The 72089-nt window shown below is 38.7% G+C and overlaps 1 long non-coding RNA gene, 1 other non-coding gene and 1 pseudogene across 5 annotated transcripts; 2 read left to right on the top strand and 1 right to left on the bottom strand.

Moving 5' to 3' along the window:
• Positions 1 to 29890: 29890 nt before the first annotated feature.
• On the top strand, positions 29891 to 29996 carry LOC145629583 (small nucleolar RNA R71). The gene has a single exon (XR_014111748.1). It is a non-coding gene; the product is annotated as a small nucleolar RNA R71 (small nucleolar RNA).
• Positions 29997 to 41304: 11308 nt separating this feature from the next.
• Positions 41305 to 44467, bottom strand: LOC145627005 (uncharacterized). Of its 4 annotated transcripts, XR_014111255.1 has the most exons (7): positions 44316 to 44467; positions 43832 to 44202; positions 43708 to 43742; positions 42985 to 43208; positions 42842 to 42904; positions 42141 to 42453; positions 41305 to 41708 (listed from the first exon to the last, which is right to left on the bottom strand). It is a non-coding gene; the product is annotated as an uncharacterized LOC145627005 (long non-coding RNA). The 4 variants fall into 4 exon arrangements; XR_014111253.1 differs by having other exon boundaries at positions 42842 to 43208; XR_014111252.1 differs by having other exon boundaries at positions 42141 to 43208.
• Positions 44468 to 50356: 5889 nt separating this feature from the next.
• On the top strand, positions 50357 to 50470 carry LOC145629614 (small nucleolar RNA R71; annotated as a pseudogene).
• Positions 50471 to 72089: the final 21619 nt, after the last annotated feature.

The raw sequence follows: 72089 nt of genomic DNA, 5'->3' as shown, positions 1-72089 counted from the left end.
AGGTCTTTGCAAGCCCCATCCAACTACACTACTATTGGACCCATATCATGGACCAACCAAACTGGATTGACTATTTTCTTAAAATAAGTTTTCCAAAACAGAGAGAAAAGAAAAGAAATAAAACTTTCCGCAACACTAGACCTTTCCACACTTCTGTTTCATTCGATTATGATTTGACGTGAAAGGTACTCATCACTGGGTTTGGTTTTGGGGAGACACAAATGGGTGTCTACAGAAGCCCCCACTTTGACTGAGTTTGGAGAAACGCAAGTTTCGAAAACAAAAGTCAAAGTATCAATAGGGACGGAGAATGATTCAGAACGTTCTGCGATCCTAAATCACTCTTTTAACGCCGATACCTGAAAAACTAGCATTAGTTAAACAGATAAAAGAGTTAAGAAATGCGTATCTTGCACCGTCGAGCACACGTCTCTAAAAGTAACCGATTGTTTTGATGACCTCCTGCAAGCTAGAGAATGCCACCCTGCTTGAAAACCGCTACGCCCGTAACTGCTTCCAAATTAGAAGATTGCTTCGCCTTGAAACTATCCTCATCCGCATTGATAATATTCCACATCCTAGGGAACATTATCGAAGATTATTTCTCTCGAAACAATCCTCATCCGCATTGATAATATTCCGCGTCCAAGGGAATACTATCGAAGATTGCTTCTCTTGAAACAATCTTCAGCTGTTTGTGACAACTCTCCATAATCCAGGGAACGCCACCTTGCTGTTTCGATGTTCACTCGTCTCTGAACAAAGAGCTTCTTTTTGATATGATCTTCTAAATGATGTGTCCACGCGTCTCTGAACGAAGAGCTTGATAATAGGATGCCCACGCGTCTCTGAGAAAAAGAGCTTGTAGGAAATGTCCACGCGTCTCTGAACAATAGAGCTTGAAAAGGATTGTCCACGCGTCTCTGAACAAAAGAGCTTTTGAATGATATGCCCACGAGTCTCTGGAGCAAAAGAGCTTGATGGAAATGTTCACGCGTCTCTAAACAAAAGAGCTTTGATGGAAATGTCCACGCGTCTCTGAACAAAGGAGCTTGAAAAGGATTGTCCACGCGTCTCTGAACAAAAGAGCTTTGATGACATGCCCACGCGTCTCTGAACAAAAGAGCTTCGGTACTTGAGTGTTTGTTGCGATAATATTCTGGAAAAATTTCCGAAGACCAACGTTTGTCGACCTCTAAAGCTCGCCTAAACTTTGCTTCCGCTAAAACCAGTATGTCGGTGTCTCCGTAATTAGGCGCTTTAAGCTAAGTGAGACGATCTTTCATCAGGTCAATCACTTACTACGATTGTAATCGAGCCGACTACTAATCATGTCAAATTGCTTATAGGGGCTAACTGGCGTACCAAGGAACCCGAAATTGCTGCATGAGGTCGAAATCACCTTTCTGAGAGGCTTTGAGCTCTGTCGTTGCTGAAATATTTCTGGCGCCAAGAATTGACTCTGTCGCCGAATGCTGTGATAGGGTCTTCCCTATTCTGTTGTACCTGTATTTATTTTTGACTATAGAACTTTGGCAATCTCTTTAATCATCTTAGGGTTGACCTAAGGTTTAATGTTGCTTGACTCATCGACTTGACACGACTCAAGGTATAAACTTGACTTGATATGTTTGACTGACTCGAGGTTGACTCGACTCGAAGTAACATGACACATGTGACTCGTGACCCGTGTGTGCATTGTAATGTGATCGTGTGACTCGAAAATGCAAAAAGAAAAAATTTTCCGTCATTTTTGTGGAGGGTACCGACTTTCTTCTGGAAAAAAAAAAGAAAAAAAAAAGGAAGCGAAGTTTGAAGATGCATGTTGAATGAGCTTAATCAAATATCATTTGATACTATCTCTCAAGGTGCAAGGATTAATCCATCCTAGGCTATCTCAATGGTTGACTCCATGATGAAAGTATTTGGGTAACTTAGGCACGGAGGCTAAGCACTTCATACTTCTATGTAATGACAATTATGAGTGATGAGTGATGTGATAAGGCATGCTTCAACGTTGTGTTAAGATTTCATGACAAAGGGTTCCTAAGGGAAATATATTTGGTCATGTATCTGTGCAGTGTGTGATAGTGACACTAAAGCTAGGCCACAAGAGCTAAGTGTGTGGAAAAACATATTGTTAGAAGAGCCAAATAATGGTGACTCTTAGGCTAGGTAAGCTAATGATGTAAGGACCAAGCCCCCAAGTCTAGCTCTAAGTGAAAAGGGATGAGCATTGGAGATTCCTTGATATGATCATGGTGCAAGTGTGTGAATGTGAATATGAATGCATGTTTATTACGGCCGCACCTCGATGTGAGGTTGCCTACGTATCCGTTAGGAATCAGGCCGAACGTAGCTCTAGCCGAACCTCGCACAAGTGTGTATACCCCAAAAAAGGTCTTTTTAAGGGTTGTAACGTGGTTAGGATAAAGGTTTGAAGAAGAAGGGGATAAAGGCTCAAGACCCTAGATAAGCCCCCAAGGTGTGCAACCTTGCTTTTGAATATTTGTATTTTTATGCTTGAGGTTTTCTACTCTTTTTTTTTTAGCTCTCTTTCATCTTTTGCTTTAGCATCTATTTTATTTTAATAAGTGTGGGCAATCCCGATCATGCGGTCTATCACTCACTTGGCATTCATGTTTCTCAGGCACGGTACCGAGCACTCGATAAGAGACGCAATCTGAGACATGTTCTTATCGAAGATACTTTCATATCAAAGACATTGGAACACTTACCCTTTTGTACACTTGTTTTCGTTTTTTATTATTGCTTATTTTTTGCTATTGCTTTCTTTTGAATTTGCTCAAGCTTTCTTTAGAATTGCATAAGTTGCACGCCATCCCATCCCAAGCTTAGGTAGATGTAGGTTGAAAAAAGAAGGGTCTATCGTTAGACGAGACTCAAAGTGGTTTACGAAGAAAGGATTGTATAATTGAAGGGCGAAAGGAGATATGATGTGGCTACAAGGGGTGCCTCAAATCATTAGTATACCTGGTGCTTAATTGGACATGTTTTTTTTTTTTTTTTTTTTTTTTTTTTTTTTTGAATGCAATGTAATGAAATGATCATATTCAAGGAAATAAATGCTCATTTTATTAAAAAGGGAAAAAGGAAAAATCTACAAAATTAATCTAAAAGAAAATAAAAGGTGCCTATGCTAGACTTATTGGGGAAGGGGTAAAATGAAAAAGAAATAGAAAAAGAGGTCATAAAATCTTGTCGTTGAAGCTCATCTCTTGTCTTGTGTTGCTTCCCTTATCATCACTCGCTCTTCTTGTTAACTGGAGGTATGGGAAGCTTGTTGTTATCAATCAAATGCTGGATGGCCTCCTTTAGCTTCCAACAGCTCTCAGTAGTATGACCCTTACCTTGGTGGTACTTGCAGTGCTCGTTTGGATTCCAACTAGGCAATCTTTTCTTAAGTGGGGGATCTTTAATAGGTCCTATGGGAGTAATGATTCCCTTGGCATGGAGTCGATCGAAAGCATCATCGTAGCTAATTCCGATAGGGGTAAATTCCCTTTTCGGTTGCTTTTGATTACTCATGGATAGGATCTCACTAAGGTCGAAAGTACCAACACTATTACTGGAGTAGGTGTTTTCGGAAGAAGAAGGATAGTCGTTCTTCTTCCCTTTACAGCCACTGATACTATTGTTACTAATCTTCGCCTTCTTGTCGCGCGGAGGAACATGAAGGAGATTTGAATCAATGAAGTCTTGAACACGATCTTTGAGGGCGAGACATACTTCGGTGGTGTGACCACGACCTCTATGGTATCGACAATAAGAATTTGGATCCCAATTAGGAGAACGTTTTTCAGATGGAGGGTCTTGACTGGGACCAATGGAGTGAATGAGACCTTGATCGTGAAGACAGTCAAAAGCTTCATTGTAAGTCATTCCTATTGGTGTGTATTCTACAATGGTTCGTTTTTCCTGTGGCTTAGGAGCATTGAGTTCTTCATTAAAATCTTGGCGACAATTTTGTTCGATGGCCATCACCCGATTTGCTAATCCTTCTACCACATTCAAGACCATGGCAATGACATCTTGCAGTTTTTGAATTTCCTCTTTTAGACTTGACGAGTCTTCCTTGGTATTATCTAAGAAAAGACTTTCATCCTCCTCAATTATGGCCACTTCATCGAGAGAGGTCATATAAGCTGTCTCGATCATAGGCTCTCCTACAGGTGTGATAAGAAGTGATGGATCAAAGGATGCTTGGTCATCTTCGATGGCTAGAATCTCGGAAGTTTCATTGTTATCGATCAGATCTTGAATAGCTTCTTTGAGTTTCCAACACTCTTAAGTGTCGTGACCCTTTCCTTGATGATATTTGCAGTTCTTATTAGGGTCCCACTTAGGTGGCCTAGCTTCTGGAACCGGATCTTTTATGGGCCCTATGGGCATGACTAGTCCTTTGTGATGTAGCTTCTCGAAAGCCGTTTCATAACTTATACCAATTGGTGTGAACACCCTTTTTGATCTTTGGATTCGTGGTTTAGAGGTGTTTGTAGCATGTACCTCATTAGAGGAATAAGAAGGATGGTCGCTCTTCTTTCCTCTCGCACTATTATCTTTCAGAAGGTCATCTTCAATGTCAATGCCTATATTATAGACAGCTTTGAAAGTATTCAAGTTGTGTTGGTACTTTAAGTGCTTTGAATACTTCCCTTGGAGATTCTTGATAAACACCCTCATAGATTCTTTTTCGGTAGGAGCCTTGACCATATTAGCAGAAGTTTCCCTCCATTTATTGAAGAAAGAAGTGAACCCTTCGTTTTCCTTTTGTTTTAACATCTCAAGTTGTCTGTGGTCTGTCTCGTCTTGGATGTTGTACTTATATCTATCTATGAAAGCGTTTGTTATCGACTCCCAAGAAGAGGTTTTTTCTTTCTCGAGAGAAAAGAACCATTGTTGACAAACGGTTTCGAGAGATAGTGGGAACAGAGAGGGGAAAACCTTCTTATCGATACCCTTAATGCTCATTATAGTTTCAAAAGCTCTTAGATGGAAGTAAGGGTTATCTGTTGCATTGAATTTAGGGATGTCAGTGGCGTTGAACTTATGCGGAAGAAGTTCTTTGTACAGCGAGACTCCTTGCGAACTCATGCCCTGAAATTTATAGTCACTAGATAGCTTGTTTAGACTCTCTTGCATGAGGTTCATCTGTGGTTGCTTCACGGGGTCATCGACCCTAAGTGCGAGAAGTTTTAGTGTCTCAGTCACAGTAGCCAGTTGATTCTTAAGATCATTGATTTCTTCTTGAGTTGCCATTATCTTCTTAGCCTTCCTCTTTTGACGAATCGGTTTATCAAAAAGCGAGACTTGAATAAAGCGGTTGTCCTTGATTAATCGCCCTTCTCTCCTCGACCAAGTACTGTGGGAAAGGAATTTGGGGATACTTATTGTTAATTATTTGACTCAAACTTTATTCAACATGCGATTGATGGAGGAAGTGAAGAAAGATGGAAGAATGCGAAAGAAGATTTAGACGGAGAAATATGAAGAATTAGGAATAGAATGTACCCCCAACTTAAACGACGGAAAAGACCGACTCATGCATGAACCTAAGACATGGCCATGGTGATGTGTACTCAAAGTGTGTGCTAAGACTAGTAAGTGTAGGTGACATGTTAAGACTCGTGTCATGACCATGTGGCTAGACTATGTAACTAGACTCAAGCAAAGACTAAGTTAAGACTTCACGTATATGCATTAAACTGGACAGACTGTGGTATTTTAGTCATAACTTTTGATCTGCGACTCTGATTGGGATGAAACCAACGCCAAATTAAAAAACAAAACTCGGGGCTACAGATCCATAGGCTGTACGACTCGCAGTTCTTTCTATAACTCCAGCTATGACCAAAACAAGTTGACGTTTGTGCAGTATACGGGAATAAAAATCCGGGTTGACTTAAAGGAACTATGACTCGATTTTATGTTTATTTATTAGCTCAAATTAATTAATTAATTAAACAAAGTCCTTTAGTCATTAATCAGTTTATTTAGTCTTAACACAAGTCAAACAAACGGTTAGGAAAAATCACATAGAGTATGCACAACAAATAATGCACAATTAGTCAAGTAGGCACAATATGATGCAATGAGTTTGCAACCTAACCATGGCTCTAGTTCTCTAAAGTTCGGGATATGGTTTAGTCAAAGAGGGTCCATGGTTAATTGTCCGGATTCACCGCGCGGAAGCCTAACCGTGAAGGGTTGGCGCGAGTGGATGGGACACCGCGAGCTTTAGAAAAAACTCGCTTCCATGGTTTGGTGAATTCAACATCTCGGATGTACCCTTTGTTGCACGGAGCGTTCAATCAGGTAGATGGAGCATGAATTCCTAGAGGGTTATGTCCACATGTAGAACACATATGGGTTTCAGAAAAGTGAGAAAAAATTTAATCAGGAAGTAGGATCGAGCAAACAATACGAAAAACCGGTCGAAATTAGAATGCATATTTCTGGCTCGGTATTGGGGGAAATTGGCGCCAGCAAACAGAGACTGGCGCCAACTTTTAACTGTAGCGCCTGGCGCCAATACTGGCGTCTGGCGCTACGGCTAAAAGTTTAGCGCCAAGCTCTGGCCCCTGACGCTACTTCCCACATGCCTCAGCAGCTTTCTGTGCTCGATAAAATTTTCCAGTTTCGCGCGGTGTTATTTCGGTCCTAGTTGTGAAAGACATTTCTCAAATTTCCTACGTGTAAAATCCTATGTTTTTGACTCATTACGGATGGTCTTTCCAATGAGAACCTTTTTATGCATATGACAATAATGTTAATCAAAATTACGCACATGAAATACTTAGAACTTTTCGAGTCTCATCCACTCATTCTAAATCATTGCCGAAACAAATTCAGGAATTAAAATAGAAATCCTCCCCAGTGGAGTTGCCAAAAACTGTAGGGAACAATTTCAAGCCTTTAATCCCACTAGCTTGAACCCCACTGTGATCATACACTAAAGTACGGTGGCGTCCAAAAGGGAAGAAGATAGAGCAAAAGAGTCGCCAACAAGTTTTTAAGGAACTTGTAAACCATCACGAGGTGAAGGTTACACCCCTTAACGATCCAAGAGATCGTCAACTCCATAAGGTCATGAACCAAATAAGGGTTCGGGGATGAAGGTACAAATCCAACCTAAAAGAGATTGAACCTGCCCTAATAATAGGCCTGTACTTTATTCTGATCGTATTCATGAGCGCTTTTTGACTAACATACAATCAATAGGATTAACCCTAAACCTGTTTAATCTATGTTGGTTGAATATTAATGCACAAACAAACCTATTATTGGCGATCACTTGAATTATAATCAAAGTTAACCTAACAAGATTACTAATTATCTTATTAAGCGTGATTACAAGTACCAAATTCCCTTTAAACATGTAATAAAAGGTGATCAAGCAATAACAATAAATAATGTATCAAGAAACATAATAAATAATAATAATAATAATAATAATAATTATAATAATCATAAATTATAACAATTATAATAATTATCATGTTCATGTTAATATTAAAGCACAATAAAAATAGCAAGATCCTAGGCATGATACTAACCGGATTAATAACAAACCCTAGCATGTCACTAAGTGATAAAAATCAAATCTTTAACCCTAACATGATACTAACATGAACAAATATTAGGAAGAGAATAAAAGGCATCATAGCAATCATATTTAATATTAAAAATACCCTAGACACGATACTAGGAATATCATAATAACAATATAAACATGATGTCTACATCATAAATCAATTAAAACCAATAAAGTACTTACGTTGATACCTCGTACCTCTTTCTAATAACAAAATACACACGTTAGTAACTTCAAGGAAAAAAAATAATAAAAGCAATTAAATTAAATAATTGAAAGAGTAATTTGGGACCAAACCCTCAGAAATTAAAACCTTTCACGTCTAGGGCGAAGGCAACTTCGAATATGGCTAGGTGTTTCTAGATCTTGCGAATGCGGAATTTTGTATGAAAAAGCAAGAAAGAATTGAAAGAATGCTAAAGAATACTTGAGAATGAGAGAATTGGTGAATTGGTTGTAGATAGATGTAGATGATGAATGAAAACGGAGTTTTTGATACGATATTTATAGAGAAAATCAGCCAAAAAAGATAATTTAACAAAACAGAGTCTGATAATCGCAAAACAGGATTGGCGCCAACCCTGGCTAGCTGGCGCCAGGCACCAGTGGCTAGCGCCAGGCGCCAATGGCTAGCGACTGGCGCCAAGCCTGGTTCCAGGCGCCAAGGCCTGGGGTTGGACGCCAGTCTTGATTCTAACGCGTTTTCGAAAATCCGATAAGTTTACCGTACTGGAGGATAAAATAATATAATTTCTTCGAAAATGCTATTTGATCGTGATTAAAATTCTGAAAAGTCAACAAAGTCAACTTATCAATGCCGATTGAATTAGGAATGAAAAGAACTTTCTAGAAGAATCTAGAAGACTAAAACCATTCGTAATTGCATTAGGAATGATAAATCATATTAGGCCCTCCCCTAGATCATTGGGCCGCATATAAAGCTCAAACCGGGCCCAGTTTAGTAAATTGGCCATAACTTCCTCAATATTCATCAGAATTGGGCTTATAATATATCGTTGGAAAGGTATTTGCAAGCCCCATCCAACTACACTACTATTGGACCCATATCATGGACCAACCAAACTGGATTGACTATTTTCTTAAAATAAGTTTTCAAAAACAGAGAGAAAAGAAAAGAAATAAAACTTTCCGCAACACTAGACCTTTCCACACTTTCGTTTCATTCGATTATGATTCGACGTGAAAGGTACTCATCACTGGGTTTGGTTTTGGGGAGACACAAATGGGTGTCTACAGTAAGTGATTAAATCCAGTGTTCAAATAAATTCAAACCAAAAGAAATAGTGTCGAATAAAAATGAATTAAAATAAATTTAAACTTGCAAACGAAATAAAATGCAAACAACCAACTCTCTACTCAAGATCCCACAACCCTGATGAATGCTGCATGTGTAAGAACCTGCAGTTATTCTGCTCCCCAATATTACAAGTGTAAAATTTTTATCGTCACAGGGTCATTGAAAGGCGAAGGCCATGACCAAAGAAAGACACACACAAAAGCACGCAAATAGCAAAGCTGAGTACATACATGCTGCGAAATAAATTAAGAAAATACCTAACATGCTACTAATAATCAAGCATAAGCATCATTAAATACAGACTCAACTCATGACTAAATTATCAAATTTATTAAGACCTCACTAATTGATATTAACTGACTCATTTATTTATTTCATTAGATTTAGCAATAGACAAGGTTGTCTAACCCATGTCCCATTTGGAACATAAATAAAAGAAAAACCCCATGCCTCCTTTCGGAAACATCAATAAACATCCAACGACCACGGGCGCGACTCCGTGACCGTAGTTAGTATGAGATCTCACTTAACTCCTAGTTTTAGGAAAATAATATTTGAAATAGGAGACTTGTGGATCAGACGACCTCGATAAAAGTACACGGCTAATACCCCATGTACCCCAACTCCTGATTGTCATTACTCCAGATGTGCACCAATCCAGAGTTTTATTGCTCATCCATCTTGCACTTTACATGATTTATAGGTTTAGACTTGGTGATGACTCATATACATTACAATACAAACATTCCAAACACAATTCAATCAAACATGGCAAATTCCCAATTTAAATTCTTGATTTATTAGTGACAAACAACATTTATTAATTATTCCTTTACTACATCGGTGTATAACACCTTGAGTGCATAAGGCCCCCCAAAACCTTAACCTCGTCTTACAAGACTTGAATTCCTCCTTTACTCATCCTGTTTGCATAATCATGAATGAGTAATAATTTAATCTTTACACCAACCACATACCTTTGCCTTTAAGCGCACCTTGCATAATTAGAGCACTAATAATACTTGCATTATAAACTAGTGCACATCATTTGAAATTCACAATGTATAACCAAACAATTTAACCCAGTCTATCCTATACATGGTACTAAGTTCTCGATCCTTCCTTAAAAATGCACCTACAATCAAGGTTTCGTAACTTGTACGTACCTTGTGTAGACAATCCAGTTGGCCACTTTAAAACTAGAAGTAGCCTTCTACAAAGTCCTCTCCTAAGCCAAATAATGAATAATAAATCAATACCAAAGCAAATAAAGGATTAGAGGCTATCTTACCGCCTGTCTTTGCTATGGGGAAAGGCAGGAGGACCAATATGTTCTTAATTAAAATGTTAAGTTAAAAAAATTTGCATTTTTTCCATATTACTCGAGGGCTTTGGCCGGATGCATTTATAGAACCTTTTGCTCTATATGGCCGTCTGCCGCTTGGTTTGGGGAAATCACCATAGTGATTGATTGATTCAGAAACCATTCGTACTCTTTAAAGTATAAAAATTTCTAAGTCAATTAATCCACTCAACCAAAACCAAGCGACATTCGGCCAGGGGCAAGAACATTCGCATACTATACAGGTTAAAATATTTAGCGAAAATTCTATGCATGAAAATTAAAAGCTTTAAAAATTTTAAAAGCATAAACACTAATATAAATAAAACCGATCAAATGACCGGATGCTTCATAAAAATAATAGCCGTTAAAATTGACGACTGCGAATGTTAACTGGCCAAGCAAGGAATTGTCAAACTACCCGACCCCTTGGTCGGTAAAGATACATGGTTACTTGGCTCGCAGGCCAGAAAAGCTAAATAAATGGCCATTTGGCCGTAGAAAGAAAAAACATAAAGCTTAAAGATCGGGGGAGCTTATCAACATTGGCATCCGTCTTGTCCTCCGGCGCATGCTCCTTTGATTCCTCATCTCCCTCCTGATCATCCTCCTCGTGCCCAGAAGACGAGCCGCCAGACGAGCTGGATCCCTCGGAGGCATTTTAGGCAGCCGCCTCCTTCTCGACCTCCCCTTGATCTTCCGTGAGGAGTCGGGCATTGAACTCGTCGTTTGCCTTATCAAACTGGGCCTTCCAATTTTGACTATCGGCACAAGGATACACAGCTGCCTAGGCCGCACGCATGATGACCTCATTATCGTCCATCATTTGTTAGACCAAGGCCTGTTTATCCTCCTCCATCAAAGACCTATACTTAGTCCGGAGTGGAGTCTCTTGGTTGCTCAGCCGCCCTCGGAGTCTCTTGACCGTTTCCCTAAGGTGAGAAGCCTTGGATTCCTCCTCCTTTAGAGTCTCCAGCTTCTCCTCAAGGCCCTTGACCTGCTCTTGAAGCTCCTTCACCCGCTGCTTTGCTGCGTCCAAGTTCTGCTGGTTTTGTAGATTCGCTAACGCCTGGGAATACAACATATCAAGTATCAGAATCTCATTTTGAGCAATCTCGAACTGAGCTTTGTCCAGAGAAGAGGCGGCCTAAGCATTCGCTGCCTTTACCTCCCTAGTCTTCTCATTGAGTGCCCCTTTGAGACCGCTCACGCGTAGCATTGCTTGTGGTTGTCCAAAACAAGGAAATTCATCAGAAACCATTCGGCAAAAATATTAACCAAGTTATAAGAAGAAGTTTTACTTCGCAAAGAAGCGCCAGAATTCCATCAAGGTCAACGTTGCCGACCTCTCTGATGGCAGCCTTGTCCTCAGGATCAAGCGTCATGAGCATCCGCTTGGCCATCTAGAGGACAGTTGGCCTCACTGGGGCATCTATCAGCACAAATACAACTAAGTTAAGATTTTGAACAAGGTTTCACATCATAAAGCGCATGGTCCGATGGTCGGATGATTTTCCTCCTTCTCCCCCTACGGCTTCGCTGCCGCCAGCAGTGGTGAGTGGCTGTTTGCCACTCTTCGACACTCGTTGTTGAGCGTTCGTCTTTGTTGGAATCTGAGTAGGGGAAGAGGTGCCCATTCCCTTCTTCCGCTTTGTGGCAACGTGTTTCTTGCAATTTTGAGAAACGTCGCCAGCGAACTGCTTGCGCAGTTTGGGATCCGGTTGAGAAGAGGGGGCAGGCTTTGACGAGCCACCTTGAAAACAATTCTAACTATGAGTCTTTGAGACAAAATATGCTAAATAATTCATTAAAGAAAGTTTTCTCATCCGCCTGCTTCAGGTTCGAGCGGTAGAAAGCGGCAGAGATAGCCGGCATCTTGTGAGAGGTAGCAATGAAATAAATAAGAAACAAAATGGGTAGCAAAGTTAATAAATTCATGCGGCCACCTACCTCTCGGCATCTCAATACTAAGGCCGCAGGCGGCCAAGTACGTCCAGTCCGAGAGCCACTCGAATATGGGAATATAGCTCTTGGGGGTGACTTCCTTGACCCCCAGTCTCGTTGTTCGTTCGGACGGCCACAGTAAAAAGGCCCCGATCAAAAATCTCCTCCTGTGTTCGCCTGGGAACATGCGAAAGGGGTTTCTTCCCAGCCAAAAGGAGCGGAACTAGGTCCATCAGTTGTACACTTGTTTCTTTGGAAGTTTGGGGAAGAGACTATGTAAAATTTAGTTCTCCAGTCCTTCTATTTGTTCTCTTTCCCCAGCATCATCATATAACCGGTGTGGATGGTCATAGTAAACTAGCCGATCCCGCTTGGATTGGGAGTCTTGCTCAAGTAATTCATATGAGCAAACGCCTCGAAGCTGGGATCCACCTCTAGCATCTCACAGGAGGCAACGTAGCCACAAATGTTGACCAAAGAGTTGGGGGATAGTTGCAAGATACCCAGCTGGTATCCGTCCAAAATCCTCTTCACAGCCGGATGGAGAGGGAAGCGAAGTCCTGCCTGGATGGCTGCCTCATAGCAGCCGAAGCACTGGTCACCATAGTAGGCCATCTCAGGCCAGGTGACCATGTCTATAGCATCCGACACGGATAGAAGAAACCCATGTCCCATGACATGGGTAGAAAGAAATTTGGGAAGATCATCCTTCATGATCTTCCGCCTGCCTCTTGGGATGTGCAGATAATAAGGCGCACGTTCATGCCGCCTGGAAGCAGACGGCTCCTTCCAGCTCTCTCCCTTCTCAAAAGAGAGGGACTCTCTGGCAGCTTGAAGATTTAACTACACCACCTCCGAGTCAAGGGGGACGCAGTAGGAAGATGAAGACGCAGAGTCATCATCAGAGTTCTCTTTAGATCTAGGGGCCTGCTGGCTGGAACCAGCAGTGTCCTCCCCTGCTCATCATCCGACACCAATCCACTTGGCCAGGGGGTTCTCATACTCCTCGTCACACTCCTCCAAGAATGAGTCATTGGGAGTGCTGACGATGCTAGAGGGTTCCCTACTTATTTCAGAGACAGGCGCCCTAATGGAGTCGTAAGAAAAGATAGTCTCACTGTCCGAATGGTACCAAGAACCATCCGTCCTATATCTCCTTGTTTTCTGCTTTTTTCTGGCCATCATGTCCTGTAGAGGCACAGACACTTTCGGATTTGGAGATGTACTTAAAGGAATGTTCTCGACCGAGCATTCGGCACTCCTAGTTCTAGATTCAGTCGTCCTCGGTGACCGACTAATTACTAACCTAGGCCGTGCCGGGTGCGTTTGGGAAACCATATTTGATAAAGAAAAAATGCCAAGAAAATAAGTAAAAAGGGATCAGGAGGTTACCTTAGAAGAAGGTAACAAGAGTCGTCGGTTTGGGGCGTCTGGTTGAGCAGGCGAACTAAGAGGGCTGACTGTTGGATGCGGAAGAAGTCAAAGTCTTTGCAAGTCCAATTCAAAGGTTCTCCCAAAGATTCACGCATATGTGAATGCAAGGGAGGTCAACCCCTCTATTTATAGAGGGGGTAAAATGTTCAGGGAAAAACCCTAGAACTAAGTGAACAGTAAAAAGTAAATTTTTGGCCACTCATAGCCTGACACCTGCCACAGGCGTCACGTGCCGAGCGCATGACCCCTGTGAGGGGCAAATGTTTTGGGTATTGTATACCCGGCCAAGTGGCCCAATCAGAACCTGAAATGTGTCACTGGAAGGGGCGCCACCTTGGACCTTCCAGATGGTGACACGTGTCAGGCAGATACAACCCTATTTTGGGGTATTTGATGATCCCAAATGGGCCAATGAGAGAGTGACACGTGTCGCCCTAAGAGACGCCCAAATGGCATCTTAGGATGTGCGACACGTGTCACTTAGATATCACCCCTGAAATGGTGGCCTTCAAAGGCCCTAACTTTGAGGCGCCGCAAAACGGCGTGCTCTAATCCTTAGGTCATCAAACCCTATGGAGGGCACACTACCCAAGGACCCTATAAATTGGGACATTCCCCTCATTTATGGGGACACGTTACGTTAATTATTGTAATTATTACTGAGCTATCATTCTCAAGAAATAGACAGCACCTGAGCTTGGAATCCGAGCAGATAAATTAATTTCCGCACGTTATGGAATCCGAACAATTTACTAACTTAATCTTCGGAGGCGGACCACCGACCATCCGGCGGTCCGTTCATTTTGTAGGTACAGGCGACCTTGTGAATCTAGTCTTGAGTTGTAACTCTCCCGAGGGACACGAAAAACCCCGAAACATGTAGTAAGCAATATGGATGCAAAAATAAGGCTAGTACCAAATCAATTTAAGCACTCATGTACAACCAAGGTAGAAAATTTATCATAAGAATCAATAGAAATGAAGAAATCATACCTTGAATTGATGAGAAATAAAAAATAAATGGAACAAATAGCATTATTGACAGGCTAAAGTCGTATCACCTAGTCAAAAGTAATTCCTAAATCCTCTAACTAAAGTAGATAGGGAAGTAGGGTCGAATCCATAGGGAAACTGGTCTTTCTATACCTAATTTATTAAAGCAATCTAAATTATAAAGTAATCAATATATTATAATCAAAGGATAACTAAACTATAAGAGTAAAAGTAGGAAAGAGTAAGAATAGAGGAAAACAATGAATAAAAGACCTAGGGCATAGGTTTACCAATAAATAACACTCCAGGGTAAAGCATAATAATCAAACATCAATGTATCAATTAATCAGATCATAAAGGCCTTTCGCTACGTATTACAATCACAGAATTAATATACCGATATTAAATATCATATCTCGAATCTCGACTTAACCATTTATAAATTAACCTGCCTATTAAAAGTAGACCTAAACATCAATTCTCATCTCTCGAATCTTGAATAAATATTGTCAAACTCATGCATAAAAGATCAGGGCTAATCTAGTCACAGAGCATTAAATCAATTAATAGGAAATTACCCCTTCATATTATTTATGGATCCCCACAAACCCTAAAAATAAAACTACTCACACATAATCAAATCTAAATTAATCAAAGCAATAAACTAAGACATGATGAAAGAATTAAAGTAAATAACCGAGATTAAAGAAGAAGAAATCGTTACCAAAATAATCTGTATCAAGGATTGAGTAAGAACAAAGTTATAGAGAGAGAAATTTATCTAAAAGCTAAGTAGAGAGAGAGAATCTAAGAGAAGAATTAAGAAAGAGTCAAAAGAAGATACTAAACTTGCTTAACGGAAAAGTATTTATATTAATTAAGCAAGAATCCTAAACTAAAACAATCTTAAACGACGATTAAACCGCCTAATAATAACACGCGCCCGATCAGGCGAGGCACCACCCAATCGGGCCCGCCTTTTTACTTCCAGGCGCATCTCTCGCGCCCGGCCGGGCGCGAGTTCGAGCGCCAGCTTCTTTTCCCCCCGCCCGGCCGGGTGCGCCTTCGGGCGGGACCTCTAATGGCCGAGCGACACTCTTGGGCTATTCTTTGGACTTCGATTGGCCTCCAATTCTTCGGCCCAATCCGAATTTCCTCTTTGGGTCTTGAATACTCGATCCAAATGCCCCGGTATTACATATACTGAGCCCTTAATAACCGATTCGATGGCTCTAACCGGCCTTGGGCTATGAAGGATGGTCGTGCATCTCTAATGCTCGTAGTTACTCCATAATATTTGGAGAAATGCTCCAAAAGTGCAAATCCCTACAAAAATCAACCAAATCTACGAAAACACTAGAAAACACCAATTAGTAATAATAGTGGCTCTAAAGAGCCAAAAACACTACTAATTATAACCAAGGGACAGAGGTAAAATACTATATAAAATGAACATATCAAACTCCCCCAAGCTAAACCTTTGCTTGTCCCTAAGCAAAGATCTCATCAATGAATAAATAAATATGCTTCACCCAAAAAGGTAAAAATCAAACACAAACAATTCAAAGGTAAATCTAATAAACATGCTTCAACATCAACCAATCTCATCCATCCAATTACTCTTCCTCCCTAATAATTGTGAAATAGAGCAAACCACAAGAGCATATTGAATTCAAGACTAGTGCTCACACACTCAACTCTCATTTATGTGGCGAGTAAAAGATGTACTCAATTGCTCTCTAACCAACCCCTTTATGTGAACAATGCCCTCCCAACTCACACTCTCGTGTGTTTAAACAAATGTACACTCAACCTACTAGTTAACTCGAAATATGTAAAATCATAACTTGTACTGATAAACAACACTTTCACATTCATACAACTCTATGCACAAAGGTCGGAAGGTCTTTAAAGCTTGTAATGTAAGGCTAGGGTAAAGGGTAGGAAACATTTGGGAATAAGTGAGAGAATATCTATGCTTAAGGGAGCAAATCCTAAGAAAACCAAGGTCAAAAATAAATGATGACCAATCATCTTCAACATAACCAATTCCAACAAGAATCCACCAAATACAACTCCAATCACAGCAAACAATCCCAACACTTACAATTCCACTCATAAAAATATGATAGTGTAGAACTAGAGTGAATAAACAAACTTTATTTTCCAAACTTGAAATTTTCATTGAAACTTATCATCTTATTTTTTTTTTCTTTTGATCAACCTCCAACTAGAACATTTGAACATTGAAAATTTTTTTTCCTTTTACTCTTTTTTTTTTCATTTGAAGTTCACTTATTTCTTTTCACTTTTTTTTTTCTTTGAACTTCTCTTTTTTTCATATCATCATACTTTATTTTTTCAAGAAAATTCAACTTTCAAACTCATCAAAAACAAACATGATCAAGAACAAAATAGCTTCTTAATACCCACCCAAATTGTGCAAATAATAAGCACACTACAAACTCCCTTGCCTCACTCACTAATAGCTCCCCTAAGCCAAGCTCGGGACTAGTAAAGAATGGGGAAAAATAGGCTTGTAATGTGGCTAATAAACAACAAAAAGTCAAGGCAACAACATGGGTAGCAAGAAGGGAACAAAAGTATCTAAAATCATCTGAAGGCTACCTAAAAGAACAAATGCCTTTGTCCTCCACAATGTGCATAATAATGAGTCATATAAACATTACTTATAGCTGCCAACCAATACTTAAATTCAATGACATACCAGGAACTAACACACATTCCTAACCAAATCAACTAGTCAAGCACTATATTCACAAGCAGTTGGAAAAAATTGACGCATGTTAGGACATCTAAGCAATCAAACTTCAAATCATGATCAACAAATCCACAATGCTTATCATCATATACCAAGAATCAAAACAATATTTTCCAAGTAAGGGGCACAGGGAAGCATGATTTATAATTCATTGGAACGTATTTTTGGATTTTTTTTTTATTTTTCATTTTTTTTGGATTTTTCATATAAGAAAGCAATAAAAATAACCTAGAAAGAAATAAATCTAATCTAAGAAAACACACCAAAAACAAAGGAAAAGAGAAAAAGAAAGAAACCAAATCCAAAATCTCCCCCAAGCCAGAATCAGACAATGTCCTCATTGGCTTAGGAACTAGCTCAACATGACTAATCCTCATCGTCCTCATCCATGGAGCCGAAACCTCCACCTCCGCTGCCACCTGCACCACCTGCACCAGAAGAGATACCACCAAAATAATCAGCGTGAAAACTCCCCCCCCGCCGGTCCCCCGAAAGAAATGTCATGGTCGTACCCATGGAAAGCAAAATAATCAGTATAAATACCATGGGTAGTGGGATCCCTATCGTATCCCTGGGGTGGAGGCTGAAACCAGTAAGGGTAAATGGCATCGTCGGGAATGTTGTCCCGACGAGCATAATCATCATACATAGGGTAGAGAGCTATACCCTGGTTCCTCTGAAGGTACCCTAACCTATTGTCAATGAAGCCAACCATCCTCCTAAGGTTAGTGTGGGAATGCTCAATACGGCCTATCGCAGTGAATGCACTACCGCAGGCTCAGGTTGGGGTGGTGGGACTGGTGGTGGTACTGGTGGTGCTTGCCCCCTAGCATGGGAAACTAATAGGTCGTACGTGTAGGACGCTTGCCCGGGGGGAAAGGCGGTCAAGTCAGGACTAGGTAGGGGAAAAATAGGCAATGACTGCTCAATGATAAATGAATAATTGCGTCGTTAGACAACTACACCAAAATCAAATACAATTTTTAATACTCGACTTATCCTAATACAAGTATATGGAAAGATGAGGGGTCGAACCACAGGGAGAAGCACATAAACACCGCATTCACCACTAGACTTTAAGCTATCTCGGGACAAAGGATAGGAATGACTAAGAGATTAAACTAAAGATAAAACGAGTTAAAATCAATATAACTAAACACCAAGGGAGATGGGTAGATGTAGATGCCGCTTGATCATGCAATAACATAAAAGCAAATCAATAGTGAACTAAACATGAATGAATATCAATATAAGGTTCAATTTAACCGCCTTCCGGGGTTAATCGGTTTCTCCTAACATAGCCTCTATGTTTCCACACTAGAACCATATATTTGCAATCAAAGGACAATCGATAGTAATGAATCCTAACTAAGTCAACTTCCGTTTCATGTTAGCAAAGATTCACCTTTAATCAACTAACAATGAGCACTTGCAAGAAGATCAAAGAATATCAAGCATGCAAAGATTTTAATCACAATTAACTTAATCCCAATATTATAAGCATGAAAAATTAGCAACTACACCATCCCCACACCCTTGGCTAGGAGACTACTCACAAATCATGTTGAGAACAATATCAATAATCAAATCAATAAGCATCAACATGATTAATATGCAAAGAATGAAAATTAAAGTAAACAAGCAAAATTAAATGCAAAAGTAAAGAGAAAGAGTAAGAGATTGCTCATTATTTGAAGTTGAAGATCTACAAAAGATTAAACAAGCTTCTTCTTCAAAATCCAAGTTCATCAATGAAGAAATCCACACTTTCTCTCTCTACCAAATGAAGACTAATAGTGTTTCTCTCTCTAGATTAAGCTAAAAGTGCAGCAAATTAAAACTAAGTTAATCTAAATTACATCAAAACGTTCTAAAAGGAGACTTATATAGTCCGTACAGAGCCAGCTGAAAAAGAGGAGTGGTCCGACCGAACACTGGGAAGGTTCGGCCGGACTACAGGGTAGGTTCGGCCGAACCATGGGTAGGTTCGGTCGAACCTCCCTGATCCTGGTCTGGTCAAACTTCTGTGGTTCGACCACTCCTGCAAAATTGCCAAATTGGTTCTTCACCCTGCCTCGATGTTCGGCCAGACCACTGAGCAAGTTCGGCCGAACCTCTTCTGAATCTTGCTTCCTTCAGCTTTCCTTGTGCTTAGCTTCCTCCTCTTTAAAACACCGATGGTTCCTACAAAGCATAAGCATGGAAATCAAAGTAAAGAGTAGGAAAAAGGGCAAAATCTAGGAAAGAAGATGCATAAAGGGAAAGGGAACTAAGTGCAAAGAAAATGATGCAAACAAGCCGCAAATGTGGGAAAATGACCATCAAAATGAACCTTAATCGTGGCATAAATACCACTCATCATATTCCCCCACACTTGCCTCTTGCTAGTCCTCGAGCAAGGAATGCCAAAACAAAGAGAAAGTCACAACAAACATAACATGACAAGGGTTAAGAAAAACCAATTAATCACTTATGTAGAAAATGCTCCATTTGAACTCGAACGAAAAGTTATTCACCAAAGAATACTCACCTTTCTCCATTCAATGAGGGAAAACACTTTATAAGATGCTCGGGGTTGAAAGAGACAAACCTAAGCTAAGCATAGAGAACTAATGACTTCACTCTCCGCCCTAGCCTCAACCAATACGATCTACGTTCTCTCCAATAGTATCAAGTCATCCCATAGCTAGCTACTCATGATTCCTCGAGGGAAGCGGAAAAAGATATTTATATGTGGAATCATAAGGTCATCCCGACATCTCAACTATGCATACTCTCTCCATAGGTTTGAAATTCATCTCCCTCCACCGGCCTTTGACCACGCTCCTCCAAGTCCAAGGGTCTTAAATAGGGTTGTAATGTCATGGCTAGGGGTTAAGGTTGGGAATCAATTTGAAAATTTTGGTGGAAAATCCTAAGTGAAGGAAAAGAGTGGCCATCTCTCAAGAACAACCTAAGAATTGAACATAACCTCAAATTACAAACTTCCATACAAACCTCACAACATTATTTCATCCCTTTTCATTTCTTTCATCTTTTTTTTCAGCATTTTTTTTTTCATTTCATTTTTTTTTCATCACTTTTTTATTTTTTTATTTTTTTTTAACTCTTTTTTTTTTTCTTTTCAACTTCACTTGGTGTTCATGTGTTGCAACCTTCTTCACAAACCTTTTGCATATTCTTAACCAACTTTCATAACTTTACTTGAACCGATTACACAACTTTCTTGCTCAAAATCAACACTCTCAAACTCGAACCTTACAAGCCAATGCTTCACTAACTACAAGGGTCGGTAGAACATAGGCCAATAGGTTTTTAATATAGCTAAGTCAAGAAAGGGAAATAAGGCTCAAATCGGTTAGCAAGTAGGTGGATGCAAAAATAAAAACCAAATTTGTAACAAAACATAAAGAAAACAAAGAAAAATGAGAAGAAATGCCCTCTTCCTCCTTTAGAGTTGTTTGGTCACGATCTCGGGAGCTAGATAACAACACAAAGATTAAGACATGCATAGTTAAGGATCCAAAATGCCGCTCACAAGAATGATGAAGTCTAGAACAAATGACGCTCACATGAGATAAGCAATAAGCAAATACTAACTAGAGGAAATCCTATCAACTATAGAGAGCAACTCCATCTTACCACTTTCCCGTTAACTAGGGGTTCAAATGTCCTCAAAAGTTCTAAATCGGGCTACCTTAGCTTACAATGTATCTAACTCAACCCTGAGCATTCTCAAACCGTGCAAACCCTCATCAATTAGGAAGATAAGCATGCAAAGATGCAACATCATAAAAGGCATACACAACCAAATGAATGAGCGCATTCCACATTAAAAATCATTTTTACTTGTCATAGTCATGTTTGTAACACAAAAAGGGAAAAAAAACAAAAAAAAAGAGGAAGAAATAAAAAAGGTTCACACATGAGGCATATAATCCAATTAAATCCCAATCGTCATACAAGGGATCGTTTAATTACAACATCAACGATCCCAGGTTCCATAGAACCAAAAGCAAACATCCTCAAACCATTCAACTTCTTCCTAAGCTAAACCTAGACTAAACACTCAAAGAAAGAGCAAATAAAAGAGAGGAAAGGTCTCACCAAATGCCGCTTGAAATGGAAGACAAGATAATTCATACAATCTCACCAAGGGATCTTGTGTTTCTCCTTAACTTCCTTCGTTTTCGCTTTCAAGCTTCAAGAAAGGTGAGCCAAAACAAAACAAACTATGACAAAACAAGAAAAAAAAATAGAAACCAAAGATAAAGACTAAAGTTATAGATAAAAAGAAAAATAAATAAAAAGTTATCTACAAAGTTTGGATTAAAAGAATTTGGATTGTCGAGAATTTTGGATTTTTCCTTGGGAGCATCTTCGCCTACACAAAGCTCAAGAATCATAAAAAATCATCAAAAATCAGCAAAAATCATCATATAAACATCATCAAAACATCACCATCATCACCATCACATCATCATCACATCACAACATCATCATCACAACATCATCAACTATATCAAGGCCACAATCCTCAATAATCCTCCTCATGTACAAGCCACTACCCTAACACACTACCCTCCTATGTACACTTCAACCAACCTAAAAGGAACATCCTCCCCCACACTAGTATTTTGCACGTCCCGAGCAAAAGTTAAAAGTTAGAAGTTCCGGGTGGAAGGAAGGGAACCCTCATCATGGGGTCCTTTCTCCTTGCCCTCTAGGTCGAGGGGGGTTCTCAAAATCGAACCCGGGAGTGTCCATAAATGGGTGGAAGGGTCGGTTAAAATTCTCATAAGGCCACCCCTGGTCACCCCAACCACCATCAAAAGGGTCTGGGGTGGATGTGCGAGCCGGATCACACCCACCCGGGCGATAAGGATCATATGGTGGGGTGTTAATGCGTTGAGAAGGGTCGATGAGACCTTCCCAATAGGGGTAGACATTGGGGGTAGGGCTGTTGGGGTCATAAGGGTCCCAATGTGGAACCGGACCCTCTTAAGGAGGGTGGTAGGGGTAGTTAATATAGGGCCCTTGGATGCCCGCTTGTACAAGGTTATCATAATTCATCCTCCCGTAGTACCCCCATTATTCAATGGAAGCTTGGTTATCCCGGCGGATATCCTCGAGGGTACTACGGAGGGAATTCATATCAAAAGGAGGAAAGGAGGAAGAGGAAGATGGCTCACCTCCCTCGCTAAGGGTGGGGGACGGTTTGCTCCTGGCGGTGGACCGGTGGAGGATGAGGAACTGCACCCCGGGCTCGTGTTCATCTTAATTCATCGAGGATGTGCTGCCGAGGGATCTTCCATTTGAGAGGAGAGGAGTGGTCAACCATAGTGAGGGATGGGTCCGGAAGGACACACCATTCAACCTCTTTATCCATTAAGAGGATTAATTTACGCTTGCTTGTGGAGTAGTAGATGAAGCGGTTGTGACGGAGAGCACTAAGGGAGAGAGAATAGGGAGGAAAATCGTCGGTGACTTCCTCTCGGGTTTGGTGCACAAAGGGGAGAATTTCTATTTGCTCCTTGTAAGCTCCATTCTTCATGGAAAGGGCAATGATAGTGATCATGCCCCCCATAAAAATGTCGTCACCAAGCCTTTGGATGAAGGTGGAGGAGCATTAGAACTTGAGGCGCTGAGGGTTGTCGGCCAAAAATAGACAAGCTATCTCATCCTTAACCATTGAGCTGAGGTTTGCTTTGAAGAACACGGCATATTAGAGAAGCCGAGCAAAATATCTCATGGCTATGTGGATGATGTTGTTGACCTTGGATGTGTTAGTTCGGAAACTATCACTGGTGGATATGCTCCTCCACCATTCTTGCTCGTTGTAGGGGATGCGATGAGTGGAAGTCATCTCGCAAGGATGATCTAGCCCGGTCGCATGCCAATGGAAAATCTCGTTTAGATCACTCTCGGTGAGGGAGTGATCCTCATTGAACATGAGAAAATGTAGCACAAGTTGAGGTTCCTCATCGTTAAACTCTGGCTCTATGACTTCCTTGCGGAGAGAGGTAAGGAATTCCAAATTCACTCGCTCATAGGTGTGAGCGTGAAGGTAGATGAATTCACCCCATCCAAAATTTTGTGCTAACTAACCGGACTACCTCATCTAATATACCGAGCTTTTGCAACGTTGTAGGACAAAAAAACCTTGTTGAACGGATGGGACGATTGATGAGGGCTTTGTAGACGTCCCAAAAGTGCTCATTCAGAGCAATTATGCTATGATCATTTATTTCGGGAGGAGGCGGGAAACTCGTTGATGAAGATTCACCCACTCTCTTCCTCTTTGACTTACTCTTGCCGAAAACCATGATTTTACAAAATTACCAAGAGCTATTATTAGGAAAATTTGATAAGAGATGACATAAGAAGCTAGCCACGGTAAAAGTGTATGCGTGAAAGTAGTTGCCTTGAGTTGTGAAATAGATATAGAGGATGACAACAATACAATTCAAGGCATAAATGGACACATTTAAACCAAGGCATGGGCAAGAAACCCTATGACATTCATATATAAGTCCTAACAAAGTCTAGGTGAATTTTGGAATGATGTCTCCTACTTACGTGATAATCATCCACCAAACCATCAAAATCAAAATCAAACCAAAAACAACAAGAATCATTCTCCAACAACATCCAATTCATGAATTTCTCAATCATCAAATAGTAGCATGAACACCCTAGCATGAAATCAACATTTTTAAGCAAAGACATTGAGATCAAATAAAACCAAGGTATACATGCATAATCATGATAACAACATGTTCTACTATCAATTACCAATCAATTGCAACAAGTAAATCTCAAGAACCACAAGAATCAAGCAAGTTATTACTAACAATTTCAAGAATACCACAATTCATATTTAAACATGCAAAACATGGTAAAACTATAAGAAATTGAAGAAGTGAACATGCAAAAGTTAGGAAAACCATACCACAAATTGAGTAAGTAGAAACCTAAAAACACCAAAACACTCAAACACTCAAACCCTAGAAATTGGAGGAAATGAAAAGATGGGATTTTTGTGAGGAATTTTTGGTGGAGATTGTAGAAATGGAGTAGAGGATGGAAAATAAGTGAGAAAAAGAGAAGATTGGAGTGATTTTGATGGAGGTTTGAGGTTGTAGCAAGGGATCGCAATGGAGGTTATAGTGAGAAGGAGGAGAATAGAGAGAGAGAGGGTCGATTGAAATGAACTCGAAAAGAAGAGCAGCCCCCTTTTTTTTTTTGAAAATTCGACAAAGGTTCTGCCGAACCATGGATAAGTTCGGTCGAACTCTAGAAATGGTTCGGCCGAACTTGCTCAAGGTTCGGTCGAACCTTCTCTCTAACTTGAAATTCACAAAATTGGCAGAAAGTTTTCAACTTTTAATTCCAGAGCAGGTGCGACCGAACATAGCAAAGTTTGGGCGGACTAAGGTTCGGTCGAACCTACTCTAGATTATTAATTTCTGCAATTCTGGCAGAAATTTTTCAACTTTAGGTTCCAGAGGAGGTGCGACCGAACTCAAGAAGGTTTGGGCAAACCTTTCAAAAGGTTCGACCAAACCTTCAGGGAGTTCAGTCGAACTACCTGGATTTTTAAAAAAATGCCCATTTTGCAACACAATATGCACAAACACCCCTCTTCAAAACACAATAAACACCATACCATCATGCTAAGGCAAAGCATACCAAAAATTCCAACACAATCAAAATTCAAAAATCTAACAATCCAACATTGTAGATAAGAAAATAACAAAGCATCAAGAAAGGAAGAAAGAGAAAAGGGTTAGAGACTCGGGTTGCCTCCCGGAAGCACTTTTAGTTTACGTCGTTAGCTCGACGTTCCTTGAATCGATCAAGGAGGGTAAAATTGATGATGCATATCAAGAAGAGTCACAGAAATTGGTTCAGCACTTGGGAATCCTTCGTAGTAGGGCTTGAGCTGGTGACCGTTCACTTTGAATGGAGTATGCCCGTCTTGGGAAATCACATAAGCGCCATATGGAAACACCTTCGTGATAATGTATGGCCCACTCCACCTTGACCTAAGCTTGCCCGGGAAAAGCTTCAAGCGGGAGTTGAATAGGACTTTTTGGCCTTTGACAAATTCCGTCTTGACAATTTGAGCATCGTGCCAAGCCTTAGTCCGCGCCTTATACATTCTTGCGCTATCGTAGGCATTCATCCTCAAATCCTCTAACTCATTTAGCTCTAGAAGCCTTTGCTCACCCGCACTATGGAGATCAAAGTTGATTTGCTTGATTGCCCAATGCGTTCGATGCTCCATCTCTACGGGCAATTTACAATTTTTCCCATAGACAAGCTTATAGGGTGTTGTCCCTATTGGAGTTTTGAAGGCGGTCCTATACGCCCATAGAGAGTCGATGAGTTTAGAAGACCAATCATTTCTTGTTCTAGCAACCGTCTTCTCCAAGATCACCTTGAGCTCTCTATTGGTGATCTCAGCTTGACCACTCGTTTGAGGGTGGTAAGCAAGCCCCTGCTTATGAGACACTCCATATTTATCAAGAAGTCGAACGAAGGTGTGGTTCTTGAAATGTGACCCCCCATCACTGATTATGGCTCTTGGAACACCAAATCTCGGGAAAATCACTTTCTTGAAAAGATTAACCACTACATTAGAATCATTCGTAGGGGAAGACACGGCCTCCGCCCACTTTGAGACATAGTCAACGACAACCAAAATATATTTGTTCCCTTGTGAAGAAATAAAAGGGCCCATGAAATCTATAGCCCACACATCAAAAACTTTAAGCTCAAGGATGGGTTTTTGCGGCATTTCATCCCTCCTAGAAATATTCCCCATCCTTTGACATCTATCACAAGTCTTAACAAAAATCCAACCATCCTTGAATAGAAAAGGCCAAAAGAGCATAGATTGTAGGACTTCTGAGGCGGTCTTTTTAGCACTCATATGCCCACCACAAGGAGAAGAGTGGCACATATGGAGAACTCTTTAAACCTCATTGTCGGGGACACATCTCCTCAACAAACCATCGACCCCTCTCTTCAATAAAATGGGATCATCCCAAATGTATCTCTTGGCCTCGTGCTTAAGTTTTTGACGTTGTTGTGAAGTGAAATCTGGTGGTACGACACTACAAGCCAAGTAATTCACAATATCCGCATACCATGGCTCCGACTTCACTTCAAGGACATATAGCACATCATCCCTTAGAGCGTCCTCTATTGGAAAACCATCATCTTCAAACCTTCCCGGCATGGCCAAGAAAGGATCTCACTTCCCTCACGTTGGTGGGGGGAGGAAGTTTTTCACTGACCTCTACCTTGGCTCTATCGACCTCAATGCCGGCATGGGAAATTTTGTGCCCAAGAACAATCCCACTTTCCACAATAAAGTGGCACTTTTCCCAATTCAACACGAGGTTAGCCCTGTCACACCTTTCTAAGCAACGAGATAAATTAGATAGACAATCTTCATAGGTGGCTCCTCCAACGGAGAAGTCATCCATGAAGAATTATATCTCATCCTCAATCATATCACTAAAAATGGACATCATGTAACGTTGGAATGTTGCGGGGGCATTACAAAGCCCGAAGGCATCCTACGATACGCATAAGTACCTTAGGGGCATGTGAAAGTCGTCTTCTCTTGATCCTTAGGGTCAATCGGGATTAGGAAAAATCCCGAGTAACCATCAAGGAAACAATAGAAGGAATGCTTTGTAAGCCTTTCAAACATTTGATCAATGAACGGTAGTGGAAAATGATCTTTGCATGTACTTGTCTTAAGTTGGCGAAAGTTAATACACATGCGCCAACCGGTAACAAGTCTAGTGGGCACTAGTTGATCATGATCATTTTTCACTACCATCATGCCCCCTTTATTAGGAACAACTTGCACGGGAGATACCCAATCACTATGAGCGATTGGGTAAATAATTCCCGCATCAAGAAGCTTAGCCACTTCCTTCCGCACAACCTCTTGCATGGAAGGGTTAAGCTTTCTTTTCCTTTGTCTAACGGGTTTGGCATCTCCCTCTAGATCAATTTTGTGCATACATAAAGATGAACTTATACCTTTGATATCATCAATGGTATAACCCAAAGCTTTCTTGTGTTTTCTCAAAACATTGCTCAACAGGGAGGTTTGCTCCTCCGTTAGGTTAGAATTGACAATCACGGGGAAAGACTCATCGGGACCAAGAAATGCATACCTCAAGCCCAAAGGTAGAGGTTTCAAGTCTACCTTTGGTGCTCCCTTACCATTGGGGCTCTCTTCTCTTTCTTTAACTTGAAAGAGGTCATGAATGTAAGGAGCCTCTTCTTCCATGCTCGCATCCTTGCACTCCTTCTTGCTTTCCTCAACCAAATCCTCATAGAATTGTATGTCTTCTTTGTGAGTACCTATCTTTGATTCATTCAACAACACACTTTCAAGAGGATCATTATTAGTAGCATGCAAGTGGGAGCGAGAAAATTCATTAAGAACGGTATCAAGAACATCTACCCTAAAGCGTTCACCACTTGAGGAGGGTTGTTGCATGACATTATTCAAATCAAACTCAATGGAATCATTGTCAATTTTCAAGGATATCTTACCCTCCTTCACATCGATGATAGCTCTAGAAGTAGATAGAAATGGTCTACCCAAAATTATAGGAATCCTCTCATCCTCATCCATCTCTAGAACATAGAAATCCACGGGGAATGTGAACTTTCCTACCCTAAGGGGAATGTCCTCAACCTTGCCCATGGGGAACTTAACGGAACGGTCCGCTAGTTGGAGAGTAATGTTAGTGGGGGAGAGGGTTCCTACACTAAGCTTTTGGTAGACGAAATAGGGCATGAGACTCACACTTGCTCCTAAATCACACAAGGCTTTATCAAATTCAATGCCATTGATAGAACAAGGGATTGAAAAGTTACCCGGATCTTTCAATTTGGTAGGAAGTTTGTTGGAATTGCACTACAATTGGCGGTCAAAGTCACCGTCTCACACTCCCTTCTCCCACTCAAAAGATCTTTCAAAAATTTGGAATAGTGGGGTATTTTCTTCATAGAATCAACAAAAGGGACGGAAATATGCAAATTCTTAATGAATTCCAAAAACTTCCCAAATTGGGCATCAAGTTTAGCTCTCACAAATCGTTGTGGAAAGGGTAGCTTCTCCTCTCTAGGTTGGCGATTTAGGGGCAAGGGGGTGGCTTCTTTTTCCTTTGGCACCTCAACATTTTTTTCCTTTGCAACACTCAATGGCTCATTGGTTTTTTAACCCTCATTCTCTAACTCCACCACTTCTTTGGCTTCTTCCTCAACTAAAGGGTCACTCCATACTACCTTCCCACTCCTAGTTGTCACGGCATAAAAAGGTTTTGGGTTGACTCCTTGACTTGGAATGTCAGAAGAAGAAGTATAAGAAGAAGGGAATGAATTAGATGCAAGTTGAGAAATTTGGGTCTCAAGCCTTTTCATGTGAGCATTGGTGCGTTTTTGGGCCTCTTCATGTTTCTTTTGATCCTCCTCACGCATTTTCAATAGAGCATCTAATTTAGCCATCACGGGATCATTTGGAGGGGCTTCAAGTTGAAGAGGTTGTTGAGGTGGAGGAAGTTGGGATTGATGGAAACCCGGAGGCCTATTAGTTTGGGCATAGTTAGAAACATATTGACCCCTATTGCCTCGGTTCCTTGGTTAGGAACATTGCTTTGTTGATTATTTCCCATGTTACCTTGATCACCAAAATTTTGATTTTGATTGTCATTGTGTCGGGAATTAGGTTGTTAGTTTTGATTACCATACCCCCTTTGGTTAGAGTAGCGTCTTCCATTAAAATTGGAAGGGCCTCTCCCACCATGGTATTGGTTATCATAACCACCACCACTTTGGTTCCAACCACGGTTTCTACCTTGATTTCAATTCCCCATTTGATTGGAGTTTGGCCTTATGTTCCCTACATTTCCCATTCTAGGAGAAAAATTCATAGCATTGACATTTTCCATATTATCATCATGTTCATGGGAAAGGGGTTAAACTTCAAAAGCATATACACAATAGGAGATATCATGATCACAAGTTTCACAATTAGAACAAAACATTAATCCTTGGGGCATTGTATTGTAAGAAGAGGAGGAGGAAGTATCCATACCATTGCCTCCCTTGGTTGAAGGGGAGGTATTACCATGAGGATTGGACCTTTCTTTCATCAATTCATCCATTTGCTTGGTCATATTGGAGATTTGGGTAGAGAGGTTGCTGATTGCGTTGGCTTGCTCCAATGCATAAACACCCTTACTAGAAGTAGCATCCCTTTCTCCTTCATACCAATCATCATAGTGCTTTGCAGCCTCCTCTATAATACACTCCACTTCATGCTCTCCTTTGTTCATGATTGGACCGCCGGCCGCGGCGTCTAGGCTTGTTCTTCCTTGAGGTGTGAGACCTCCATAGAAAGTGTGAATGAGTTGATACTTGGGTATCCCATGGTGTGGGCATTGACATTGAAGCTCTTTGTATCGTTCCCATGCCGCACTTAAAGACTCACCACTCTTTTGGCGAAAACCTTGAATCAAATACCGAGCCTCGGCGGTCTTCCTATGGTTATAAAACCTCCTCAAGAAAGCCGTAGTCACTTGGTCCCATGTTGTTAAAGAATTAGGGAGTACCTCCTTCTCTAGCCATTCCAGACCTCTTCCAATTAGTGAAAATGGAAACATCTTGAGGCGAATATATTCTTGAGTCACTCCAATGGCCTTTATTGTGTCACAATATTTCTCAAACTCTTTTAAGTGATCATGAGGACTCTCAAACTTTCCACCCGTGAAATGTTTCCTCTCAATAAAAGCAATCAAATTAGGCTTGATCTCGAAATTTTTTGCTTGAGTAGTAGGAGTTAGGATCCCACTTTACGCTCTAAAAACTTTGGGGGCCCCAAAACGACTCAAAGGTGTATTCTCTCCCATTTTAGGACCTTCTTCACTCTCGAACTTATAGGTTGAGAAAGGGTTTATTTCCGGACTCGATGATGAGTTAGGGCTATCTAATTCTTTACTTGAGGGTGAAGAGGGTGGAGTATCTTCTAATTCTCTTACTTCTCTCGTCGGGGTGTGAGAATTTCTACTCCTTGCTCTTGCTTCTCTTCAAAGTAGGGACAAAGACCTCTCTAGCTCTAGATCGATTGGAATCAAAGACCTTGAGCGGGTTCGTCCTCTGTTCATACAGCAAAGCTAAGAAGAACGTAAGCACTGACAAGTAACAAAAGTAGAAAACACTAACAAATAAAAGATGAGATAGTCTCAAACAAGCAATGAAATAGCAATGGAAGCCGCCTCCTTGGCAACGACGCCAATTTGATAAAGGAATAATTGCGTCATTAGACAACTACATCTAAATCAAATACAATTTTTAACACTCGACTTATCCTAATACAAGTATATGGTAAGAAGAGGGGTCGAACCACAGGGAGAAGCACATAAACACCGCAGTCATCACTAGACTTTAAGATATCTCGGGACAAAGGATAGGAATGACTAAGAGATTAAACTAAAGATAAAACGAGTTAAAATCAATATAACTAAACACCAAGGGAGATGGGTAGATGTAGATGCCGCTTGATCATGCAATAACATAAAAGCAAATCAATAGTGAACTAAACATGCATGAATATCGATATAAGGTTCAATCTAACCACCTTCCGGGGTTAATCGGTTTCTCTAACATAGCCTCTATGTTTCCACACTAGAACCATATATTGGGAGGTGCAATCAAAGGACAATCGATAGTAATGAATCCTAACTAAGTCAACTTTCGTTTCATGTTAGCAAAGATTCACCTTTAGTCAACTAACAATGTGTACTTGCAAGAAGATCAAAGAATATCAAGCATGCAAAGATTTTAATCACAATTAACTTAATCCCAATATTATAAGAATGAACAATTAGCAACTACACCATCCCCACACCCTTGGCTAAGAGACTACTCACAAATCATGTTGAGAACAATATCAATCATCAAATCAATAAGCATCAACATGATTAATAAGTAAAGAATGAAAATCAAAGTAAACAAGCAAAATTAAATGCAAAAGTAAAGAGAAAGAGTAAGAGATTGCTCATTAATTGAAGTTGAAGATCTACAAAAGATTAAACAAGCTTCTTCTTCAAAATCCAAGTTCATCAATGAAGAAATCCACACTTTCACTCGTAGAAAAATACAAAAAGGCAACCCCCAAATGGCACCGGTTCAGGCCAAACCGGTGCCAAAAATAGGCTAAAAAATGTGTGGGTTAATGAACCAAGACATATGGCACCGGTTCACTTCAAACCGGTGCCAAAAACAAAAAGGCCACCAGTTTGAACCGGTGCCTTTTTGAGCCGGAGCCCTAAAAAAATTTAAAAAAAAAATGATCCCATTACTCTTTAAATCCCCCCCAACCCTAATACTTCTCTCAGTTGGTTTCTCTCTCCTGTCATCCTCTTTCTCTCTCCTCTCCTCTCCTCCTCTTTCTCCCTTCTCGATCTCCTTCTTCTCCTTCTAATTCTCATTAATTTTTCGATCTCCTTCTCCCTCACAACTACGAAGACCACATGCAACACCACTCCTCTCGATTTTCTAGGTTTTTGAAGACCACATGCAACACCACTCCTCTCGATTTTCTGGGTTTTTAAGACCACATGCAACACCGATTTCAATCAAAGTTATGGGTTTTGTTTCAATTTTCTGGGCTTTTGTTTTAATTGATTTTTTAATCGATTTTTTTAAAATTTTAATTGATTTAAGTTCCTTTTTTTTTTGCGTTATTGTTTTGATCGATTTCTCGAATTTCTGGGTTATTGTTTTGATTTCAATCGAATTTTTTGGTTTTTTTTTTTTTAAAATTGGGTTTTTCTAAGCTATACCCCTAAGGTATTCGAGTTTCTAAGGTGTACCTATGCTTTTTCAAGTTTCTAAGTTATGCCCCTCAACTCACTACCATTAATGAATGGTACCCTCCTTGGGACTTCCATGTCACCTAAAGTTAACTATAAATTTAATAAAAAGATGATAAAAGGTAAGGAAATGGTAGGAGAAAGAAATCTTAGCCACCGCAACCCTAATAATGAAAACTGAAGCCACGAAATCACTCTCTCAAATAACTTTTAAACAACTAATAAGGGTACATTTTAGTATTGATAAGGAGTTGAAGGGCACAACTTAGAAACTTGAAAAAGCATGGGTACACCTTAGAAACTCGAATACCTTAGGAGTATAGCTTAGAAAAACCCTAAAAAAATTTAATCGATTTTAATTTGAATCGAATTTTTAATCTATTTTTTTTTATTTTAATCAAATTTTTAATCAATTTTGTTTTTGATTTTTTTTTTCAGATTTTAATCGAATTTTTTCCGATTTCAATTTTTTTTTGTTTTCTGGGTTTTTTCGAACGCTGGGGTTTTTTCGATTTAAAATTTTTTTCGATTTCTAATTTTTTTTCTGGGTTTTTTCGATTTTAATTTTTTTCAATTTCTGGGTTTATTCGAATACTAGATTTAAATGGATTTCAAATTTTTTTTTCTGGGTTTTTTCGATTTAAATTTTTTTCGTTTTCTAGGTTTATTTTTTTTGGGTTTTTTTTCGATTTCAAGTTTTTTTCCTGGGTTTTTTTCGATTTCAAGTTTTTTTTTTCTGGGTTTTTATTCGATTTCAAGTTTTTTTTTTCAAAGTTTTTTCGATTTCAATTTTTTCTGGGTTTGAATTTTTTTTCAATTTTTGGGATTAAATTTCTCGGCCTTTTTTTTTCGAAGTTTAGTTATATTAATCGATTTTTGTTTGTTTTAATTGGTGCAGGTATGTTATTTAGTTCTGAAATTGAAGAAGCAAGATACAAGAATGAATGGGTTTTTTTTTTATTTATATTGTAATTTTTTTTATTTATTTATATGCTGTAATCAAAGTTTTTATATGTTGTAAATTTTTTTTGATCATATATTGCAAATTTTCGATGATGATTGATATTCGCTATATGTTTTGATGTTATTTATTTTAGTCTATTTAATTTTTAGGTGGAAAAACAAGAAAAAGAAATATATATATATATATATATATATATATATATATATATATATATATATATATATATATTAGGGCATTTTTGGAAACAGTTAACCGGTGCCAAAAACAACAAAATAATTTTTGTTGGCCATTTTTGGCACCGGTTAACCGGTGCCATTTCCGAGTTTTGGCACCGATTTGAACCATTGCCTTATTAAATCACTTTTTGGCACCCCCCAAATTGACACCGGTTCAAACCGGTGCCTTAGGCCGGGTTAGAATCGATGTCAATTTCATTTTTTCACGTAGTGTTTTTCTCTCTACCAAATGAAGACTAATAGTGTTTCTCTCTCTAGATTAAGTTAAAAGTGCAGAAAATTAAAACTAAGTTAATCTAAATTATATCAAAACGTTCTAAGATGGGACTTATATAGTCCGTACAGAGCCAGCTGAAAAAGAGGAGTGGTCCGACCGAACACTGGGAAGGTTCGGCGGGACTATAGGGTAGGTTCGGCCGAACCATGGGTAGGTTCGGTCGAACCTCCCTGATCTTGGTCTGGTCGAACTTCTGTGGTTCGACCACTCCTGCAAAATTACAAAATTGCTTCTTGACCCTGCCTCGACGTTCGGCCGGACCACTAAGCAGGTTCGGTCGAACCTCTTCTAAATCTTGCTTCCTTCAGCTTTCCTTGAGCTTAGCTTCCTCCTCTTGAAAACCCCGATGGTTCCTACAAAGCATAAACATGGAAATCAAAGTAAAGAGTAGGAAAAAGGGAAAAATCTAGGAAAGAATATGCATAAAGGGAATGGGAACTAAGTTCAAAGAAAAGGATACAAACAAGCCGCAAATGTGGGAGAATGACCATAAAAATGAACCTTAATCGTGGCATAAATACCACTCATCACTCAATCCTAGTCCTAATGCACCAGTGGGGGGTTTGCTCACTATCCAATCGTACCCAACCCAACTCCTCCAAATACCTACCAGTCATATAGGTATCCGGTCCACGGTTAGTCATCTAGTGGGGTCCACTCTCAACAAAACCGGCCTTTTCTAATGCTTTTCTAGTGATCAGGCCTCCTATACGAATTGGGGTACAAGACTGGGTACCAGCTGTGGCGTGTCTACTCAGGTGGTGGATGATGTATCTACCTATGTTCAGTTTACCACACCCATACACATAGTGACCAATAACAGCTAGTTCGTTGGTTTGGGCGTTGTGAGGCTCGTTCCTTCAAAGAAAACACAATCCTGCAAATCTTTGCCAAGTTCTGAATAACACTCCGTAGTACTGCTGTTCTCTCTACATGATAATATTTGTTATAAACATTCAAAATAAGAGTTTCCCATATAGTTATACCAAGTGCGGTTCCATTTAATCCATTAAACCATAATTTAACTTATCCACTTAAAGAGAAAGGAAAGAGAATCTCCCTGATTTGGTCTTGTGTGACCCCAACTTGCCTGATGGTATTACAGTACTGACAGTAGTTTACAATATGAAGATTTGGGTCCTCACCCTTAGCTCCACTAAATTGCTTCCTTTCTATTATCGTTATAAATTGGGGTTTAATCTCAAACTGTACCCCATCAAGAGCTGGAGTGGGAGTAAGATGCGGAAAATCTGTAAGCTTTGGCAATGAATAATCACTGAGCTTCTTAGGTATCGCCATCTCTGATTCTTCTTTTGAAGATACCTCTGAAACGCTAGAATCAATTTGAGGGTCTCGGTGATTATTATTATCATCAGAACTCGCCATAATTTTCTTGTAAAAATTCTTTTGTCTATGGAAGGATCGTTCGATCTCCGGATCGAATGGGATGTAATCTGATTTGGAACACATGGGCATAAACAAAGAACTAAAAGCAAATCTGAGACTTGCCTCAAAGAACTAACGTTCTCTAAGACAAAAAGAAATAACCTAGACTACAAAATTAATTAGAAATAAAAATAAGACTGTCTCCCCGGCAACGCCGCCAAAATTTGACAGGCTAAAGTCGTATCACCTAGTTAAAAGTAATTCCTAAATCCTCTAACTAAAGTAGATAGGGAAGTAGGGTCGAATCCACAGGGAAACTAGTCTTTCTATTCCTAATTAATTAAAGCAATCTAAATTATAAAGTAACCAATATATTATAATCAAAGGATAACTAAACTGTAAGAGTAAAAGTAGGGAAGAATAATATTAAAGGAAAACAATGAATAAAAGACCTAAGGCATAGGTTCACAATTAAATAACATTCCAGGGTAAAATATAATAATCAAACATCAATTGATCAATTAATCACACCTGCTTTCCTTGTTGACAAAGCATGATGCAAGTTTCTCACAAGATTTCATGTTTTCTTCTTCTTTTGTTTCAAACCCTTCCCTCTAAAAAGTCTAGCATAGGTTATCTTCATCCATGTGTGAATGTGTCACATTTCATACCTTCTTCATAAATGAGCATCTCTTTCTGAGATTCGATCATGTGATTAGTAAAAAAAAAAAAAAAAAAAAAAACCAAAAAAAAAAAAAACAATAAAAAAAAAATTATCGTACCGAACACAAGGTATACCAATGATTTGAGGTACCTTTGCAACCCATTCATTCCCCATTAACCACTTAATCACACATCCATTTATTCATCAACCACTTTGAGCCTCGTCTAATGATTAACCTTCTTTATTCAACCCACATTCACTTAACCCTGGGATGGGAAGGTGTGTGATTGTATAAAATTTAAAAAGCAAGTAAAAAAAGGCAGCAAAGCAACAATAAAACAATGTCTAAAGGTAAGTGTTCCAATGTCTTTGATACGAACACGTCTCGAATTGCTTCTCTTATCGAGTGCTTGGTACCGTTCCTGAGAAACATGAATGCTAAGTGAGTGATGGACCGCATGATCTGAGATTGCCTACATTGATTCAAAAGAATGAAAAAAAAAACAAAAAAAAAATAATGAAAATAAACTTGCAAAATTCAAAATTTTCAAATTCACAATTACACATCTTGGGGATTCTCTCGGGTCTTGAGCCTTGTACCCTTTTCTTGTTTAAACTATCAACTTAACCATATTACAACCCTTAAAAGACCTATTTGAGGTGTACATACACTTGTGCAAAGTTCGGATAGAGCTACGTTCGGCCTGATTCCTAACGGATACGTAGGAAACCTTACATCGAGGTGCGGCCACATTCATATGCATGATGGAGTCAAAGAATATCCAATCCTTATCCCTATGACCCTATCCATCTAGAACTAGACTTGGGGGCTTGAACCCACATCATTTAGCCTACCTTTCCTAAAGAGTCATCATCTTTGACTCTTCTCACATATATTTCCATCACCATAGCCATTGCAGCCTCACCTAGTATCACTTTCACACACGTCTTTCACACATACATAGCCATATCAGATATCCCTTAGGAACCTTTTATCATGAAATCTTGTTTCCCCACTGTGCATGATTCATCATCTTTTAAGACAACATTCATTAAAAGAAACATTGTATACTTGCTCAGCTTCCTGACTTGAGCAATGTTCATTGTTTCATGCATCGCATAATGTGCTGAGCAACATTTATATATCAATGATTTGTAATCATACAAAGCATATCGTTCTTAGCTCCTTCACCTAAGTAAGTTTCATTATGCAATAATCACTTCATCTATATACGTGCTTAGCTTCAAGACCTAAGTGACGTTCAAGATCGTTTCTTTACACCATATATGATGTTTAGCTCCATGACCTAAGTTCATTCATCTATTGTGTCACATGATGTAATTGTCCTTAGCCTCCTAGCCTAAGAACATGCATTATGCATACATTATACTCAAGACGAGCAGTTCAATATGACAAGAAGAAAATCCATGTGATTCATTTCGTCTTGCTCAACAAGGAAGTTCAAAACTTCTTCCCTTTTTTTTTGGGAAGTTTAAAAACAAAACTTCATTTTTCACATCTTTTTTTTCGGGAGAAAGTCGGTACCCTCCACTCATGAAAAAAATGACGGAAAATTTTTGCTTTTGCATTTTTAATTGCTTGTGTCAGTGCACGCACTCACTTAAGACACACATAATCACAAGCCATACACATGTCATGTCATGTCAAGTCAAACCTGGTCAAGTCAGTTGGTCAAGTCAACCACAATATATACGAGTCCCTTGGCAAATTTTATTTTAAAGGTCTCATCTACAGCCCATGTCCGGGGACAAGCGGACCATTTACAGCCCACGTCCGAGGATAAGCGGACCATTTACAGCACACTTCCGAGGACAAGCGGACCATCTACAGCCCACGTCCGGGGACAAGCGGACCATCTACAGCCCATGTTCGGGGACAAGCGAACCATTTACAGCCCACGTCCGGGGACAAGCGGACCATCTACAGCCCACGTTTGGGGACAAGCGGACCATCTACAGCCCACGTTCAGGGTCAAGCGAACCATTTACAGCCCACGTCCGGGGACAAGCGAACCAACTACGGCCCAAGTCCGAGGACAAGCGGACAACATTTCAACAGACGTCATCCGGTAGATTCCTTCAATCATAGGAAAATACCAAACTCATTTATCATCGATACACTGGTGTCAGATAAGCATTCTATTCCTTTACTCTTTTAACTGTGGAACTAACATTTTTCTGCAGGTATCGGCGTATACAGAGTGATTTAGTATCATAGAACGTTTTAAATTATTCTCCATCCCTATCTACTTCTTTGACTATCGTTTTTCAAACTGACGTTTCTACAAACTCAATCAAAGTGGGAGCTTCTGTAGACACCTAAAAATGTCTCCCCAAAACCAAACCCGATGATGAACAACCTTTCATCGCCATTATAGGTCGGGTTAAGTATTAAATATTTAGAGGGCTTAAATCCATACTTATATTTCATAAAAAAACCAATTCCTAGCCCATTTCCCCAAACCATAACTTATTTTCCTCTTTTCGTGCCTTTAAACCCAAAATAATTCATTTCGTGTCCTTTAAAATCATTCATTTCGTGTCCTTTTTATAAAAACGTTTAATCCACTTTATTTTGGTTCATAATCTGGGTCCAATGATTTAATAATTGGATGGGGTTTGAAAATAGATTTCCAACGATATATTATAAGCCCAAATCCGAGTTATAACGAATAAGTTATGACCAAAATATTAAACTGAGCCCAAATCGAACCTAAGCCCACCTTACCTACGACCCAATGATCATGTGGAGGGTCCAAATTATTTAATCCCATTCCTAAAAAAATTAGGATTAATTAGAAGCTTCTATAAGTTTCTAAAAGATCCTAATTATCCTTTTTGAAAAAATAAGATTAAAGAGTTTGAAATTGAATAAAACTCCTTTTTTTGAAAGTCCTAATTTTATTCAATTGAATGATGTTCAAAGATAGACAAATATTATTTTCGTGCCGCATAGTTTTTATCCAAATTTTATATTTTTGGATAGCCCTTGAAATTATATTTCCAATGATATATTACAATATTAATTCCGAGCTATAACGGAAAAGATATGAATAAAATATCAAACTCTATCCAAAACTGAAACCGTCTCACTATTTCTGTCATATCTTTTATTCTATAAAATATTTTAATCTAATTATAATTAGGATATAAAGTAAAATTCAAGAGCTTTCCATTGATATCTTATTCATCTTATTCCGATTTCTAGATCAAAAGATATGATAAAAACAAAAACCGCAAAAATTGCAGTCTATTGATTTTTATTCCGATTTAATTCGGATCTTATCTTAATTCTCCGACCCCTTTTTTTTCTCTATAAATAGAGGTCATATTTCCCCTTTTTCAATCATCAACAAGCTTGATCATCAAATCCTTCTCTCTTTCTCTCTTTTACAATAAAAAATCTTCTCTCTCTCTCTCTCTCTCTCTCATATTCTAAGCCTTAAACCTATATTCCTAATTACACCATTCTTCCCTTAAGCACTCCAAGGAGTCTATACTCAACCCGAGGTTCCGTCCTTAAACCAAGGCGTGAAAGGTATAATTAACTCAGGGTTTGGACCAAATCAACACTACTTTTTATTTAATTTAATTTTCATTTGCTTTATATTTTAATTGAAGTTATTAACAGTTTATTCATGATGTAGCAATTTAAAGGAACGCCCGGAATGTGAGTAATTAATTAATTTAATTAATATTATTTTATTTTAATATTGCTAGTATCATGATTAGGTTAATTTTATATTTGATTTGACTTACGCTATTGTTGTTAAATTTCTTCCAATATTAATGTTTATTCTATTATCATTATGATCACCATATTGCATGTTTAAAGGGAATGTGTAATTAAAAATCACGCCTAATATGATAATTTGGACAACCGGTTTAGGATCCTTTTTAATCTTGTCGTTTAATCAAGTGATCACAAATATTTTAGAATTATGTGTTGCATTAATATTCAACCAATTTAGCGTAATAATAGTTTGGAGCAAATTGAATCTTTGTTTGTATGCCTTTGAGATCACAGGAATCATTTTTCACAATAAAAATCGAGTAGAGGCCAATACGGGCGAATGTGACTCCATGACTCACTTTGTACCATCATCCCCGATCCTCCTTTTGTGGTTCCGAACCATATGGAGTTAGTAATCTCATGGATTATGAATGGGGTGTAACCTTCACGGGTCAATCGTTGTCCCTTATCGTGGTTGCCTTTTTATGATCCGTGAACGGTTTACAAGTTCCTTAAAAACTTGTTGGCAGCTCCGTACTTTCCTTGTCCCTAATCGTATATGTCAATTACCTCTTCCTATGAGTCCCAAGCATATTCACACATGTTTTAAGTATGCGCACTTCGAGCGACGCCTACAGCTACGTATTACAATCACAGAATTAATCTACTGGTATTAAATCTCATCTCTCGAATCTCGAATTAACAATTTATAAATTAATCTGCCTATTAAAACTAGACCTAAATATCAATTCTCATCTCTCGAATCTCGAATCAATATTTTCAAACTCATGCATAAAAGATCAGGCCTAATCTAATCGCACAGCATTAAATCAATCAATAGGAAATTAATCTAGCATTGATAATTAACAACAATAAATTACCCCATCATATTATTTATGGTTCCCCACAAACCCTAGAAATAAAACTACTCACACATAATTAAATCTAAATTAATCAAAATAAGACATGATGAAAGAATTAAAGTAAATAACTGAGATTAAAGTAGAAGAAATCGTTACCAAAATAATCTGAATTAAGGATTGAGTAAGAACAAAGTTGTAGATAGAGAAATTAATTATCACACACAAACAATCCAAATTGCAAACACCAAACCCCAATCCAAAGAGTACCCAAAAATCCCAACTTTAGGAAAGAGAAAACCACAATTAAAGTGTTAAAATGGTGATTTAGAGTAATAACACTATTACAAAAGGCGTGCTTTTTAGACGCTTTTTAGCCTTATTTTCGACACTAAAAAGCGTCGCAAAATTTTCTCTCGACGCTTCTAAAAAGCCTCGAGAATAAGTGAGTCGATAATTTTGTTGGACATCAAAAAGTGTCGCGAATCTCGACGCTTTATTGTGTCTAAATTTTTATACGAAGTGTCACAACTTGCAATAGTTGGCGCACTTTTTTAACTTTGGCGACTCTTTTTGTAGTCAAGAATCTTAGGATTGGTGACGCTTTCCTATGTCCATATTTTCATACATTTGTTGTCTAACATTTGGCGACACTTTTTCCTGTCCACGTTTTCTAATTTGGGGACGCTTTATCTTGTCCATATTCTTTTAAAAAAACTATCAAAAATACTAAATTAAAATATTTCATTCACTGACAATGATTTCTAGTATACTAATATATATTACTAAAAATTTTAAGAAGTACAGCAAAATTATACTGAAATTTTTATATTGCATATAAATATATTATAGAAAATATACAATATCTCATATTAATGAGTTTTTTTACAACAATTATAATTTCAACTTAGAATACATTCGTGACTAGTTGTAGTGGAACAAATTCCGAATCACTAATTGAAATCTATATACTAATGCTGACTACGAAAATTACTACAAAGAAAATAAGAAAATTATCATACGGTTGAAAATTTTAGCTCGAAGGTAAACCCAAATTTTCCATACACATAGTTAATAGAATCTAGTGTAGCCCTTACTTCATTCTTCACTTGAACTTATGCAAACACAAGTTAGTATTTGGCACATGCAAAAGTAACATAATTCAATTTACAACCATCAGCAGATCCAACTTACTTGGCCTTCTCTATAGAAGATATGAGTATCATCCTGAAATAGGGAGCTAAATATTAGGACCAGATAAATTAAACCACATGAATTGCAAAAGATTATATTTAGGGATCAAAACAATGACAACATGAAAGCTTTGTGAAACCATCACAGTATCACACTTAGCAACTCGCGAAAAAGAATTGAGGTTTAGGTTATTTTAGGGGGACACCACAACCTGCCCTTAGCTTATGCATAGTAGATTCTAGATGTGAATCATTAATCAAGAATATATTGACAATAACTTAATATCTAAAGAATATACCAACAAACTAATAAAATTGGTAATTGTACAGGGAGATATACGATGAGAATCATTAATCAAAACCACGAATTAAAAATATGGTATTCAATAATCAATGATTCACAAATAGAATCATTCAAAATTTGAACTAAAGTAATGGTTGTCAAACGTGATTTTCTTTCACATACATTGATACAGTCAGCAGTTAGATCCTAGAGTCTCACTATGCTGAAGTGTTCATCTGTAGCTATCATTGGCAAATGTTGATCTAAGAAGACATAAAACCGAGAAGCGTATGTTGAAGATGACAGAGAAAAACACATGAAGGCAAATCACCCGCAAACTCCCATCTTATTTACTTCTAAGATCATTCTTCAAAAAAGGGGTTAATTCGCTCCCAAAAAAGCTCAGAAGCAAACATCAGCAAGCAAACAGATTATTTTTTGATAGAAGTTCCTGCATTTTTTGGTCCGTAGCTTGCATTCAACAACTTCCATTAGTCTGACAAATGGAATTACATATGAGATTCTTATTGTGCTAAACTGTTACAAAACATGACTGACTAATAGTCTAAACTTTATAAAATATAAAATAAAATTAAAAAAGACGTAAAAGAATATCTAAATCATTTGTGGTAATTGAAATTAGCTGATAAGTGCATCTGAGTTTTAATTATCTCGATTGGATGAGTTGGACCATGTCCTCACTATAATCAGGATGCTTGTGAAAAAGAAAATATTAGAAACCAACATAAAATGATAGTGTTTTTGTCATAAAACATGCTACACCACTAACAACAATGAAGAGCACTACATGCTGCTTAAAATAACTAGCATAATCAAAGGCATGGATATTTGATAAAGCAAACAACTTGAATCAAGAGCCCTACCATTTCACGAGGAGATCAGCAAAAATGATGCAGTGCTTCTTAAAATTAATCCAAGCCAAGCAACTATCACGAATAGACAAAGAAAATAATTTTCATCTTCCAATTGCAATAAATATGAGTCTTCTTACAAGATGTAGACAGACCTCAATCATCATGCTGGCTGAGAATACGATGGAGATAGAGTAACAACACTTCGATCAACAGAAATTATAGGCCGACAAGGCTGCTAATATGAGGGACTATCTCTTTTTGAAGGGTTTAAGTCAGATCTGGTAGTAACAGATAAGTCAGAAGCAGCATTTTTCATCCTTGCTAAAGGTGGTTTTGCATCTCCCTTACTCACTTTACCATTGAGCCCTGCATTCGACTGTAATAAATACAACAAAAATGTAAAGAATCTCACATTTTTTTAAGAAAGAGTTTAAAACTTTAAAAGCAGCCTATTAATAGTAAGAGTTTAAAATTATTTTAGGTGGAACTTTTAATCAGAAGTTGCAAGATGATAATATGACCAGAATCGAAATTAAATTATAAGATGCAGGAAGTTCTTAATTCATATCACCAAGGAAAAGATTATGCAATATAAAATTATAATAAAAATGCAATATATTTCTCACAATTAGTACTTAAAATGGCAAAAATTTTTTATGATTGACTATAAAAATATGTTGCATTTTTCTAAGCAGATGAAGAAGGTTCATGAGTACTAATTCTTAAACAGAGTTGTGCCGTAGCCTCGTAGATGTAGGCACAACACCTAAATTCAAAATTAAACTAGCTAAGCCATTTTCTATTTAGTTAACAATAAATACTTGAAAAAAACTGATATTGATGCAAACAAAGATACAACAACGCAGAAAACATACCTTAAGATTTTATCTCAAAGATACGACCATGCTTTCTAATCATGCATTCACAACAACAGATTCAATAACATGCATAATCAAGATTTATGTTAATCAATTCATGATATGTCAAACGAAAACTAACCATGCATACAAGCCAATATCTTTCTAAGATCACTTGTGGGAGTGACCAAAACACGAACACCTTTTCTAGCCATAGTCAGAATTCCGACAATGTTCTCCGGTTAGACTACACGAAATCAATCAATAACATCAAAACCCATCAAGTAATATCCACAATTAACTACCAAATTCATAAAAAAAAAACCATTGATAACAAATTCAATCCCCAAATTGTAAATTAGGGTTTAAAAGAAGTGAAGAGAGAGAAAGAAAATCTGAATTTTAGTGCCGCATAAGAGATTAACAGCATCAGAAAGAGCTTGAAATCTGGTGGGCGAGTAATCACCATTACGCATCAACTCCGAATTGACGATGCATACACATTATAGTTGCCTGAAAATTCCAATAAAAAAGGTGGAATAACAGAATGTCAGTAAAATTGAAAACCCTAATTTTGAAATCGTTTTTGGAAGAAATTTAATATGAGATTGAGTAGAAGGCAAAACCTCGAGCACCATGATTGAGAAGAGGAGAGAAAATCTATAAATTGAGAGATCGAAGAAGAGGATTTCAATGACGAAGGAGTTTGTGTTGAGGTGTTGAGATCTAAGAGTTAGAGAGAGAGAGAGAGAGTTATGCGTGTGGTACTTTGGGTATATTCGTGGGTATAAGCCAGTTTTTTACATTTCTTTTTTTTTCTATTTAATGTTCCTTGGGTTGCCTTGACTCACGTGCAAATCATACGAATTTGTCGACGCTTTTTCTTGCCAAGAATTGATTCGACATATAAAAGCATCGAAAATAAGCGGGAATTTATTTTTACGTTCACAGCATACACAACGTCAAACCAATAGCGTCCAAAAACTAAGGGATTTATAGTAGTGTAATCAACTAGATGAAGTGAGAATTGATGAAATTGCAGTAGTAAAATAATGATGAAGATGGTGATGCTGCTTGAACAAAAACAAAAAGAAATAAAATAAGAGGAAGGGAAAGAAAAAGAAAGAAGGTCGGTGCGTTTAAGGAGGAACAGCAAGGGTGCGCGGCCGCGCCATCAGGCCATGCGCCAGCGCCAGAGGGCCGCGCCATGGTCGCGCGCGCCCGCGCCCTTCTGGGTATGTGATCTTCCGGATCTCCTTTTATTCGCACATCGGTGAATACAAGGGGGATGATCATGATGAACATTGAAGTAAGCAGTCCCTAAACTCCATGATTGTGGGTTCAACACTAGATTTTCATGAACCCACCATTTGAACCCACCAATCTTCAATTCTTATACATGCTTCCAATTCATAAACTCGAACACGACCTCTTCAAAATAGGCACCAAAATTGTTGGAAATCCAATCAAAACCACCTATAATACAATCAAGAAAGAAACTCAATAAAGAATAGAATCATCAAAAGAAAAACAAAAATTAAGGAAAATTGAGAAAATGGTTAGAAATTCGGGTTGCCTCCTGAAAAGCGCTTGTTTAACGTCATTAGCTTGACGTTTTCCACCCTTTAAGGTGGATAATAGATAGTCAAATCATGAACGAATCCCACAAAAACTCCATCATAATAAAGCTTGAGCCTATGAACATTGACTTTAAAAGTTTTTGAGAAATCCAAAGGAGATATTTCAACAGCACCATTAGGAAAAACCTCTTGAACAACAAAAGCACCACTACAACGAGACATTAGCTTCCCGGGAAATAATCTCATCCTAGATTTGTAAAGGATCACCCTGTCACGCACCAACATTGAACTCCTTCTCCTCAAAAACCTTATCATGCACTTCCTTGGTGCAAGTATTATACATACTTGCACAATCATATGCATCTAATAGAAGTTCTTCCAACTCATGGAGATCAAGCAAACGTTGCTCACCCGCACTTGCCAAGTTAAAATTGATTTTCTTAATAGCCCAATGAGTACGATGCTCAAGTTCGACCGGAAGATGACAAGACTTCCCATAAACCAAGCGGTAAGGAGTAGTGCCAATATGAGTCTTGAAGGCTGCTATATGTGCCCACAAAGCATCATCTAGCTTATCCGACCAATCCTTCCTATTTCTTGCAACCATCTTCTCAAGAATCAATTTCGTTTGACGGTTAGACACCTTTACTTGCCCACTAGTTTGAGGGTGATAGGGGAGTCTGAAACGTTGATTAACTCCATGCTTCTTCAAAATTTTGCGAAAAGCGCTATGCACAAAATGAGATCCGTTATCACTAATAACCGCGAAAATTGTCTTCTTGAACATCTTCATTACTAACTTATGGTTATTTGTAGTTGAGGCCATAGCTTCCACCTATTTTGACACATAATCAACGACAAGAAGAATATATTGATTCCCATATGAAGTAGGAAAAGGACCCATGAAGTTTATTCCCCATACATAAAATTTTTCCAACTCTAGTATAGGTCGTTGAGGCATCTCGTTCCTCTTTGAAATGTTTCCAGTCCTTTGAGATCGGTCACAACTCTTGACAAACTTCTAAACATTCTTGAAGATATTTAGCCACCATAATCCGCATTGGAGCACCTTTGAAGCCGTTTTTGATACACCCATGTGACCACAACTCGGATCTGAGTGGCACATCTTCAATACACTAGGTAACTCCTCATTTGGAACATATCTCCTCAATAACCCATCAAAACCCCTTTTATACAAAATTGGTTCATCCCATACATAATGCCTAGCCTCCCTCTTGAGCTTTTTTCTTCGATTCTTGGAAAATGAAGGAGGAAACTCCCCACAAGCAAGATAGTTCACCAAATCGGCAAACCATGGGAGTTCCTTCACATCTATAGCATACAAAGAATCAACTAACATTCTATCTTCAATGGGAGGCCCATTATCTTGAACTTGAAAGTCCTCAAGTCTAGATAAATGATCCGCTACAACATTCTCCGCTCCTTTCTTATCTCTAATCTCAAGGTCAAAAGTTTGAAGCTCTAACACCCAACGAATTAGCCTTGGCTTTGATTCCTTCTTCCTAAAAAGATATTTTAGGGTCGCATGATCGGTGAACACAATTGTTTTGGACCCTAACAAATAACAACAATTTTTTTTAAAGAAATGAACAATAGCCAAGAACTCTTTATTCGTTGTAGTGTAATTCCGTTGAGCGACATTGAGAGTTTTTGACATATAATAAATTACATGAAGTTTTTTATCAACTCTTTGACCCAAAACACCTCTAATTGCCGTATCACTGGCATTGCACATCAACTTAGAGGGAAAATCCCATCTAGGGGCTTGGACAATGGGAGTAGAAATCAAAGATTTCTTCAACTTGTTGAAAGCTTCCAAACACTTATCATCGAATACAAACTCTACATCCTTTTGAAGAAGATCATTGAGAGGCCTTGCAATGAGAGAAAAATCCTTGATAAATCTTCTTTAGAACCCGGCATGGCCTAAAAATAATCTCACACCCTTAACATTAATCGGAGGTGGCAACTTTTCAATAAATTCAATCTTTGCCTTGTCCACCTCTATTCCCTTGTGAGAAATTTTGTGCCCAAGGACTATGCCTTCTTCAACCATAAAATGGCATTTTTCCCAATTCAACACCAAGCTCACTTTCTTACACCTTGCTAAGCACTATTCAAGATTTCAAGGCACGCCTCAAAGGAAACTTCATCTACGGAAAAGTCATCCATAAACACCTCCATCTCCTCCTCCAACATGTCTCCAAAGATACTCATCATACACCGTTGGGAAGTGGAGGGAGCATTGCAAAGGCCGAATGGAATTCTCCTATAAGCAAAGGTACCATAGGGAAAAGTAAAAGTAGTTTTCTCTTAGTCATCAGCATGAATAGGAATTTGGAAAAATCCCGAGTAACCATCAAGGAAACAATAGTACTTGTGCCTTGTTAGTCTTTCAAGCATTTGGTCAATGAAAGGAAGGGGGAAGTGATCTTTCTTGGTGGATGTGTTTAGACGTCTATAGTCTATACACATTCGCCAACCGGTGACCGTCCTTGTCGAAATAAGCTCATCTTTTTCATTCTTGACGACGATCATGTCTCCCTTCTTTAGAACGACATGAACGGGTGAGACCCACCTAGTGCTTTAGATTAGGAATACGATTCCCGCATCTAAAAGCTTATTAATCTCTTTCTTCACTACCTCCCCCATTTGGGGATGTAATTTTCGTTGTCGTTCAATAGAAGGAAGGGCACCCTCCTCAAGGGTTATGTGGTGTGTACATAAAGCGAGGCTTATACCCTTGAGATCATCAATGGTATAACCCAAAGCACCTTGGTGCCTTCTCAAAACACTGCATAACGCTTGAGCTTGGCTTTCACTCAAAGATGCACTAACAATCACGGGGTAAGTCGAATTTGGGCCTAAGAAATCATACCTAAGGTGTGATGGTAGAGGTTTGAGCTCTATCATAGGAACACCTTTACCTTCCTTGGTTGAAGCTGCTTGCAAAGCCTCTTGGCTTGAGATTTTCATGCATATTTTCTTATCACTTCCTTCAACATTCCCATCTAACAATTTCTCATACAAAGTCATTTCCTTGCTAGGAGCACCTATCTTTTCCTTGTTCAACAAAACGCACTCAAGAGGATAATTAGTTGTGAGCAAGTGTTCATGCATTGAATGTATAAGATTGTTTAAAATTTCAACTCTCATGAAATTCTCAAGAGATGAAGAAGGATATTTCATACTTTCATTCAAATCAAATTAAAATCCCTTATCTTCAATTTTAAGTGAAATAGCACTTTTGACATCAATCAAATCACCCGAAAGAACAAGAAATGGTCTACCAAGAATAATAGGAACTATAGAATCCTCATCTATGTCAAGGACAAAAAAATCAACCGGAATGATGAACTTTCCTACCCTTAAGGGAACATCCTCTACCTTGCCCCTTGGAATCCTAATTGATCTATCGGTTAATTGCAAGGTAATGTTGGTGGGTAAAAGTTGTCCCTTCTCTAGTCTTTGATATACCAAGTATGGCATAATGCTAACACTAGCTCCTAAGTCACAAAAGGCATTATCAATTTGCATTTTACAAATAGCACAAGGGATAGAAAAGTTTCCGGGATCCTTCAACTTGGGTGGGATTTTGTTCATTATTATTTCACTACAATTCTCAGTCAATTTAAACATTTCCGTCACATCACATGTCCTCTTTCCACTTAAGATCTCCTTAAGGAATTTGGATAATTTGGCATTTGTTCTATCACATCGATGAAAGGAAGAGTAAGATGAAGTTGCCTAAGAATATCTATAAATTTCCCAAATTGCTCGTCTAATTTGTGCCTATTAAACGTTTGGGGGTAAGGGAGCTTAGGCTTGTAGATTTTTCTTTCTATCTCTTTCACCTTCTCAACTTGTTCCTTATTGACTTCCTCAACCAAAGGGTTCTCATCTCCCTCATTCTCAATTTGACTCTTGCTAGGAATCTCTTTAGCATCACTCTTCTTAGAAACTTCACTCTCAAGGACCCTACCACTCCTTGTCACAATCGCATTTATAGGGCTCTTAGGATCTAAGCTTTATGAAGTCAAAGAAGAAACATTTGTAAATTCCTTAAAATCACTAGCCAATTGAGAAATTTGGGTCTCCAACCCCTTATGGTAAGTTAACATGTCATTGAACTTCTCATTGTTTAGGGTTATGTAGGTGTTTAACAATTTGGCTTACTTTGCTATGACATCCTCTAAGAAACTCCTAGAGGAAAATGGTTGATCATAAAATCTTGCCCTTGGGTGTTTGGAATAAATCCAAGTGGGTTAACTCTTTGAACATTCGATTGAAGATTTCCCCTACTTTGATTGTTCCAATTACCCCTGCATTGATTTTTGCTACAATTGTGATTATGGTTACCTTAACCTAGGTTATAATCCCTATATCCTTGGCCATGACTTTGACCATTATAACCATGGTTGTTATAGCTACCACAAATCCCTTGGATTCCATGGTTTCTATAACCACAATTTTGGTTATAATTATAATAGTTCCCTTGGTTGTGATAATTCCTATTTCCAACATTCCTTTGAGCATCAAATCTAGGTCCAACATTGTTATTAAAACCAAAATTCACATGTTCATTCTCATTCCCAACACATTCATCACAAGGAAAGTTAGGGCAAATAGAAGCATCATGGTCATTCATTCCACACAAATAACAAGACTAACATTCTCTAATCATGCAAAAAGAAGAAGGAAGAGAGTTAGGGGAAGAAGATTTACCTCTCCCCTTAATTTGGGAGGGAAGAATCGGTGCTTGTGAGGTTGCACTCTCGAGCTTAAACTTGATAGTAACTACCTCCTTCCCTAAATAAAAAATTTGAGTTGACAAATTGTTGATAGCATTAAGTTGTTCAATTGAGCATCCCATATTACTACTCTTGTTTATTGGATCTTTCTCACCATCTTACCATTTCATGTAGTTCCTAACTACATCCTCAATGATATCTACAACCTCTTCCTCGGTCTTGTTTGTGATTGGGCCTCCGTCTCTGGCATCAAGACTTGACCTCCCTTGAGGACTCAAACCACCATAAAACATTTAAATGATTAGGTAAGTAGGGATTCCATGGTGAGGACACTCGTGTTAATACTCTTTATATCTCTCCCATGCTTCATAAAGGCTTTCACTAGACCTTTGCTTGAAACCTTAAGTCAAAGCTCTTTCCTCTGCCGTTTTCTTTTGAGATAAGAAACGAGAAAGAAATTCCTTGGTGACTTAATCCCAAGTTCTCAAAGAATTAGGCTTCACTTCCTTGTCTAGAAACTCATGAGATCTTCCAATTAGAGAGAAAGGAAATAGCTTGAGCCTTATGAATTCTTGAGCAACCTCGTTCACCTTAATTGTGTTGCAATATTTCTCAGATTCCTTAAGATGATGTAGGGGGCTTTCATTTTCTCATCCACTATATTTTTGCCTTTCAATCAAAGTTATCATTGCTGACTTGATTTCAAAGTCACTACCCGGGATCAATAATGGAGCAATCCCGCTCTCATACTTGTTTGCTCCCAAAGTACCCAATTCCTTCAATGTAACCCTTGGGACTTCTCCCATGCTAACTTGCACACACAAACTCAAAGGAAAATATTAGTAACACGGCTATAAATGTAGCCAAAAGAGAAAAATCTTTTTGTATTTTCGAATTTTAGTAAAATAGACTTAACAGCAATAGCAAACAACTACGCCATTTCCCGGCAACGACGCTATTTTGATCGCGGGTAGAGACTTGGTCGTTGGAACTAATCTTCCCTCGACCAAAAAAAAATTTGTAATCTGTCAACACACCCTTATATCTTTCGTCTGGGTCTCTATTCCGTGATTAGTTTTGCGTGGCCGCGCTCCCCCTTATAGTCAACCACACCTGTACGGGTCTATTTTGGACGATCAAACTAATTTCTCTTGTTAGTTTTACTATATTTAGATTTTCCCTCTATTCTTCGAGGGAGAGAGTTTATTTTTAGAATTAGAATATAATTAGGTTAGATTTTTAGAGAGAGAAACTCTAGTTTGTAGAGATAAGTTCTTGATTGTTGATTGTAGATTGATGATTCTATGTGTTTTCTCCATTGATTTGAAGCAAGTTTGTAAGGATTTCTTTACTTTAATGCAATCTTTAGTTTTTTATTTCAATTACTTTGTTAATTGTTCAAGTTGATTGATTTTTGAATTGATTTTATCTTGATTAATATGATGATGATGAATTTGTTGTTTAGCTTAGTTTTGATATTGATTTCCAAGAATTGTGAGTAGTTTTCTTGCTAGGGGAATGGTGAAGCATATATGAGTAATGGATTTATGCTAATTGGGGGAAATTGATGGAGTTGATGTTGTGATTAAATTGGTTGATTGATTATGTGCATGTGTGTGTTTAATTTAGGAGTGATCAACCTAGTTACTCGCACTAGATTGCATTGTAAGTTCACATTGATACGGAAAATTGATTTGTGGCTTGCATTTGTCGATTGAGTTGGTTTGTCAAGTTCCTAGCTAGAGTTTCTTATAGTTAGCTCTAGTTTGACCTCTAGGAGATTAGCCTACCATGCTCTTTTGATTGATTAATTGATTTTCCCTTGCAACACTAGACTTAGTCATCTCCAATCCCAATTAGTTGAATTCATTGCAAGTATATGTGGATCCTAAACCCTAGTGTTTAATATATTTGATTTTATTTCAATTGCTTTATTGATTTAGAATATACACACCTTACTTCATTACTTTACTTCGAAATAGCTTAGCTTTAGCATTAGAATTCACCTCTCATTCCTATTGGTTTGACCCTCGACTTACTCCTATGCTAGGGATAAAGAGTGTGTTAAGAGATTACAAATTTTGTATGGCCGAGGGAATATCAGTTTCAACGACCTAGTCTCTACCCCTGATCAACTCATTAATTACTTCTAAATTAATTCGTCGCTTTGGCTCGTTAGTTGCTTGGCTGTGACCCAAAGGGTTCAGTCAAGATTAAACTGTAATATTAATTATACATTAATAATACTGATCGGAAGCGGCCTCCACTCAGGCATTCTGATCACTTGACCTCACTGAATAATTAGCTTTCTAATAATTCTGAACCCCTTATCGGAATAATACATTTGTTCGAAGGATTCCATTCCTTCATAACCCCTCCTCTTCAAATTCCACTTGTTAATTAATTAGTTGTTGGTTATTTTCTTTCTTTTTTTATTTAAAAATTAAAGTACAATTGATTTTACCAACTCTCCAACATTTATGGGAGAGTGGATTTCTTACTTGAGTTTCCCTATAAATATCCCCCTTGGGAATTGGGAAAACTCACTTGAGTAAGAGCTTAATTAGGCATCTCCACTCGAGAGAAAACTTAAAAGCTCATTAATTACTCGAGTAGTGTTTTAGTCCGGCTTGGCTAACCTCCAGACAAGAGACCACGCCGCGATTGTGTTGTGGGCGGATATCGTCGGAGGCCGTTGCGCTTGCGAGGCTTAAGCTTTCTTTAGTAAGAGCTTCATTTGGTGAAGCGAAGCACGCTACAAGGGTAATTTAGTCTTTTATATAATCTTGTTATTTATGCATTTTGGTTATTTAATTTTGAGTTTTTCTTTGGGCTTAGGTTTTATTTTCCGCAGTGAGTTAGACTCATCGAAATCCAACACCAAGCACCCACTCTTACCATGTACCACCTAGGAGTACTACCTTTCTCATCATCTCCATTCACCATAATTCTCTTTCCTCCATACACACGATCCGCAACTCCATTCTTATCATCTCACCTTCTAATTTTTTTTCTTTCCTATTTCTTTTAGAAATTAAAACAAGAGGGGCACAAATTAATTAGTTAGCGGATGTAAATTTCATATTTTTATATAAGACATGGTGGTTGTGGTTTTCGGTGGTGGTTTTTGGCGGCGTTCATTTTGAGAGGCAACGTCGTGGGCGGCGAGGTTGTAGTGGATAAGTGATGACACAGTCATGGTTGGCGGAGTTGCGGGAAGCAGGAGAATCTTTAGGGTTTTAATGGGTTTTCTTTGGAAATTTGGATATGTTACAAGGAAGAGAAAAGAGAGAAGTGGTGGTGGTAATTTCTTAGATGGACGATGGTGATGAGTTTAATAATGGAGGTGGTGGAGTGGGGAAGATAATGGAGGAGCAAGAAATCAGTCTTTGCTAGAGGGAGGAGAGAGAAGATAATTAGGGACATTGGTGATGAGGGTAAAATTGACATTTTAGCATATAAAACATACATAAAATAAAAATGTGTCAACTAAGAAGAAACTTACCAAAAAGGAATACGCGTCAATTTCCAAAAAAACGAAGGTAGTATTTAATTTACTGCTATTTCACCAAATGCTACTGAACACTTTAAAAATTCACCAAATGCCATTGCAATTTTAAGAATTCACCAAATGCCACCGAGTTTTTAAAAAAATTCACTGAGTGCTATTATTGACAAACGGCAATTAACTCCGTTAGTCATTAAGGAAAATTAGGCCACGTGGTGGATTATGATTGGTTGCTTATTAAATTAGTAAATTAATTAATTAATAAATAACTTTTAAAAAAAAAAAACCACTCACCATGACCCATCCCTACCATCGTCTATCACTGCCACAAACATATCACCGCCTCCAACCAGTCCCCACCGCGGCGGCGACTTAGCCCTGAACAACCGAGCCGACAACCCAGCTTTCAACAACCGCGCCGCCGGAGACCCAACATAGCCAGCCCGCGCCGACAACGCACCCAGCGACCCTTCGCGCGATTCGCAAACTCTCTTTCTCCCTCGAAAATCCCTCCCCTCACCACTGCCGACGACCAAAGCCCTCCTCCCCACACAGAGAACCCAAATCAATTCATCCCCTCTGAGCTCCACCCTTTCAACCACCACGCCGGAACCCTAAATTAAATCCCCAAAAATCCAAATCTAGGGTTTCGACACCTTAAACCCCAATATCGATTTCCCAAAATTCGTAACCCCTTCCACTCCAGCTCTCCCTTCTCCGACGAACCAAAACCACCCCTTTTCCTCCCATCTCCACCCCCTGAACCACCTCGCTTAAAATCGAAAACCAAATTTAGGTTTTCGATTTTGGAGATTTCGTTTTTGGGGTTTTATTAGGGTGTCGAGGATGGTTTTTTAAGGGGGGAGTGGATGCAGATGGTAGGGGGAATAGGGTCAGAGGGAAGGGTGGCCGCCGACAATGTTGGTCACCGGTGGGGGTGGAGGCAAGGGGTTGGGCTGGCGTAGGGGCGGTGGTGCGGTGGGAAGAGTGGCTGGGGTTCATTATTTTAATTTTTTTATTATAATTTTTTTGATAAATAAAATAATAAAAAAATGAATCAATTAGAATATGCTACGTGGCATAATTAGACTTAATGACTAATAGAACTAACTACCGTTAGTCCTTAATGGCACTCGGTGAATTTTGTAAAACTCGGTGGCATTTGGTGAATTCTGAAAAAGTCCGATGGCATTTGGTGAATTTTTAAAGTACTCAAAATCATTTGGTGAAATAGCCGTTTAATTTAAGATATAAAAAAAATATAAAACTTTTGTCTTTTGATATTGTGAAAACATAAAACGAGATTAATTAATCCCAAATGATTATTATTTTCCATCACTTACATACATAAATCAATAAAGGTGCATTGTCAAATGTGACAACATGAATATGGTAATTTTGTAAACATTGTAATTAACCCATCGGAGGAAATAACTCTAATTCCATGTTAGTATTACCTCCGTTACAGGTTATGTGCAACGATTAGACATTTTTTCTCTCTGCTTTATGTCAATCGTTGCACATAACCTGTAACGGAGGTAGTAGCAAAAATTCAAAATATTTAATATTTTATGAATAGTTAGTAAGACGAATTAAATAATGCTACGCATGTCTTTTTTTTGCCCCTTTATTAGAAATTATTTTAGAATGTTCTCTTAAGTTGTGATTAATGTCCCGTTAATCAAACGTTGTGATTAATGTTACAATTCTAAATGGAATAAACATAGGATTTGATGGAGTATCACATCTCTTTAAATGGTTAGTCCTATTTTGGGGTTTTTTGATAGGCTAAAGTCATATCACCTTATCAAAAGAATTACCTAAGTCCTCTAAGTAAATTATATAGGGAAGTAGGGTCGAACCACAAGGAAACAAATCAATTTATTCCTAATTTAATATTATAATCTAAACTATTAAATAAACAAAATTGGTTTTTTCGAAATGGGAATTAAACTATGAAGATTAAGAATAGGGAAAATTCAATAGAAAAAGAAGTTTAGGGTCACAGGTTCACCAATAATTAATATTCCGGGATAAAACATGAAAATTAATAATCAACATTGCACAAATAACATGATTAACATGATCTCCAAATTTATTAATCAACATAGATCTAACAGTTTCCCGCAATTTACTAGATCTAAGTTCCTATTGAAAATAGCCTTTAATATCAAATTAACATCTGCTCGATTAATCAATTCAATATTGCTATACTTTTACGATAAATTCACATCAACTCGATTCATAACCCAATTGTAAAGAATTAAAACAATTCAATAAGAAATTATCATGCAATATCAATAATCAACAATAACAAATTATCCCATCATATTAATTATGGATCCCCCAAAAACCCTAGAATTAAATTACTCACACATAATTAATACTAAAGAAATCAAAGCATATGAAAAAGACATGATTAAGATTAAACAAGAAAATAAACCATAAAGGAGAAAAGAAGGAATACCAAAAGAAGGAAAAATATGGAATTGCACTAAAAGGGAAGAACTTGAGTTTAACAACAATCTCCAACTAAAAGCTCTCTAAGAGTTTGATTATGAGAAAGAATTCATGAAAAGCGTAGTTAATAAAGATTACAAAAGTGTATTAAAACTAAGCTCGAAGATTTAGCCAAATAAAACTCCTAAACCGACTGCAAACACACGTGCCTGATCGGGCAAAGGACCGCCCGATTGGGCCCGCCTTTTTCATCGCATTCTCGTTTCAGGGCAGCCGCCCGATCGAGCCTATGGATGCCCGATCGGGCCTGGCTTTTGCTTGGCTAACCTTCAGCTTCTCTTCAACATTTCTTGGGCTACAAATTCAAGGCCCAACACTCCTTAGTCAATTGCTCGGACCAATTCCACGAACCAAGCACTTAGTTACTGATATGATCGGTCTTGGGCTACGATCAATGGTCATGTATGTGCTACGGCTCCAAAATCTCGTAATGGCCGGAAAATCATAGGAAACACCAGAAAATCTAGGAAATTCCTACAAAACAAATGCGAACTTCACAAAACACTTGAAACCACACATTAGTATAAAAAATAACTCCTAGGAGCTCAAATATGCATGTAAATAATCGTGGGACTGGGGATAAAATAACATATAAAACATTAATACCAATTTTTTGTGTCACTTGGGAGAGTAATAGCTCGCAGACTAGATCCAAATTGCATGTACTTGCAAAACAACGGAACTCCAGATGTTCGAAGTTCCGCCTCCGACGGTTAAGTTGGTACGGGATCGGAGTTAAAAAACTTATGAAAAGTAAATATCTTCCCGGATTTCGAGAACAGGTGTTTTCTCTATTTACGAGAGTAATAAATGATGTAATAATTGTAAGGTCTTCGGATAATTGTGTGAATATCCCTATTTAGAGGATCCTAGAAATGTGTGCCTTATCCTAGGGTTTGATGACCTATGATCCTGGGCTACGATGTTTTACTGCTACTAAGGGAATTGGGCCTTGAAGGCTGCCAATTCCTTAGGGCTAATCTGCTTGACATGTGTTATCCCATGGAAGGTCCACTTGGAGGTCTTTTCTGGTGACACGTGTTGCGCTCTCATTGGCCTAGGTGGTGGGGTAGAAATACCCAAATCATTTTCCCCTCATGGGGGTAACGTGACATGCCACGTGACACTTGTGACAAGTGTCAGCTAGGCATTTGTCCGGCTTTTTAACGTTTACCATGGGTAAAAGATAGGGTTTTAACCCTAAAATTTCACTCTTTCTATAAATAGGAGTTAACCCCTTCATTTTCACACGCTTATGAAAAACTTTGAGAAATAATCTTTGAATTTGAGAACTTGTTCCTTTTTGGGAAAGCACCTGCCACTCGTGACCTAGTCAACCTGTTTCTGCAGATGTCCATGACTTTCAAGCAACTCTTCGTACCTTCACTCTTAAAGTAACCGTCTATTTTCCCTTCTTTTTGTTTTTATTTTTGTCTCTTTTCTTTTGAAAAATAGTTTTCCAAACGCGCACCACAAGGCCTAGGTTAGCGATCCGCCACTCACTAGGGATGGCAAAATGTAAAACTAGGATTGCCGACTACTCATTCTTGGACTCCCCTTAACGAACTTCTCCGAAAACCGACCGTATCTATGTCTATGCAGGACACCATGGCAAGAACAAAGAAGACAAGTAGGAAGTATAATCCGAATGGTTCTTGGTAACATTATGAAAGTTCTACAATCTATTCATACGGCTCCATTAGGGCGCCTGTAAATGAAATTTCTAACCATTCGCTTAGTCCTCCTAGTACCCCGAGCTCTTTGATTTAGTAGGAGTCGATAAAAGAGTTGCAACAAAGTGCCTCCGAGCTGATTGATCTGGCTTCAGATGAGGAGATGGAGGAGGACACTACTGGCCCTACCCATCAGGGCCACGATTTGAACTCGGAGTCTGAGATTTCTGACGGCGACCCTGAGTCGTCTAATTCTGATAACGCCTACATATATTTGAAAAAGGCACACTCTAAGCTGGATATAGTTAGAGAGTCCCTATCAGTTGACAGGGATAAAGGATGGGCCAAGCCGTCTGCCTCGCGCCAAATGGAGTTCGCTGCCTACAACCAGCATGTTCTTCAAGGCCGACAGACGACAATGAAAGATAAATTTAGTAAATTTATCTCTATCCATGTCATGGGGCATGGCTTTCTTATCAGACGCTATTGATACGGTAGTGTTGCCAGAAAGATCTAGCTAACAGGACAAATTTTAGCTGCTATGAGGCCGTTGAGAAGATCTTAGATGGATATCAACTGGATGTCTGGCAACTTGCCTCAAATTCTTGGGTCAATATCCTTGGGTACATTGCCGCCTACGCGATGCTTGTGGAAGAACCAAGCTTTGAGGCATTTGCTGATAAGTGACTTTTATGTTACTTTTAAGGTATTTTTATGCTTATTTTCCGGTTTATTTTCCAATAATTTTCCTCTTTTTAATCTTTATTTCTCTTATTTTCTTATTTTTGTCTTTTGTCTTTTTATTTTGAGTATTTTAGTAGTTTTTAATTGTTTTTAATTCATTTTCGTAATTTATTTTATAATTCTTTCTTTTTAATGCTCTTAAAGTCTGTTCTCATACGTTTATTTTCATTTCATTTCAGTTTAGATTAGTTTAGTTTAGTTCAGTTCAGTCCAGTTCAGCTCTAATCAGTTTAGTTCAGTTTATGTCTAATGATATTGCTAATGATATAAAGCCAAATTCCATTCTTTTAAACTCTTATTACAACGATAATAATAATAATAATAATAATAATAATAATAATAATAATAATAATAATAATAATAATAATAATAATAATAATAATAATAATAATAATAATAATAATAATAATAATAATAATAATAATAATAATAATAATAATAATAATAATAATAATAATAATGATGATGATGATGATAATGATAATAATAATAAAAATAATAATAATAATAATAATAATAATAATAATAATAATAATAATAATAATAATAATAATAATAATAATAACAATAATAATAATAATTATGATAATAATAATAATAATAATAATAATAATAATAATAATAATAATAATAATAATAATAATAATAATAATAATAATAATAATAATAATAATAATAATAATAATAATACAATTCATTGTTCAAATGGTTATATTTTTTTTATACACATTTTTTTTGTTAAACTCATTGACAAAATAAGAGTACTACACAACTTAAAATAATTTAATATTTTAATTAAATAGTATATGTTTTTAAAATGTTTAGGGGTTTCATGTTATTATTATCTTTAATATTTTTGTTCCAGGTATGGACCCAAGGGTTCTACTGGGTGAGCTTGGTCCCGTCAACAACCTACACACCGCAGCACACGTAAACTGCCCTCAAGGGTGGCTCGAGGAACCCCCCTCCAAAGCTTAAGTTAGAGAGTGTTTAGAGAGAGAAATTGTACTTAGAGAGATATAGAAAGTGTAATAACTTGAGTTTCTAACCTCCTTTCCGTTGTACTTTACCCTCTATTTATAGGCATACCATCTCCTTCATGAAGAGTTCAGCCTGGTCAGCCCTGCGGGCTGACTCCACCGGGCTAACGAGCCTTCCTTAATTACCTTCTTGGTAGTGAGTGCGTACCCTAGGGGCTGGGCAATAGTTCAGCGGGAGCTATCCTATACAACTAGCCCCTCAAGAGGTGGTATGAGGTCACTCATGTCGATTCTTTATATGTAGGTACCGTTTTCTTAACTGAGCCCAGCTGGAAGGAATAGCTCAGCAGGAGCTATCCCCTACAACTAGCCCCTTAAGAGATGACGTGAGGTTTATTCATGCCAGCTGTTATGAGCGTGTAGCCTTACCGGTCGTGGCTCAATGGGTCGTCCGGCTGAATTAACCTGTACACTCCTAGCCCCTCAAGTCTCTAGGGTGTTGATGCGGCCTTGAGACTTGGGAGGTCATGTTCTAATCTTGGTGGCTGTGGTGTCGCACTATCAGTATGTCAAAGATAACTTTGTTCCTGAGAAATGACAAGCTCGCGGAGAGGAATTTCGATCACTACCGCTGAAGTATGAGAAATGACGAGCTTGGAGAGAGGAATTCCGATCACTCCCGTTGAAAGTTGAGAAATGAAGAACTTGCAGAGAGGAATTTCGAGCACTCCCGTTGATGTTTGAGAAATGACGAGTTTGCAGAGAGGAATTTCGATCACTCCCGCTGAAGTTTAAGAAATGACGAGCTTGCAGAGAGGAATTTCGATCACTCCCGCTGAAGTTTGAGAAATGAAAAGCTTGCAGAGAGGATTTTCGATCACTCCCGCTGAAGTTTGGTAAATGAAGAGCTTGCAGAGAGGATTTTTGATCACTCCCGCTGAATTTTGAGAAATGACGAGCTTGCAGATAGGCACATAGGATTTTTTATCACTCCCGCTGAAGTTTGAGAAATGACGAGCTTGTAGAGAGGATTTTCGATCATGCCCGCTGAAGTTTGAGAAATGACGAGCTTGCAGAGAGGATTTTCGATCAATCCCGCTGAAGTTTGACAAATGACGAGCTTGCAGAGAGGATTTTCGACCACTCTCGCTGAAGTTTGAGAAATGACGAGTTTGTAGAGAGGATTTTCGATCACTCCCGCTGAAGTTTGAGAAATGACGAGTTTGCAGAGAGCAATTTCGATCACTCCCGCTGATTCAATTTTTTTTAAGGTGGGGGTGGGAATAGTGTTTTCATGATTGGGACACGTGTTGACGATCCGGGCTGTCAGTTTGATTTTACTGAAGTGACATGGCGGTTTGGCTTTGCCTTGTGTCGAACCACCCATTTACTCCGTATTAATTTCACTGTCCCCCTTTTCACTTATTTATTTTACTCCTCTTACTTTTCATTTTCCCTTCTTCATTACTCTGTCATTCCAAAATTTCGCTCTTTGTTCTTTCTCTTTTAAACGCTCGTGTTCCTCCATTGTTGCGGTAAGTTCTTGCTTCCTCCTCTTTGTTTTTGCCTTAGTTTCCCCTTTTATTTTTTTCCATCCTTAATTATTGTTTCTTTACTAACTTGTTTCCCCCTTGTTCTTCTAGATTGCAGATCTGAACTTTCGTCTTACTCGGGCTTTTGTGTTCGCCATTGTTGTCGTACTCTGATGCTTCTGCAACTTTTTCTCTTAAAGGTACTTACTTTGTACCTTTTGTTGTTTGTATTTAGGAAATTTTGATTTTTGCTACCTATCAAACACATCAAATTGAATTTTGCTACCTATCAAAACTTTTATTTTATTTTGCTACCTAACATATGCCCTTTTTTTAAATTTTGCTACCACCGAACGGAATCCGTTAAGGAATCCGTTAAGTGGGTCCAAAATGACACGTGTCGTGATATTATTGGCCAAAAAAATTAAATAAATAAATAAATAAAAAATAAAAAAAAGAAAAACCTAAACTACCCAGCCACTACCCCCGCGCCACCACCCCCTTCCCCCCATCTCACCGCACCCCTGCCCGAAACCACCAGCCCCAACCTATGTGAACCCTCCCCCTCCCTTTCCCGGAACCGCGTCGCTCCCAAAAACCAGCAAAATTAAAACCCTAGATCCCACCATGGCCACGAATCTGGCCACAAATGGCCGAAATCGGCCGGTTTTGGGGCTCAGTGGCCTTAACCGGCCGATTTCGACCTTTTAAGGCCAGATTCTTGGCCGTTTTTGGGGATAAGGGTTTTGGGTTTTGGGTTTTAGGGGGAGACGCGGTTGCGGGAAAGGGAGGGGGAGGGTTCAGGTGGGTTGGGGCTGGTGGTGCGACGCGGGTGGTGGTTTCGGGGAGGGGTGCGGTGAGTTGGGGGGAAGGGGGTGGTGGCGCGGGGGTGGTGCGGAGGTGGTGGCTGGGTAGTTTAGGTTTTTTTTTTTTATTAATTTATTAATTTTTTTAATTTTTTTGGCCAATAATAACACGACACGTGTCGTTATGGACCCACTTAACGGATTCCTTAACGGATTCCGTTCAGTGGTAGTAAAATTTAAAAAAAGGGCATATGTTAGGTAGCAAAATAAAATAAAAGTTTTGATAGGTAGCAAAATTCAATTTGATGTGTTTGATAGGTAGCAAAAATCAAAATTTCCTTGTATTTACCCAATTTTGCTTCTTTATGCTTTTCCTTCACAAGATTGTGTCTTTTTATTCTTCCCAATTGTCGTTGTTCAATTTCTCCTCTTTGTTGTTGTTGTAATTGCATTCTTGATTTTTTCTCCTTATTCCTTCATTGTTCTTGTCTCCGAAACTGATCTTTGATTTTTTCTCCTTATTCCTTCATCCTTCTCTTTGTGGGCTTGTATTACTTTGTAGATTTCATAATGTCTGACGCTTTTGATAGTCAGAACATGAGTGAGCCCCAAACGACCACGGGATCAGATTCTCCTTCCCGATCCTCTCTTTCAGGTGAGCGCCCTGCGCACACTTCCTCTGTTTCTCCTTCTTTTTCTCCTATTCCTATACAGACAGTTATGCCATCTGACTATCCCCCCGCTGCGAGCGGGGTGGGTACTGCTGCGACTCCTGCTTGTCACATTGCTGTGTTTGCTTCGCAGCTGGACTTGGGCTTGAGGTTCCCTCTGGACCCTACCCTGGAGAAACTTCTACGTGCCTTCAATATCTGAATATCCCTGGTGCATCCTACTTCCCTTCATACTTTGATCTGCTTGCTGTGGTTTTTGAGGTTTCGAAGGTATCCTGAGTCCTTACATCTATTCAAGTCTTTGATGAGCCTGAAGAGATCTGCTTCTAGGGCTGAGTCCGGGTGGTATTATGTTTCTCCCAAAGAGAGCAGGGTCTTGTCCTACCCGAAACTTGGCCGTTTCAGAAGGTGCCTTCTAATTTTGCTGCGCCGCGCAACTTCATGGAGATCCGCACTAACATAGTCGGAGTTACCGTCTCCCCCTCTGAGCGTGCCCGTGAGACAGAGGCTTTTGAGGCTATGCAGGGAGCGGGAACTGGTAACTCCAAGTTTCCCTAGATCTGGCTGCCCAACTCCATACACATTGTGGGCAGCGAGCAGCTCTCTGCTATGTGTTTGTGCCGTACACATGAGTCTCGTAAGCTTTTTGACTTTCTGTCGTTTCTTTTTCTCCTCTTTTATTTATTTATTTATTTTTATCTTGGCTCTTTGCCTTATTTGATTTTTTTGCCCTTCTCCTTTAAGGCTATGACATGTTGGACAAACATATCCTTGGGCTGGCTGATAATTGGAAAGACCCTTTGACTACTACCCCTGAAAATCCCTCCGAGCTTTTTGACACACTGGAGGTGTATGTAGGCTCTCTGAAGGGTGAAGTGCGTTTGGCTCCTGCTGAGCTGCGGGCTATTATTGGCACTGCAGATACTGCTGACCATGCTGGGTCTAGCCGCGCTGAAGTTGAGCCTTCATCCTCCACTGTTAGGAGCAGGCGCGAGACTCGTCCTGCTCCTCGAAGGGAGGCTTCAGAATTTGAGGCGTTAGTGGCGCCTAATGCTTCTCCTGAGAAGCAATCTGTCGCGACTTCCGGCTGGGTGGCACCTGAGACTTCTGCTGCCAAAAGACAACGTGATCAAGCTTCTGATGATCCTAAAACTATTGTTGATGATTTTGTTGATAGTGTTCTCCATTTTCCCCTTGAGGGGGCTGAGACCACTCCTGTGGGTGTAGAGCCCATTTCTTCTGCTGAGCATGTTCTGCTCTTTTCTTCTACCGCTGGTGATGTTGCTGCTGCGAAGGATAATGTTGTCCCTTCAACTATAGCTACTGATTTCCAGCTCCCTGATGACACTATCATGGATCTTCCCAGGTTTCCGCCACGTCCCTCTGGGCTAAGAGGGCGGCTTTGAAGTGCATCAAGAGGTGGGTTCTCCTAGGCAGGGGGTTGCAGGATCGTCCAGTTATTGACTTGGAGGATGATCCAATGTCCTCCACCCCAGCTGGAGATGAGCCTGAAGCGAAAAAGGCTCGCACCTCCCCTAGCCCTGATCCTCTTGCGTCTACATCTGCCAACACTGGGCTTCCAGGTGGGAATGCTGATAGGGGGGACGCTCAGAATTCCAGTGAACTTAACCGATGTGTTCACCAATTCTTGAGCGATGCTTTTGAGAACCCTCTGTCTACTACCTCAATTTCCGCTAGGGGTACTTTCCGCCCTACTAGAGCTATTGAGTTTCTTGAGGTTCCCATTGATGTCCATCTTCACCCTATTCTCTGCCCTGCTGGAGCTGAGAATGGTCCTTTTTGGCCCATGATGAATGTGTGGGCTGACGAGTCTTTGTTTGTGGAAAATCCTCAGAAGGGTGGTACTTTGGGGTACCGCTTGACTCAAGGAGTTCGTCTCCCCGCTGATTCTACGCGTGACTCATTTAGTCTTCCTGGTGCTACGGCTTGCCATGATTTGCAGAAGGTTAGTTTCTGCTTCCATCTTTTCTTCTTCTTTTTCTGCTTATTCTCTTGTTAATGCCTTGCTTTGTTTTGCTTTTGGCTGATTTCTGCGTTGGCTTATTCCTTTTCGTCTCCGCCCTTTTTTGCAGCTCGTTTGGTCTGTTTGAGATTTATCCAATGCCTTGCTGTCAGTGGAGAAGGAGTATTAGAATCAGGGCATAATTCTTTCTCAGAAGAGCTTGGAGGTCTAGCAGGCTTAGGCTGAGAGGAATGCTATGGCCAATGAGGTCACTCCACTTAGGGAGAGGCCGAACGCCCTGCAGCTCCTGTTGGGAGAATTTCAGCCCACTGAGACCAAGTTGAAGAGTTGCGAGGAGCGGTTGGAGACCTCTCAAGGCAGGGTGCAGACGTTTGAGGTAGAGATTGCAGATTTGCGAGCTGGACAGATAACTGAGCTAGAAGCTGCCAGGAAGGAGGTACTCAAATCTTTTGTGCTCTCCCCTACTTTTGCTAAGCTAGTAGCTGATCGCCATGATGGTGGATGGGAGGTTGCGGCTCGGTGTGTTAGCAGCTTGTATGGTGAAGGTGAGGATTAGCAGGCTCGTTTCAACGCTTTCTTGGCTAAGGTTGAGGGTGCCAGGCTGGTTTATTTGATCTCCCCGCTGACCACCCCCGTGTTGCTGGCCGCAAGATTCCTAACAAGGCTGTGCTGAACTTGGAAGTTCTGCTCTGCCCTGACGTTGCTGCGGCTATTGGAGTGGACTCTTTGGCTAGTGTTTAATAAAGGTTATGGAGGCTGTCACCGTCTTACTCTAGTGATTCCTCTAAGTTTCCTTCACCCAGATTTGTTGTAACTAAGTAGTTTTTGTTACTATCTTTGGGGTGTATAGCCGCCAAAGATTATGTTTCCTTGTGTCTTCTCAGAATACTTTATCTTTCGTTGCTGGGTCTGCCCAACTTAACTTGAATTTGTGCTTTCCTGACTTTACTTGCTGAGTGTTTCCTTGTCCTGGTTGACGAGGGCTCAGCTTTGTATATATTGTAACTGACCTGCTGAATGTTTACTCTGCCCTGGTGGGCAGGGGTTCACCTTTATATTGTATGCACTTTGTGATCTTCTTCTGCTGTTTTGCCTGCTGTTTATTTCGTTGCCTGCATATTTTCCTGGGACTGAGTACTTCTTTAGCATAGCAGTATCTAGATCTTTTGCATAGCATCTTCTTTATTACATTTGGTGAAGCCTCGTAGGTTGTGCCTCCCAGTCTTCATAATTTGGCTGATGAGTGCCTCTTTTGCTTTCTGCTGTGCTTTGGCAGGAGCTTTAGTTGACTTTATTCTTCCTATTCCATTTGTTTTGAGTGCTTGTGCATTGTGCACTCTATTTAAATCTGATAGAGGTTTACTTGCACGCTGGTTAGTTTATTCGGTTGTTGCCTAACTGGTCGTTATTCCGCTTGCTTTGCTGAGACTTATTTGTGTCAATCAGCTTTCTGATTGCTCGTCTTATGTTAATCAGCTTGTTTTGCTGCGACTTATTTTGTGTCGTTCAGCTTGTTTGTGTTGTGACTTGTTTTATGTTGTTCAGCTTGCTTATGTTGCACACTTGCTTTGCTGAGACTTATTTGTGTCAATCAGCTTTCTGATTGCTCGTCGTATGTTAATCAGCTTGTTTTGTTGTGACTTGTTTTATGTCGTTCAACTTGTTTATGTCGTGACTTGTTTTATGTTGTTCAGCTTGCTTATGTTGCGACTTGTTGTTTTTTGCCGCTTAGTTCTTTTCGTAAGGGCTTGTTGTATGTCTATCTTCCCCTTTCCTCTCCCCCTCAAAGAGGTGATCTATGTGGGACTAAGAGAACCTTAGTGTTGCCCACGTAGCTCATCTTCTTCGTTTTCCTTTATCCCTCCTGCTCAAGTTGAACGTGTCAGGCCTCCCCCTCAGGCGTCCTCGAGGTGGTGCCCTGTTTTACTTTGAGCAGGTGAGGTGAGGCTTTAGGGAGGGATGCCTTAATTGGTCGCCTAGCGCTAATTTGCCGCTTTGTGCTAGGGTGCTCTTTGCCTCTAACACTTGTGTGTTTGGTTTTTTCTTTTTTATTTTTACTTCTGCACGTTAGCATATGATGCTAAAGCATGACATATTAAAACAAGTTTACGCAACATACTCCTCACGTAGAGGCTCGTATTTCATTGAATAAAAATGGCTCAAATGCCTTAATTAATATACCATAAACTAAATAGAGTTTTTGCAGAATTGAACCGACTATCCCTGTTTCTTCTTAATTTCATGTCTCTTAAACAAAATATTTCTTTAACACATCAGCATTAAAACTGTTTCTTAAGACCTGACCTTCTTGATCTGCGAGGAGGAATGCACCTGGTCCTACCTACTCGTGAATGATGAAAGGGCCTTCCCAGTTTGCTGACAGCTTTCCATGCTGATTTCCTCTTCCCACTGTTGTTGTCCTTTTGAGGACTAAATCTTCGGGCAGGAGCTCTCTGTGCTTGACTCTCTTATTGAAAGCTTTTGAAATCCTACTCTTCTGGGATGCCAGCTTGAGAGCTGCCTTTAGCGTTACTTCTGGTAGGAAGTCTAGCTCTTACAGCATGCGTGCTTTTTTTTCCTTGTTGTTCATAGTGTTGTATCCTCAGGCTGGGAACTTGCACTACTACTGGGATGACTGCTTCAGCCCCGTAGGCTAAGGTGAAAGGGCTTTTACCAGTGGACTCCTTCTTTGTGGTTCTGTTTGCCCATAAAACCTCTAGGACTAGGTCTGTCCACAAGCCCTTGTTTTCTTCTAGCTTGATCTACAGGGATGTTAGGATCAGCTTGTTTGCTGCTTCTGCCTGGCCGTTACTCTGCGGGTGGCAGACTGAGGAATTTGCATATTTGGTGCCCATGTCCTCCAGGTAATCCTTAATCGTGTCGCAGTCAAATTGGCACCCATGGTCAAAGACTATGCACTGTGGCACCCCGAACCTTGTGATGATGTTTTTCCATATAAATGTCCTCACATGGGCTGCCTTTATGTACTTTGTCGGTTCATCTTCTATCCACTTAGTAAAATAGTCTACCGCCACTATGAGGTATTTTCTGCCCGCTTTCCTAGTGGTGAATGGTCCCAATATGTCCATTCCCCACTAAGCGAACGGGATCGGGTTGAGGATTCGGGTCAGATCATTTGCTGGCTAGTTTATGACTGGGGAGTACATTTGGCACTTGTCGCATTTTTTCACGTATGCCAGCGCATCTTGAGACAGGGTTGGCCAATATACACCCCTTCTCAGAACTTCCACCCCTAATGCTTTTCCACTAATATGGTTAGCGCATATTCCTGAGTGGGCTTCCTCCATAATGCTTTCTTGCTCCCACTCTGGGATACACCTCAGCCTTGGCTTTGAGAAGTCCTTCTTGTTGAGCTCTCCATTCATTACCACGTACCAATTGGCGTCTTTCTTCACTTTCTTCGCTTGCGCTTCATCGTCAGGATGCGAGCCATGAACTTTGTATGCCAGAATGTCTGCGAACCAGGCTCTCTGCTGCCCAATGCAGTTTACCTGCTCCTTTTCAGCAATGCTGCTTTCCTCTAGGACTTCGACCATCACTGTCTTTGTGAGGCTCTGCAATGTGGAGCTGGCTAACTTTGACAAAGTGTCAGCCTAGGAGTTTCCTACTCTGGGAACCAATGAAGGAGTTATGTCTTCGATAAGTGCAATTACTAGATATATCAAAGATCACTATTATGGAGATAATAAGTTCGTTCTTTTGGGTCGTCATTATCTGTTGCTAGACTATGATCATTGATCTTTGGGTTAGTCAAATAGTCAAAAGCCCACTAGAATGGATCTTATGAGGTCACACAACAAAGGTATTGGGTGAAGCAAGTTAGAGGCCCATTTATGGGCCTCATGAACAAGTAGCCAATCATGAATTGGATTGGGCTAGTATAGTTAGATTAGAGTTGGGATTTGGGCTTTGTCATGGACTCTTATTTAGAGATGAGATCTATAAATAAAGTCCATGCCTAGGGTTGTATGACACAACACAATTAACAGTTAATTGTATACCAAGCAACTAATATCGAAAACCTTTCTCTCTCTCTCTCTGTACCACACGCCCATCCCCTCCCTTCGTGGTGGTTCGTGATTTGTTCGTTGCTTGTTCTACTCCATAGAAGGTCAATTGAAGTGTTCGATTGCAACTAACTAGCATTAGTGGAGGACTTAATCTGTGCCTGTGGACCAAGTAGAGGAATCAAGCTTGAGGTTCTTTATCTCCCTTGTTCTAGTTCGATCGCACGTGGAATCACGCTTCAAAGGTATTAATTCTAATTCTTTATGTGTTATGCATGATCTTGGGATTAGGTATTGTATGAATAGGATTCATGTTTTTCCACTGCGTAGTACCTATAATCTCCTACAGTGGTATCAGTTAGCCTAATGCATTTACGCATATTGAATTTTAATTCATTGATAGTCCACAATTTTAATTCAATTAGTAGGGAGAATAATTTAATTATGGTTCAATCTTTATATTAAATGAGATTTAATTTTTGGAATTGTTTAAATATAATTTAAATTGCTCAATTATTCTAGCAAAATCCGATTTAAGACCTAGAATTTTCGAGAATTGTGATTGAAATAAAGCAAAAATTTTGATTTTGTGCTTAATTTTGACGATTTTTGAATATTTATGCTTCATAAATTTAATTAGATTGATTTTATACATAAAATATGATTTTTGTATGATCAATAATTTAATTTAAGAGTTAAATTATATTTGAATTAATTTTGTGAAGAACCCTAAATTTGAAATTGAATTGTGAATTTTATTTAAAAATTGAATTAGGCATAAATGTTATGAATTAATTTAAAAGACCTAATTTAATTTAATTTACAAAAGTTGTTTAATTAAATAAAAATTCTAAACAAAAAAAAAGGAAAATAATTTCAATTTTTGAGAAAGGGCGCCCGTGGCTGAGTGAACGAACCACCGTCAAGTGGCCACGGCGGCTACCCAGGTGGTCGAAAAGGGGTAGTGGGGGTGGTGGAACCTGGCGGCAGCAGTGAGTCACGGACTGGCAGCAGCGACAAAGTGCAACAGTTGCAAAGTCGGCTGCTGGAGGTTGTGGTTTGCTCATGGTTGGGCTCCGGCGTTCAACTGGAACTATTCCAGTTAGGGTGAAGGTGGCGCCGTGGCTGGGCTTTGTTTCTAGCTGCGGTTGACGTGTAATGCCGGAGTTGTTGCTGCGTTGGTTGGGATTTTCCCCAGCTAACGTGGCAGCATATTATTAAAAAAAAGTGCTTTTATTAAAATTATTTTGTTTTAAAATATTTTCAAAATAAAATCTGATTTTATTTTGGGGATAAAATCAAATTCCAAAAGTTGGTTTTTGATAATTATCCTTAATTAAAGTTGTTAATTTTGGATAAAATTTGTTAAGATAATTTCAAATTTTAAAATTTATTTTAATCTTTGAAAATTTTAAGGATTGTTGAGCAAGATTCTTAAAAGATACAGAGTAATTTAAATAATTAGATTATCCCATAATTATATTTGGATATAATTGATTTAAAATTATATGATTGGCTAGCAATTAGGATAGAATCTCCTAAATTAGTTAAGATAACCATGGAAAATAAATTTGATTTATCTTCCATAACTAAAATATTATTTTATTCTATCTCTTACCTTAAATAAAATATATGATATTTTATGATTAGTTAGAAATAATATATGATATTATCTAATTGCAATAATTAATTAATTAAAAATATGAGATATTTTATGCCATGTTTAATTTCCTTAATTATGATCATTCGATGTTATAGTTTAGGAAAGCATGATGAGTGATTTATTATGTGGCACAATATATGATCTTATTTATTTCTATATATAAAGACTAGTATGGCCCATAGATTCTAAATACGATCTGCGCATCGTTTCGTATTTTTGTAATCTAAATACGGTCTGCGTACCGTTAAGTATTTTTGTAATTTATTTTATTTTATTTAAATAGTAGACAGAATAGAATAGTATTACGGGTTGCAGTTAGTCCAAGAAATCTATGGAGTGAAGGCCCAAAGGAGCAAGATGGATGAGATCCATGAAGGTCCAAGTGGGAGCTTTTTTGCTTTATTAGTTTTCTTAGGATTAAGGGGCCATACTATGTCATGTTTTATTTATGCATTAGTAGATCAAGCATGTTAGATTTTATTTATGTTGATTGATGATGTGTTAGAGTTCACTAAATAATCACAACATAATAAATCTAGGTCCCGGTAATATTGAGGTAGCTTTTCCAATCAAAAACCCGATGAAACCTTCGATATTTATGATGGGTCATGCTAAAGCTGGGTGTCATATTATATCTTAGGGGAGTGGGGGTAAAACAAATTTTACACTTTTGATTGGTTATACCAACGAGGTTACCTAAAGAGTTTAGAACCTTGAAGCTAAGGGTAATAATTAAACATGTGATGGGTAATTATTCAACCAAGAATTCCAAAGAGTTGTAATCAAGAAAGAGTTTACTCACCTTGAAAATGTAATGGTTGATGATAGGGCCAATGTCCGGTAAATTATTGCACAAATAAAGGATCTTAGAATCATTTTATTCAATAGGGATCAATTAAAATTGAATAAATGTTTTAAAGTTGCCAATTTAATTCGCTTATGGCACTTTAAATTTTTATTAAACGTAATTTAATTTTGTGTTTACTTATAAGTAACATGTCATTCTAATTTTATTATTATATATAATCTCCTCGATTGAAAATAAAGTTGAGAAACGTTCTCAAAAGGTTAAAAGATAATCCATAAACCTATTTCTAATTTTGCTTAAATGGTTCTAAAAGGCAAGTTTTAGAAACCCATGTCACATGTCTAAGGTTGGTTTTATTCAAAATGTTTGAGTAAAATGCCAACACATCTTCATTTTGACAAGTGTTTCAAGGAATATGATGAGATGGGAGGTACAAACCCTCTAAAAGACAAGTATAGAAGTCCAATAAAATCTCTTATCTTCAATATGATTGAATATAAGAAAGTGATGGAAATATCTATGATCAAAAGCTGATCAAATGACATTATTCTTCATCCATTTCATATAGAGTTAAATGGTTGATTAAACTCTAATATGAATAATGATTGAATAAGACTTAGCAAAATAATGAAATATGCCTAAAGCAATTAGGAAAAGTATCATTTTGAACCTAAGAGAAATGTTCTAAGTGACTCAAATGGGAAAGGTTTAGAAATATGTGAGGATTGCATTAAGAAGTTATAGGCCAAGAAATGCAAACAAGTTGCTACTTCTCAAACCTAGAACTACTTACATGCTAAAAGTTGTTATGAACGACAAATGTTTCAAATTAAATGGACCAATTCCAATCGATTAGAAACTACCTCATAACAATTGGAAGGTAAAAGAATGGAAATGTATGTTCCAATTTAAAAGTGTATTATAGAAATTGATTTAGCACATTGCTACTTCTTGGACATATGATGTCTTGTTTAGTTCTCTCTCATTGAGAATGAGGTTGAACTAAATGAAGAAAAATGGCTAACGGAGAAATAAATCTACTAGTTTAGAAGCAAATGTGGCTACTTCATAAGTAGAATCTACAAGTCTGGAAGCAAAAGTTGCAACTTAACAAGTAGAACCTGTATTTCA

The sequence above is a fragment of the Chenopodium album genome, chromosome 4, assembly GCF_948465745.1.
Source record: "Chenopodium album chromosome 4, dcCheAlbu1.1, whole genome shotgun sequence".
In the NCBI taxonomy this organism is placed as follows: Eukaryota; Viridiplantae; Streptophyta; class Magnoliopsida; order Caryophyllales; family Amaranthaceae; genus Chenopodium; species Chenopodium album.
This window is presented reverse-complemented; position numbering and strand designations above follow the sequence as displayed.